The 60,948-nt window shown below is 41.4% G+C and overlaps 2 protein-coding genes and 1 pseudogene across 2 annotated transcripts; all 3 read right to left on the reverse strand.

The window, feature by feature from the left end:
• Positions 1-13,084: 13,084 nt before the first annotated feature.
• On the reverse strand, positions 13,085-13,222 carry LOC144299913 (thymosin beta-15A-like). The gene has a single exon (XM_077876120.1). The coding sequence runs from the start codon at positions 13,220-13,222 to the stop codon at positions 13,085-13,087; it is 138 nt and encodes a 45-aa protein (XP_077732246.1).
• Positions 13,223-33,813: 20,591 nt separating this feature from the next.
• LOC144300538 (vomeronasal type-1 receptor 4-like) lies at positions 33,814-37,523 on the reverse strand (annotated as a pseudogene).
• Positions 37,287-59,978, reverse strand: NLRP9 (NLR family pyrin domain containing 9). Its single transcript, XM_077861244.1, has 9 exons — positions 59,672-59,978; positions 55,324-56,884; positions 53,572-53,727; positions 46,563-46,730; positions 44,354-44,524; positions 40,872-41,042; positions 39,415-39,585; positions 38,781-38,951; positions 37,287-37,655 (listed from the first exon to the last, which is right to left on the reverse strand). The coding sequence occupies exons 1-9, from the start codon at positions 59,949-59,951 to the stop codon at positions 37,523-37,525; spliced, it is 2,982 nt and encodes a 993-aa protein (XP_077717370.1). The 5' UTR covers positions 59,952-59,978; the 3' UTR covers positions 37,287-37,522.
• Between the last annotated feature and the right edge of the window lie 970 nt (positions 59,979-60,948).

The following is a 60,948-nucleotide window of genomic DNA, read 5'->3' on the forward strand; positions in this document are numbered from 1 at the left end:
AGAGTTGATCTAAATAACTTAAGAAACAAGATAAAACCGACAAAATAATTGTACATAAATACCGCCCTTCACTTGATGGGATGAGCGCTGGGTGTTATTCTATGTTAGCAAACTGAACACCAATAAAAAACACATTTACAAAAAAAAAAAAAATACTGCCCTTGAGTTGGTCAGGTTGTTTGCCAGAAGGGCACAGCTCAACAACCTGCAACAGCCACATGGATGCTGGGACTGCACAGATAAGCAAATGGAGGGCAGGTGGTGGGAGCTGGGTTCCTCCCAGCTGGAGTTGTGGAAAGTTACAGATATGCCAAGGAGATCTTATAATGATCCATAAGATACTGGATCCAAGCAGGAGACATCAGTGTGGACTTATATTGAGCTTATATAATGCAGATCAATATTTATAGAAAATTCTATATATACACGCATTAGTATACACACACATGTGCTTGCTCTGTCTACTGAGAGGGCTGTTATGGACTGAACATTTTGTATCTCCCAAAATTCTTATGTTGAAGCCTGAACTCCTCCATGACTGTATTTGGACATAGAATCTTTATGGAGGTAATTATGGTTAAATGAGATCATAAGGGTGGAGATCAGGCAATACAATTGGTGTCCTTATAAGAAGAGACACCAGAGAGCCTCCCTCCTCTCACTATGAGAGGACACAGAAAGAAGACCATCATCCACAAGCCAAGAACAGAGCCCCCACTAGAAACCACCCCTGCTGGACATCAATCTGGACCTTCTACTCTCCAGACTGTGAGAAAATAAATTTCTGTTTAAGCTGCTCAGTCTGTGGTGTGTTGTGTGACAGCTACAGAAGCAATGGCAGACACCCTCACAGCAGTGAGAACACCTAGAACCCAGAGCTTGGTTTCTAGGATCATTCTTTAATAAAAGGAATCAGGGCTCTTTGGGAACATAATCAATGCTGGGGTGAGGAATATACAAGATGAGCTTGGAGGGATCCCTGGGTGGCGCAGCGGTTTGGCGCCTGCCTTTGGCCCAGGGCGCGATCCTGGAGACCCAGGATCGAATCCCACGTCAGGCTCCCGGTGCATGGAGCCTGCTTCTCCCTCTGCCTGTGTCTCTGCGCCTGTCTCTCTCTCTCTGTGACTATCATAAATAAATAAAACAAAAAAATTAACAAGATGAGCTTGGAGTGGTTGTAGCATCTAAACATAAGGAATGCCAAAAAAAGGAAAAAAAAGGATAATGTAGGTCAAAGGACATAGAAAGCAACTGAAAGAGCTCTTAATATCTAAAGCCAGAACAATTTTGGCAAAAAAAGTAAATAATGTTACTAGATTGTAACCAACACATAAGTGTTCACGAGTCCATACCAATAATTGAAGAAATGGGGAGGAAAGACAAATATCCCATATAGAATTCCAAATAACTTGTATGAATCCTTCTTTCAGGAAATGGAAGGCAAGCCCCACTTTTTTAAGTGCAAGATGTACCTAGTGACTTTCTTTTAAAATAAGGAGTGCATGGGGATCCCTAGGTGGCTCAGCGGTTTGGTGCTTGCCTTTGGCCCAGGGTGCAATCCTGGAGTTCCGGAATAGAGTCCCACATCGGGCTCCCAACATGGAGCCTGCTTCTCCCTCCTCCTGTGTCTCTGCCCCCCAACATGTCTATCATAAATAAATAAATAAATCTTTTTTAAAAAAATAAGGAGTGCATGGGGCACCTGGGTGGCTCAGCCAGATTAAGCATCTGCCTTGGCTTAGGTCATGATCTCATGGTCCTGGGATCAAGTCCCACATCAGGCTTCCCGCTCAGCAGGGAGCCTGCTTCTTCCCCTCCCTCTGCTGCCCCCCCTGCTTGCGCTCTCTTGCTCTCTCTGTCAAATAAATAAATAAATAAATAAATAAATAAATAAATAAATAAATAAAAATGAGTGTACTTGTCATGATGAGCACCGGGTGATGTATGGAAGTGTTGAATCACTGTATTGCACACCTGAAATATTTTAGTTAAAACTAACAAATTTAAATAAAAACTTAAAAAATAATTCAATATAAAAGAAGGAGAGTAATTTTATAGTGGATAAATCTGACATACACCTAAGCTAGTTGTTCAAAGTTAATATCACTGTAAGCTATGCTAATAGCATATGGTATGAGCATGGCACTACCTCTGTAGCCTTCTTTAAATGCCAATTTAACCATGAGATACACACCATGCAAACCCAATGGGAAGGACACTCTCCATACCTGACCTTCTCAAAATCATCAAGATTATTAAACACAAGGAAATTTTAAGGAAGTGTCATAGTTTAAAGGCACCTATAAAGACATAACAGCTAAGCATTATGTATCCTAGATGAGATCCTGGCACAGAAGAAGAAATTAGGTAAAATAAATGAGATCCAAAGTAACTATGGTGTTTAGTTAATAATAATCCATCAATATTGGGTTGCTAGTTGTGAGAAATGTATTATATTAATGGAACAGGTTAACCAGGGGGAAACCAGGGCGCACAATGCACAGAAACTCTGTACTGTACTTACAATTTTCCTGTAAGTCTGAAACTATTATAAATTAAAAAGACATCGTCTGAAAAAAAAAAAAAAAAAAGACATCGTCTGCTCACCAACCCCCTTTCTCATCAGGCTGCTCACCAGCTCACTGCCGCTGCTCAGGGAGCTTCCACTGTAAGAGGTCCTTGTGGTCGACCTCGTCAATAATCGCTTCCTCAGATGGATGAGGAGGATTCCATTCTCCCCAGGAAGCTTCAGGTAGCCCTGGAACACATTCTGGAGCAGAGGAATGACCTGGCTAGTGACCAGGATGAAGGACCCCTGGACTGCAAGCGTGACCCTGAGTCTAGTACCTTGAATGAGGTGGTGTCCGAGGCCTTTGTCCGCTTCTTTGTGGAGATCGTGGGCCACTATTCCTTGTTCCTGACAGCAGGCGAGGGCGAGGAGAGGACCCTGCAGAGAGAGGCCTTCGGCAAAGCCGTCTCCTCCAAGAGCTTCCGCTGCTTCCTGGAGGTTTTCATGGAGACCCAGACCTTTCGGGGCTTCATCCAGGAGCGGGAGCTAGGAGCTACGCCGGCAGGATGCCAAAGGTCTGTTTGAGGTCCGAGCCCAAGAGTACCTGGAAACACTCCCCAGTGGAGAACACAGTGGTGTCAATAAGTTCCTGAAGGGACTCGGCAATAAGATGAAGTTTCTCCACAAGAAATAACCTTCAGCGGGAATAGAAGGGAAGGGAGAAGAAATGGGTAGGAAATATCAGAAGGGGAGACAGAACATAAAGACTCCTAACTCTGGGAAACGAACTAGGGGTGGTGGAAGGGGAAGAGGGCGGGGGGGTGGGGGTGAATGGGTGACGGGCACTGAGTGGGGCACTTGACGGGATGAGTACTGGGTGTTATTCTGTATGTTGGTAAATTGAACACCAATAAAAAATAAATTTATTATTAAAAAAAAAAAGAAATAACCTTTAGCTCAGCCTAAAGGAAAAGCATCCTCTGAGTTGCAACCATATTTTTTAAAAAACAGTCCTAGTGGCCTTTCTGAAATGCTGGATCCTGGTTGTCGCCAGTGTGGGCTACAGACCAGGATGGCTTCTGACTGCCACCAGGCCTCCCCAGGACTGAGGGCCCAAGAGCTGCCCAGCAGGTGCAGCTTCTTCAGAACAGCACTGGAAAGAGGACCCCAGACCAGGCAGGTCACCAACATTCAAATGGATTGTTTGGGTTGTCGGGTTTGGGATTTTTTAAATATTTTTAATCTTAGGTATTAAAAGGAAAAAAAAAAAGACTTAAATAAATAAATAAATAAATAAAATAAAAAGACTTAGATAAAGCACACAAATAGTTATTGTTGATATAGATATATAAAAATTAGCATATTATCCAATGGATAGGTCACCACCACCAGGCAATTTGTAGAAATGCAAATCCCTGATGTCCTCCCTACAGCTAATAAATTCTGAGTGAAGCACAGCTATCTGTTAAAGCCTCCGGTTGATTCTGATGCACCCAAGTTTGAGAACCATTGACCTGAAAAATGGCTTTCACTGGGCAAGAACCTTGCTGTCATGTGCCTCTGAGCCCTTCCACAAGAAGCAAGCAACTAGTTGGACTTTTCTTGACTGAAAGACAGTGTTAGGAAAATCAAAGATCAGCCTCTTGCCAAAGGCTGAAATCTGTCTCTCTCTTTTTTTTTAAAGATTTTATTTGAGAGAGACAGAGCACGAGGGGGGTGAGATGCAGAAAGAGAAGCAGACTCCCTGATGAGCAGAGAGCACCATGTGGGGCTCAATTCTGGGACTCCGGAATCATGACCTGAGCCCAAGGCACATGCCAACTGAACCACCCAGGTGCCCCTAAAGGCTGAAATCTTAACGTGGGCAGAGACTTCCTGAAAGTGAGGGGATCAATTGCATTCAGATTTGGTACAAATCAGATTTTAAGTGTCTGCCCAAATACATGCATGTACACACACTTCTCTACCACCACCAGCAAGTCAGCAGAGATAACCTTTCTGTCACCAATGCAATAATGTTAGATGTTTTAGGGGTTGAATTGTGTACCCCTCACAGGTCATATGTTGAAGTCCTAACTCCCACACCTCAGAATGTGAATTTATTAGGAAATCAGTCCATTGCAGATGCAATTGGTTAAAATGAAGTCACACTGGTGTAGAGTGAGCCATTAATCCAGTAGGTCTAGTGTCCTTACTAAAGAGAAATTTGGACACAGACGTGAGTAGAGAGAAGATGATGGAAAGCCACAGGGAGACTGCCATCTATAACCTGGCTCTACATCAAGAGAGAGCAAGCGTTGGACACTTGGCACTTGAATAAAGCATGCTTAAAAAGAGGGACATTGGGATCCCTGGGTGGCGCAGTGGTTTGGCGCCTGCCTTTGGCCCAGGGCGTGATCCTGGAGACCCGGGATCGAATCCCACATCGGGCTCCCGGTGCATGGAGCCTGTTTCTCCCTCGGCCTATGTCTCTGCCTCTCTCTCTCTCTCTCTCTGTGACTATCATAAATAAATAAAAAATTGAAAAAAAAAAAAAGAGGGACATTTAACGTCATCATCCTTACAATAGTCTTTTAATGTATCAATAGTCTTTTAATGATGTTTAAGGTATCAAATATTCAAAATCCAGGACCATGGAGTAAGGACACAAGGAATTCCTTTTGGTTGGTCAAAAAGAAAAGCAGGACAAAGGAGAAAATGAAGACAAAGTAACACAAGAAATCAACATTTTTTAAAAAGACACAGCAAAGTGTGCTGACTCACTGCTCCAGGCTTTCTGGGTTGGTCCTAATGAAGAGCACCTGAAACTAGGAATTAAAAGGCTTTGGAACCATTTGATTGGCCAATGAATTGCTCCCTTCCCATTGGCTGGAGAGGGCATTTTGAAAAATTTAACATTAATTAACATACAGCGTAATAGTAGTTTCAGAGGTAGAGTTTAGTGATTCATCAGTTGCCAATAACACCCAGTGCTCATTACATCACCCAGTTACCCCTCCCCGACCTCCCCTCCAGCAACCCTATTTTTTTCCTAGAGTTCATGGTCTTTTATGGTTTGTCTCCCTCTCTGATTTCATCTTATTTTCTTTTTCCCTCCTTCCCCTGTGTTCATCCTAACCAAAGAGGTAAAGGATCTGTACTCCAAAAACTATAGAACACTTATGAAAGGAATTGAGGAAGACACAAAGAAATGGAAAAATAGAGGGGATCCCTGGGTGGCTCGGCGGTTTCACGCCTGCCTTTGGCCGAGGGCGCGATCCTGGAGTCCCGGGATCGAGTCCCGCATAGAGTCCCACATCGAGTCCCGCATCGGGCTCCCGGCATGGAGCCTGCTTCTCCCTCTGCCTGTGTCTCTGCCTCTGTGTGTGTGTGTGTGTGTGTGTGTGTGTGTGTGTGTGTGTCTATCATAAATGAATAAAAATAAATCTTTAAAAAAATAATTATAAAAAAAGAAATGGAAAAATAGAGGCTTTATCTAGAAAATAGATAAAACAAATTTCTTTTTTAAAAAAATTCCCACCTTGGGTGCTTGTCTAGCTCTTTGTCCCTGGTGTCCTACGGAGTGGTTCTGATTTTCGATTCCCGGAGCTTCTGACTGTGAGAATGCTCCTCCAGTCTTTCCAAACTGGCTAATTTAGGCAGTGGGGATAATTCTGTAATGTAAATGATCATGAAATTAAACAAGTCATTTTTCCTGCATCCTAAGCTCCTTGGGGAATGTTAATGTAACTTGATTATCTTCCTTGTCACCACTATGTCTCATACACAAGAGGAACCTAATGACTAGTAGCTGATGTGGTTATGTGTATATGGAACAGGTGTTACCTTTTTCAGGTGTAAGGCTGATATTTTATCATTGAACATGGTTTTCACTCTGCCCTGGGGTTCCTTGTACTCATCACAATCATGTTTGAAGTTCATTGGAAACTTTAACAGGCCAAAAACTACCCTTTTCCAAATCACAATTTGGGCTTCTCCCTTCAAGAATCCTATGACTTGGGGATCCCTGGGTGGCTCAGTGGTTTGGCGCCTGCCTTCGGCCCAGGGCATGATCCTGGAGTCCCGGGATCGAGTCCAGTGTCAGGCTCCTTGCATGGAGCCTGCTTCTCCCTCTGCCTGTGTCTCTGCCTCTCTGTCTCTCTCTCTCTTTCTCTCTCATGTCTCTCATGAATGAATAAATAAAATCTTAAAAAAAAGAATCTATTACTTAAGTACTGTTATTTGAGGGTGGGGGCATGAAATATACATATAAAGAGGTGTAGACAGCTCATGGAAAACTTGAGGAATAGCCATATTTAGAACATGAATATCTCTGGTCCAAAACCTTGATTAAGAAATAGACACCATGGGGTACCTGAGTGGCTCAGTCTGTTAAGCATCAGATTCTTGTTTTCAGTTCAGGTCATAATGATCGAGCCCCATGTCTGGCTCTGAGCTCAGCTTGGAGCCTGCTTTAGATTCTCTCTCCCTCTCTCTCCCACTCACTCTCTATCTCTCATAAATTAATAAACAAAATCTTTTTTTAAAAAAAGAAATAGACATTATAAGGACCTTTGTATTTTCTGCCTACCCAGCCTCAATTGCATGCCCTTTCCATCTTCAATAGTTGCCAACTGAAATGAATTTGGTATCAGTTTTTTTTTTCAACCTTCTTTTAATTTTTTTCTCTGATAGATGTTCCCTGAAGAGATACGTGTATTTTTCCCTGCTTTTAAATTGGAGTGCATATATCCTTCTGTGACTTCCTTCTTTCATGTACCATTATGTTCCTGAGTTTTTTTTTATGTTAAATTTATTTTAGTTGTGGTTCATTTATTTTTTTAATTTTTAAAAAATATTTTATTTATTTATTCATGAGAAACACAGAGAGAGAGGCAGAGACATAGGCCAAGGGAGAAGCAGACTCCCTGTGGGGAGCCTGATGTGGGACTCCATCCTAGGACCCCGATTATGACTTGAACTAAGGGCATACACTCAACCACTATGCCATGCAGGCATCCCCACTTATATTTTTAATATATCTGTGGGAGGCAGGCATCCCCACTTATATCTAAGTGTATGAATATATGCAGTTTATCCATTCTATCAGTGATAGTTTTTGTTTCTCAATTGTTGCTAAGAACGATGCTGTTTGAACTTTCTTGAACATATCCCCTAGTTCACATGTGCCAGAATGTTGAATTATTTAAGAGTGGAATTTCTGGGTCATGGAGGATGCACAGATTACTCCCTATGTCTGTTTTCAAATGTTTTTGATCAAATTATATTATTATCAGGCATAGGTGAATATCCCCATGGCTGCACATCACTGCTCACCACCAATGACTCAGTGTTTTAACATACTTGCCAAATATTGGCTGTTTCACTATTGCTTCCCTTTGCCTTTGCAAATTTACCAATGAAGTTCAGCAGTTTTCTCACATTCATGGGCCATTTTTTGCCTGTCTTGTGAAATGCTTTTTGATTGCTTTGCTTATATTTCTATTGGTTATTTTCTGTTTTTATTTGCAGGTAGAAGTGCCTTATGTATTCTCATAATGCTGCCTGGCCAGTAATGTAGTATGCTTATATCTTCTCCCAGTTTGTGGTTTGTATGATTCTTTCTTTACCATAGGGTCATTTGCCGAACAGTTTTTACCTTTGATGAAATAAAACTTACGCGGGTTTACTTTATGATGGGTAAATTTGGAAATTTATTTAAAAATAAATCACTCCCTACCTCAAACCATAGAGGTGTTTTATGTTGTCTTCTTATATATGATAGTTTTGCTTTTCACACAGAAGTGTCCATCCACTTGTAATTGCTTTTCTCCAGGATAGGGAGAAAGGATCTATTTTTTTTTTCAATTTTTATTGAAAAAGTACTAGCTCCATTAAATAGTTTACCTTTTTTACTGCACAGCAATCTGTTATGAAGCAACTTTTTATATTGATTGCCTTTCTTCTGAGCTCTGTCTTTTGTTCCATTGATTTATTTGTCCAGCCATGTGCCAATAAGTCTTAATTACTATAGATTTTATTTATTCCTTATTTAAATTCAATTTAGTAAACATATACTGTATTTTTAGTTTCAGGAATAGAATTTAGTGATTCATCATTTGCATATAATACCTAGTGCTCATTCTATCACACGTCCTCCTTAATGCCCATCACCCAGTCACCCCATTCCCCATCCCCTCCAGCAACCCTCAGTTTGTTTCCTAGAGTTCAGTGTCTCTTACATTTTGCCTCCCACGGATAAATGAATAAAGAAGATGTGGTGTATATAAACAACAGAATATTAGTCATCAAAAAGAATGAAATCTTGCCATTTGGAATGATGTGAATGGAACTAAAGAGTATTATACTGAGCAAAATAAGTCAGAGGAAGACAAATACCATATGATTTCACTCTTGTGAAATTTAAGAAACAACAGATGAACATAGAGGAAGAGGAGGATAAGTGCTATAGCTTTTACATGAAATCTTTGTAATGTAAGTGCAATTCAATCAACATCCCCTCCCCAAACTTTGCTATGCTGTGGGAGTAGCTTGGTTTACACTAACCCCCTCTGTTTCCACATACACTTTAGAATTATATTTTGAAATAAAAATTTTGTTAGGATTTTATTAATGATGTACTGAATATAAAGATCTATATGGAGAGTATTAATACCTTTATAATAATGATCATTCCTAAATAAGAACTTAACATAATTCTTCATTTCTTATATTTTTATGTCTATCAATAAAAATTCATACTTTGTCCAATAAGGCATATAATCTTTTATTAGACTTTCTGTCATCATTTTTCTATTAAAAGGTTTTGGCTGCCTTTTTGGAACACTCTTGGAATGGGTTAAGGAAATTCCTTTCTTTCCTAATTCACAGAGATACATCTAAGAGCATGAATAGACATGGAATCTCCTAGATTTATCTTTTTTGCATCCTTTAAGATGATCATATTTTTCCCCTGTAATCTGTGAAATATAAAAAGTTACATTTACCAGTCACACCCAGAGCATACTGCCTGCTGATGAAAGCAGGGTGCCTGCAAGTGGGAGCAGATCATCATTGAGCATGAGATGTCAGGTGATTCCAGCTGTAAAACAAATCTGGGGCCCTCAGGGGTTTAGGATCTTGGCAGTGCCTCCATGAATCTTATCACCTGGTAAACATGCCCACGATCACATCATCCCACAATCACTTATATTGGAAAGGTCCTTGCCAGATCCTGATGTAGACTGCATGGAGTGTTTACCTTATATAGTTCATGGTATGTACGGTTATCTGAAGTTACGATTTGGCATTGCCCCAATCAATTACTGGGGGAGTGGGGTGCGGTTCTTGGCCAGATGCTCCAAGAGCTCCAATATCACAAGTTGGGTCTGGACCATCTCATAATCAGACCTGAGAAGAAAGGTCTACATGGAGAAAAACACTTGAGGCACAAAAGCCCAAGTGAAGCAGTGTTTCCCTTCCATTATGGAAGTCAATAAAAAGGTAGGAATTAACCAGCCTCTCCTTGGTGAGCATAGATTTTCTCTTCCCACTTCCTGGTTTGCTTGGTTTAGGAACTGGCCCAGGAGACTTGGTATCAGGGTTGGTAAGTTAACATTCTTGCCAGTTTGCTTCTTTTGATTTTGAAATCCTGTTATTTATGTTGTTACTGAAATTCTCCAATTTTCATAATTTTTTCATGTTTTTCTTAACCAGAAACTCTCTTTGTGGCCTTACCACAGACACCATCCTTCTATTTGGTGTGTGCAATGTTAGATAAGATGCTTTAAGGGTGAGATACAGCTTTTATACTTCTAGGGATGCTCAATGGTGTTCTAAGGCACTGGCTCCCAATTTTGGCTGCGTGTTAAAGTCATTTGGGGGAATGATAAGAAAACATGAATTCCTGGATCCAGTTTCCAAAGTTTCTTGTTTGAGAGGTATGGATTTTTCTGGGCATGGGCTGTAAAAAATAAAACCCAGAAATAGCAAAATTAAAATCACCAGATCAGTAAAATAGTATTTAGTAAGAGCTTATTGTGCATTTAAGAATGGTTTGTGAACTAATATGAAGCTCACAGGCATGACATTACAGAACAGCTTATAAAATGAAAACAAGGAGGTTGTTTACCTTTACAGCGTTGGTCATTATGGAGGGGGTTTGCAGATGGCAGGTGATTGTTTCAAAGTGATTATCTTACACATTTTTAGGAAGACAAATGAAGTTTCTTTTCTAACTTTCATTTTTTATTGATGTATAATTAACATACAATGTTATATTAGTTTCAGATGTACAATATTCAACAATTCTGTACATCACTCAGTACTCATCATAAGTGTAGTCACCATATGTGTTTCTTTTATGGTTATCAGGTATTTATCAGAAGTAAGTTTCACTTATGCTCATGAAATAAGATAGATTTAGTTTTGCTCATGTGTTTTTTTTTAAGATTTTATTTATTTATTTATTCATGAGAGATACACAGAGAGAGAGGCAGAGACACAGAGGGAGAAGCAGGCTCCATGCAGGGAGCCTGATGTGAGACAGGATCCCAGGACTCCAGGATCATGCCCTAGGCCAAAGGCAGGCACTAAACCGCTGAGCCACCCAGGGATCCCAGATCATGTGGTCTAAATGTTTTCTTTTGTTCAGGGAATTTTCTTTTAAAAAAATTGTATTTTTATTTTAAAGGTTTTTAATTCTGGTTAACATAGTGTAAATTAGTTTCAGATGTACAACGTAGTCATTTAACACTTCCGTATATTATCCTGTGCTCCTCGCAAGTGCCCTCCTTAACCCGCTCACCTATATCACTCATCTCCCCATCTGGTAACCATCAGTCCTCTATCATTAAGAGTCTGTTTCTTAGTTTGCCTTTCTCTTTTTTTACCCCTTGGTTCATCTGTTTTGTTTTTTAAATTCCACATGAGTGAGATCATATGGCATTTGTTTTGCTCTGACTTATTTCACCTAGCATTATATGCTCTAGTTCCACCCATTCACATCCTTGGAAATGGCCAGATTTCATTCTTTTTGTTTTTTTTGTTTTGTTTTGTTTTGTTTTTATTTCATTCTTTTTGATGGCTGAATAATACTCCAGAGTGTGTGTGTGTGTGTGTGTGTGTGTATGGGCACGTGCGCACGCGCACCATATCTTTATCCATTCATCAGTTAATGGACATTTGGGCTCTTTCCATAGTTTGGCTATTGCAGATAATGCTGCTATAAATATCAGTGTACATGTACCCCTTTGAATCTGTAGTTTTGTATTCTTTGGGTAAATACCTAGTCGTGCAATTGCTGGATCATAGGGTAGCTCTATTTTTAACTTTCTGAGGAACCTCCATACTGTTTTCAGAGTGAGATGCACCAGTTTGTGTTCCCACCAACAGTGTAAGGGGATTCCTGTTTCTCTATAGTATCACTGACACCTGTTGTTCCTTGTGTTGAATTTGCCCAGGGAATTTCTAAGTCTGGCCTCAATTTTGTATTTAACTTGAACAGGATTTTTAAGAACTCAAGTGATTTCTCTTGGCAACAATGTTTGAGAAAGTCTGGTCAGAACAGCTCAGAGTGTCCAGCTGGCTGGTCCTCAGTTATTCAGCCACATGACTCAGGATACTTCTGCACTGATTTTCCTTGTTGAAATCTTGTGTGGGCTTTGCATCCTATTTCAACTTTTAAGATGAATCTGAGTCCCAAGGAAGAAGTTCAAAGAGGATGGTGTAAAAATAGAAGCCAAAGGAGGGAAGTAACTTGGGATTTAGGGGGAGGGATGGACTTCATTGAACTTAACTTTCATCATTGCATAATAAACTGATATTCACTGAAAACCACCCTGGAACCAAGATTCAAAAGCACTTATCTGTCCTGTACAAACAGCCAGCATTGAACAGATTAACTTCCTTCTAGTGATGTGTTTATCTAAGGAAGTGGAGAGATTTTAAACACACTAGTCTCTTAGGCAACTTCATTTTTTTAAAGATTTTATTTATTTTTTCATGAGAGACACAAGAGGAAGGAGAAGCAGGCTCCATGCTGGGAGCCCGACACGGAACTCGATCCCGGGACTCCAGGATCGCACCCTGGGCCAAAGGCAGGCGCCAAACCGCTGAGCCACCCAGGGATCCCAAGGCAACTTCAATTTTCCTAAAACTTGCCATAGGAGCTATTGTTCTTTGTTTGGGGTTTTTCTTTTACTGCCTTTATTATTTTATTGCTACATTTGAAATGAAAATAAACTGTGAGAAGTTGCAAATGCATGCCACTTCATGAAGGTTATGGAGCAATGGAGGCACCCATTGTAGAAAGTTAAAAGTAACATCCTTTAGGAGGTGAAAGGACTTCATACAGTAAGGTCATCAATGACAGGATTATTGACAACGTTTGCCACCTGGAATTTATGCATTAATGGAAAGTTTAAAAATGAACATAAGGGAACATAGGCTACTCCTGACCTCTTAGCCAGGGAGCATGGGTATGAAGACATCAGAAGATGCCTAAAATTTCTACAAGCACATAGGTTTAGACAAGAAAAAGCCCAAACCGAGACACTCAGGAAATGTTGAAATCTGCTCTTGGGAGGAGATTCCCATTTACAAAATTTGAACACTGTTTTTCTCCTGCTGGATGGTTTCCTTTGAGAGAAGAGTATTCTTTTCCTTAGTATTAGTTTTCTTCAGTTTTGACCTGTCAAACTTCTCCACTTCAGACAAGTCTGACTTATCACTCATCTTGACTAAAAGAAAGACTGATGGCTTGAAGACAGATGAAAGCTGAACCTCAGACCGACGGCGCTCTACTCACAGGACGAGGTTCTGTTAAGTGTTCTTTGAAAGCCTGAATTTAATTGAATTTCTAATATGCAGCATTGTTACAATAGATCTATTTAATCATGCTCTTCTGTCAGTTTTCAGTTTCTGACTTTATACTATTCCATAGGACAACTCAGTACTATATTACACAAGCTTTACACCTAGAGGATGCTGCCTGTATTCTCCTCTAGGATTTTGATGGATTTGTCTCATATTTAGGTGGTCCCTCCATTTTGAGTTTATCTTTGTGTATGGTGTAAGAGAATGATCGAGTTTCATTCTTCTATATGTGGCTGTCCAATTTTCCCCAGCACCATTTATTGAAGAGGTGGTCTTTTTTTTCCATTGGATATTCTTTCCTGCTTTGTCAAAGATGAGTTGCCCATAGAATTGAGGGCCCATTTCGGGGTTCTCTATTGTGTTCCATTGATTTATGTGTCTGTTCGGGGGCCAGTACCCTGCTGTTTAGGATTATTTGTTCTAGCTCTGTGAAAAGTGTCGATGGTATTTTGATAGGGATTGTTTTGAATGTATAGATTGCTCTGGGTAGACATTTTAACAATATTTATTCTTCCAATTCATAAGTATGGAATATTTTTCCATCTCTTTGTGTCTTCCTCAATTTTTTACATAAGTGTTCTGTAGTAATTAGAGTACAGATCACTTACCTCTTTGGTTTGGTTTATTCTTAGGTATCTTATGATTTTTGGTACAATTGTAAATGGGAGCAATTCTTTAATTTATCTTTCTTCTGTCTCATTGGTAGTATGTAGAAATGCAACTAATTTCTGTGCATTGATTTTTATATCCTGACACATTGCTGTATGAGTTGTAGTGATTTGGGGTGAAGTCTTGGGTTTTCCACATAAAGTATCATGTCATTTGTGTAGAGTGAGAATTTGACTACTTCTCTGCCAATTTATATTTCTTTTTGTTGTCTGATTGCTGAGGTTAGAGGTGCCAGTACTATGTTGCACAATGGTGGTGAGAGTGGACATCCTGTTGTGTTCTTTATTTATTTATTTATATGTATTTTTATATACATATATTTATTTGAGCTTATGCTGTACTTGAGGAAAGACAGTAAGCAAAACAGGCATATAAACATATATAGTTAGATGGTGAAATATGCTATCAAGAAAGAGGAGGTCAGGAGAATGGGGAATACTATGCCATTCTTGGAGGTAAAAGCATTACTATTTTTTTTTATTGAAGTTCAATTTGCCAACATATAGTATAACACCCAGTGCGCATCCCATCAAATGCCCTCCTCAGTGCCTATCACCCAGTTACCCCATCCCCCTGCCCATTCTCCTTCCACTACCCTTTGTTCATTTCCCAGAGTTAGGAGTCTCTCATGGTTTGTCACACTCTCTAATTCTTCCCACTTACTTTCCCTCCTTTCCCTTATAATCTTTTTCACTGTTTCTTATATTCCCCATATGAATGAAACCATATGATGATTGTCCTTCTCCAATTAACTTGCTTCACTCAGCATAATACCTTCCAGTGCCATCCACACTGAAGCAAATGGTGGGTGATGTGGCCAAGCAGTCTATATATTAGAATTACATTCTATTTCTTCTGGTTTTCTGCTATATCCTAGGAACCTAGCACAATGTATAAATATAGTAGATGGCATTTGTTAGTTGAATGTATGATGGTCAGTAATGTCCTCACTAAAGAAGTGAACTTTGACAGGCTAAATGAAGGGAGACAGCTAACTATGCAGATACCTAGGGGAAACATGTTAAGCAGAGATGAAGGCAAGAGCAGAAGTGATAAAGCAGGAATGTGCTTGGAGGATTTGAGGAAGAGTGAAGAGACTAGGTAGTATGGTATAGAGTGAGTCACAAGTAGAAAGTTAGACAAAGTCAGGTAGTCAAAAGCCAGATCATGCAGGACATCACAGGCTATAGGGAAAAAATCAGGGATCCCTGGGTGGCGCAGCGGTTTAGCGCCTGCCTTTGGCCCAGGGTGCGATCCTGGAGACCCAGGATTGAATCCCACATTGGGCTCCCGGTGCATGGAGCCTGCTTCTCCCTCTGCCTATGTCTCTGCCTCTCTCTCTCTCTCTGTGACTATCATAAATAAATAAAAATTAAAAAAAATAAAGAACATAGTTGTAAGTTTTTTAGAACTCACTAGGTTTCAACACAAAGCTGGAACTAAAACAACCCTTTATAGTCTTTATCTTTCACATATTTTTTTCTGTAGACATATTCATTGTAATACTAACCCCTCTGTTAGTATTACATAAAAGTCCATTACATAATTGTCTTTAAAATCTCAAGTTGTTTGAGGATATATCTGGCCCCAGAGGAATCCAGTAAGTGATTGCCAGCATGAGCTAAATTTATATTACAGAAGAAGGCATCGTGAAAAAAAGGGACAGGAAATCATTGGCTTATTTTTAACTTCTTGAGGAACCTCCATACTATTTTCCAGAGTGGCTGTACCAGTTTGCATTCCTACCAACAGTATAAGAGGGTCCCCCTATCCCCCACAACATTGGCAACATCTGCTGGTTCCTGTGTTGTTAATTCTAGCCATTCTGACTGGTGGGAAGTGATATCTCATTGTAGTTTGGATTTATATTTTTTCCTTGATGATCAGTGATGTTGAGCATCTTGTGTCTGTAGCCATCTGTGTGTCTTCATTGGAAAATATCTATTCTGTGCATTCACTAACTGTATTATTTGTTTTTGGAGTGTTGAGTTTTATAAGTTCTTTTCATATTTTGAATATCAACCCTTTATCAAATAGGTCATTTGCAAATATCTTCTCCCATTCTATACGTTGCCTTTTAGTTTCGTGGATTGTTTCCTTCACTGTGCAGAAGTATTTTATTTATATAAATAATGGAATATTATTTAGCCACAAAAATAAAATCTTTCCATTTGCTGGGGCACCTGGGTGGCTCAGTGGTTGAGCATCTGCCTTCAACTCGGGTCATGATCCTGGGGTCCTGAGATCAAGCCCCACATCAGGCTCTCCACAGGGAGCCTGCTTCTCCCTCTGCCTACGTCTCTGCCTCTCTGTGTCTCTCATGAATAAATAAAATCTTTTCTAAAAATTTTGCCATTTGCAATGACATGGATCAAGCTGGAAATAATTATGCTAAGTGAGATAAGTCAGAGAAAGACAGATACCATATAATTTCACTCATATGTGGAATTTAAGAAACAAAACAAAGGAATATAGAAGGGGGCAACAGGGAAAACCAAGAAATAGACTCTTAACTATAGAGAAAAAACTGAGAGTTATTGGAGGTGGATGGGGGGATGGGTTAAAAGCTGACGAGGATGAAGGAGGGCATTTATTGTGATGAATACTGGGTGTTATATGTAAGTGATGAATCACTAAATTCTACTCCTGAAACCAACTGTACTTTAACTAGAATTTGAATAAAAATTTGGTGGAAGAAAAAAAATATCATTACAATTCTAAAAAAAGGAGGGGGAGGGAGAAAAACAGGAGCACCTTAATGGCTCAGTTGGTTAAGTGTTTGCCTTCTGCTCAGGTCGTGATGTCCAGGTCCTGGGGTGGAGCCTTGTCGGGCTCCCTGCTCAGTATGGAGTCTGCTTCTCCCTCTGCCCCTCCTCTCCACTTATGTTCTCTCTCTTTCTCTCTCAAATAAAATCTTCATTTTTTTAAGATTTTTAAATTTATTCATGAAAGACACAGAGAGAGAGAGAGAGAGGCAGAGACACAGGCAGAGAGAGAAGCAGGCTCCACGCAGGAAGCCTAATGTGGGACCCAATCCCACGACGCCAGGATCATGCCCTGAGCCAAAGGCAGACACTCAACCACTGAGCCACCCAGGCATCCCTCAAATAAAATCTTTAAAAAAAGAAATCATGTACCAACATTATAGCCTAGGGCTTGGCAAAGTTTTTCTGTATAAGATGAGATAGTCAATATTTTAGGTTTTGTGGACTATACAATCTTGTAGAGTCTCTGTAGTAACTAGTAACTAGTCTTGTATATAGTCTCTGTAGTAACTAGTCAACTCTGTTGTAGCAAGAAAACAGACATAAGTCATATGTAAATGAGCAGGTGTGGCTATGTGCCAGTGAAACTGAGTATTAGTATTTGAATTTCATCTAACTTCCACATGTCATGAAACACTATTTCTCTTTATTTTTTTCAACCATCTGAAAGTATAAAGTCTCTTAGCTCATAGCTGTAGGAAAAATAGGTATATAGCTGGATTTGGTCCTCTAGTTGTATTTTGCCAACCCCTGCTCTAGCATGTTTTTTTCCCCCATGTGTGAACACAGATCCAGTGTGGTTCTTTCCAACTTAGAAAAAAAAAAAACAGAAGCTAGAAATCCAGATTAGAAATGTGTAAACTTTCCAATACTGGCAACAGAGCTTTAAAAAAAACCGTGGATGCCACAAAATGGGTCCATAAATCCAGAACCAAAAGGCATCAGAATGCTTTTGTTGTTACCTTTATTCTAGTTTCAAAATTTTCAAGTTTCTACATAGTAGAAAAGCAAAAGCAAAGCAACTCCTTTAGAATGACATAATTTTAAAACTGAAATTTTTAGGATTAAATTTAACCAAACAATGAGAAAACCAAGTTGTAGAAGTAATTTCTACTGAGGTGATGTATCCTGTTGACTTGCATACATTGAACCATCCTTGCTATCAGGTTCTCCAGTTAGTGGAAATGGAAGTTTGATTTTTCTCATGCTGTTCCATGTTCTCTTTTTTTAAAAATAATAAATTTATTTTTTATTGGTGTTCAATTTGCCAACATACAGAATAACACCCAGTGCTCATCCCGTCAAGTGCCCCCCTCAGTGCCCATCACCCATTCACCCCCACGCCCCACCCTCCTCCCCTTCCACCACCCCTCGTTCGTTTCCCAGAGTTAGGAGTCTTCAAGTTCTGTCTCCCTTTCTGATATTTCCTACCCATTTCTTGTTCTCTATTCCATATTTCATTCCCTGCACTATTTCAGGTACTGTTTATTTCCTCTTTCCAATAAGGAGGCCATGGATGGAGACTTTGGACTGCAGCAGGCAGCCTAGATATGTGTAGAATTTGGATGGGAGTCATGTATGATCCTCTTTCAGGCAGTTAGACTATGGTGTTGACTCTTTTCTGTGTAAATCCATGAAGATTACTCTTCTGTGGTCTCACTAAAACTTGTCGGAGCTCCACTGGGGGAGCTCTTATGCTCAGCAAAACCCTAAAACATCTGGATCTGAGTGTGAATTACCCACAAAATGATGGAGCATTGGTTTTAACCATGCCCTTGATGTTTCCAGCCTGTAAATTGCAGGAACTAGAGTAAGTCTTGTCAGGGCTTTCTTGGGTGATCAAGTCTTATAGAGTAAGGATTTAGATGGTGCAGTTGATGACAGAAATAAAGACTTTAATAATGATGTCATTGGTGGCTGTGATGTGCAAGGGGTATGAGAACATGTGCTCTCAACAATAGGTAGTATACAATCAGGGTAAGATTTCTTGGGAAAATCTTTTAGCTGAGAAGCTGAGTTTACAAGATCTCTCATCTTTGGTATTACAGAGAGGTGTGCCTGGGCCAGGCCCATCTGGAATACCATAAAAAAATGCTGCAGCAGAAAGGACCCAGAGATTCTTCCCTGACCTGGATTACATATTTGTGAGGAAGAGGAAAATCTTTTGGGGTAGGCAATAGTGGGGGCATCTGTGTTGAGAAATAGCCCTACTGGAAAAGGTGTGTGTTGGGATCAGAGATAGAGGAGGTAGCCATATCTAAGCCACTGTTTTGGGCCAAAGATGCTATGCTTTTCCATGGAGCTACCTCAGTTGTAAGGGGATGGCCTTTGACCAAAACTTAGGTGATGAAATAGACAATAGATGATAACCTTCTATAGCTTTCTGAGTGTCTTTTTATTGATGCCAAGTAACCCACCTATTTCAGATTCTTCCTGGATGCTGAACTGTCCCTGGTCTGAAAAAGAATTAACCTTTTTATTCTTTGAAAGTGTTCCACTTTCAAATGTTTGGGGGGCTCATAAATAGGATAAATCTAGAACATGAGTGTCTCCTCTTCATAAAATAGCAATACTATAGCCTGCAAGCTCCTGAATTGAAATGCTTAGTAGGCTTGAATAAAAAAATAATCAACATTATGGTATATAACTGTTTATCTCAAACTTCTTTCCACCTCACAGTTATAATTTACATTCATGGTTCTATTGACTTCACTTTTTTGGGAATAAACAAGTAAAGGAAAACAAAATTCTGGGGAGAATCTTTCCTTTTAGAATCTTGTTTCCTCTAAGAAACTGCCCCTGGTAAAATAACATTTTTTCCTTGACCCTTATTTTGTGCTACATGGTTTGAGATAAATGAACTCAATGCTATAGCCTAGGGGTCCAGAAAAATTATTCTGTAGAGGGTTATAGAGTAAATATTTGGGGCTTGGTTTGTCTATTTGGTTTCTGTTGTAACTAATCACCCCAGCTGTTGTACTTTGAGGGCAGCCATACATACATATAAATGAATGTGTGTGATTTTGTTCCAATAAAACTTTATTTACAAGAGGAAGAAGTTGGTTGGACTTGACTGACATGCTATAGTTCGCTGTTGTCTGCTATAGATTCCAAACACTTATCTGTCCTCCTTCAAAAATCACTCACTATAAATTTCCATTTCCTCTCTTGATACCCCAACCTGTGTTAGGCCTCTTCTCTGAGTTCTTGTAGGGCATATAAAATGCTGCATTGTTTATCACACTTTTACTCTAAGTTTGAAAGCACGGATGTGTTTTGTCATTATTCTAAAATTATCGGGAAGGAAAACAGGCATTCAGATCCAGGAAATAGAGAGATCCCCCCCTAAAATCAATAAAAACCGTTCAACACCTCGACATTTAAGAGTGAAGCTTGCAAATACCAAAGATAAAGAGAAGATCCTTAAAGCAGCAAGAGACAAGAAATCCCTGACTTTTATGGGGAGGAGTATTAGGGTAACAGCAGACCTCTCCACAGAGACCTGGCAGGCCAGAAAGGGCTGGCAAGATATATTCAGGGTCCTAAATGAGAAGAACATGCAACCAAGAATACTTTATCCAGCAAGGCTCTCATTCAAAATGGAAGGACAGATAAAGAGCTTCCAAGACAGGCAGCAACTAAAAGAATATGTGACCTCCAAACCAGCTCTGCAAGAAATTTTAAGGGGGACTCTTAAAATTCCCCTTTAAGAAGAAGTTCAGTGGAACAATCCACAAAAACAAGGACTGAATAGTTATCATGATGACACTAAATTCATATCTCTCAATAGTAACTCTGAATGTGAACGGGCTTAATGACCCCATCAAAAGGCGCAGGGTTTCAGACTGGATAAAAAGCAGGACCCATCTATTTGCTGTCTACAAGAGACTCATTTTAGACAGAAGGACACCTACAGCCTGAAAATAAAAGGTTGGAGAACCATTTACCATTCGAATGGTCCTCAAAAGAAAGCAGGAGTAGCCATCCTTATATCAGATAAACTAAAATTTACCCCAAAGGCTGTAGTGAGAGATGAAGAGGGACACTATATCATATTTAAAGGATCTATTCAACAAGAGGACTTAACAATCCTCAATATATATGCCCTGAATGTGGGAGCTGCCAAATATATAAATCAATTATTAACCAAAGTGAAGAAATACTTAGATAATAATACACTTATACTTGGTGACTTCAATCTAGCTCTTTCTATACTCGATAGTTCTAAGCACAACATCTCCAAAGAAACGAGAGCTTTAAATGATACACTGGACCAGATGGATTTCACAGATATCTACAGAACTTTACATCCAAACTCAACTGAATACACATTCTTCTCAAGTGCACATGGAACTTTCTCCAGAATAGACCACATATTGGGTCACAAATCGGGTCTGAACCGATACCAAAAGATTGGGATCGTCCCCTGCATATTCTCAGACCATAATGCCTTGAAATTAGAACTAAATCACAACAAGAAGTTTGGAAGGACCTCAAACACGTGGAGGTGAAGGACCATCCCGCTAACAGATGAAAGGGTCAACCAGGAAATTAAGGAAGAATTAAAAACATTCATGGAAACTAATGAGAATGAAGATACAACCATCCAAAATCTTTGGGATGCAGCAAAAGCAGTCCTAAGGGGGAAATACATCACAATACAAGCATCCATTCAAAAACTGGAAAGAACTCAAATACAAAAGCTAACCTTACACATAAAGGAGCTAGAGAAAAAACAGCAAATAGATCCTACACCCAAGAGAAGAAGGTAGTTAATAAAGATTCGAGCAGAACTCAACGAAATCGAGACCAGAAGAACTGTGGAACAGATCAACAGAACCAGGAGTTGGTTCTTTGAAAGAATTAATAAAATAGATAAACCATTAGCCAGCCTTATTAAAAAGAAGAGAGAGAAGACTCAAATTAATAAAATCATGAATGAGAAAGGAGAGATCACTACCAACACCAAGGAAATACAAACGATTTTAAAAACATATTATGAACAGCTATACGCCAATAAATTAGGCAATCTAGGAGAAATGGACGCATTCCTGGAAAGCCACAAACTACCAAAACTGGAACAGGAAGAAATAGAAAACATGAACAGGCCAATCACCAGGGAGGAAATTGAAGCAGTCATCAAAAACCTCCCAAGACACAAGAGTCCAGGGCCAGATGGCTTCCCAGGGGAATTCTATCAAACATTTAAAGAAGAAACCATACCTATTCTCCTAAAGCTGTTTGGAAAGATAGAAAGAGATGGAGTACTTCCAAATTCGTTCTATGAGGCCAGCATCACCTTAATTCCAAAACCAGACAAAGACCCCACCAAAAAGGAGAATTACAGACCAATATCCCTGATGAACATGGATGCAAAAATTCTCAACAAGATACTGGCCAATAGGATCCAACAGTACATTAAGAAAATTATTCACCATGACCAAGTAGGATTTATCCCCAGGACACAAGGCTGGTTCAACACCCGTAAAACAATCAATGTGATTCATCATATCAACAAGAGAAAAAACAGGAACCATACGATCCTCTCAATAGATGAAGAGAAAGCATCTGACAAAATACAGCATCCATTCCTGATCAAAACTCTTCAGAGTGTAGGGATAGAGGGAACATTCCTCGACATCTTAAAAGCCATCTATGAAAAGCCCACAGCAAATATCATTCTCAATGGGGAAGCACTAGGAGCCTTTCCCCTAAGATCAGGAACAAGACAGGGATGTCCACTCTCACCACTGCTGTTCAACATAGTACTGGAAGTCCTAGCCTCAGCAATCAGACAACAAAAAGACATTAAAGGCATTCAAATTGGCAAAGAAGAAGTCAAACTCTCCCTCTTCGCCGATGACATGATACTCTACATAGAAAACCCAAAAGTCTCCACCCCAAGATTGCTAGAACTCATACAGCAATTCGGTAGCGTGGCAGGATAAAAAATCAATGCCCAGAAGTCAGTGGCATTTCTATACACTAACAATGAGACTGAAGAAAGAGAGATTAAGGAGTCAATCCCATTTACAATTGCACCCAAAAGCATAAGATACCTAGGAATAAACCTCACCAAAGATGTAAAGGATCTATACCCTAAAAACTATAGAACACTTCTGAAAGAAATTGAGGAAGACACAAAGAGATGGAAAAATATTCCATGCTCATGGATTGGCAGAATTAATATTGTGAAAATGTCAATGTTACCCAGGGCAATATACACGTTTAACGCAATCCCTATCAAAATACCACGGACTTTCTTCAGAGAGTTAGAACAAATTATTTTAAGATTTGTGTGGAATCAGAAAAGACCCCGAATAGCCAGGGGAATTTTAAAAAAGAAAACCATATCTGGGGGCATCACAATGCCAGATTTCAGGCTGTACTGCAAAGCTGTGGTCATCAAGACAGTGTGGTACTGGCACAAAAACAGACACATAGATCAGTGGAACAGAATAGAGAATCCAGAAGTGGACCCTGAACTTTATGGGCAACTAATATTCGATAAAGGAGGAAAGACTATCCATTGGAAGAAAGACAGTCTCTTCAATAAATGGTGCTGGGAAAATTGGACATCCACATGCAGAAGAATGAAACTAGACCACTCTCTTTCACCATACACAAAGATAAACTCAAAATGGATGAAAGATCTAAATGTGAGACAAGATTCCATCAAAATCCTAGAGAAGAACACAGGCAACACCCTTTTTGAACTCGGCCACAGTAACTTCTTGCAAGATACATCCACGAAGGCAAAAGAAACAAAAGCAAAAATGAACTATTGGGACTTCATCAAGATAAGAAGCTTTTGCACAGCAAAGGATACAGTCAACAAAACTCAAAGACAACCTACAGAATGGGAGAATATATTTGCAAATGACATATCAGATAAAGGGCTAGTTTCCAAGATCTATAAAGAACTTATTAAACTCAACACCAAAGAAACAAACAATCCAATCATGAAATGGGCAAAAGACATGAAGAGAAATCTCACAGAGGAAGACATAGACATGGCCAACATGCATATGAGAAAATGCTCTGCATCACTTGCCATCAGGGAAATACAAATGAAAACTACAATGAGATACCACCTCACACCAGTGAGAATGGGGAAAATTAACAAGGCAGGAAACAACAAATGTTGGAGAGGATGCGGAGAAAAGGGAACCCTCTTACACTGTTGGTGGGACTGTGAACTGGTACAGCCACTCTGGAAAACTGTGTGGAGGTTCCTCAAACAGTTAAAAATAGACCTGCCCTACGACCCAGCAATTGCACTGTTGGGGATTTACCCCAAAGATACAAATGCAATGAAACGCCGGGACACCTGCACCCCGATGTTTCTAGCAGCAATGGCCATGATAGCCAAACTGTGGAAGGAGCCTCGGTGTCCAACGAAAGATGAATGGATAAAGAAGATGTGGTTTATGTATACAATGGAATATTACTCAGCCATTAGAAATGACAAATACCCACCATTTGCTTCAACGTGGATGGAACTGGAGGGTATTATGCTGAGTGAAGTAAGTCAGTCGGAGAAGGACAAACATTATATGTTCTCATTCATTTGGGGAATATAAATAATAGTGAAAGGGAAAATAAGGGAAGGGAGAAGAAATGTGTGGGAAATATCAGAAAGGGAGACAGAACGTAAAGACTGCTAACTCTGGGAAACGAACTAGGAGTGGTAGAAGGGGAGGAGGGCGGGGGGTGGGAGTGAATGGGTGACGGGCACTGGGTGTTATTCTGTATGTTAGTAAATTGAACACCAATAAAAAAAAATAAAAAATAAATAAAGGAGCAAAATCACAGAAAAAAAAATAAAATAAAAAATAAATAAAAAATAAAAAAAAAAAACTTCTGCACAGCAAAAGAAACAGTCAACAAAACTAAAAGACAACCTACAGAATGGAAGAAGATATTTGCAAATGACATATCAGATAAAAGGCTAGTATCCAAAATCTATAAAGAACTTCTTGGGATCCCTGGGTGGCGCAGAGGGTTAGCGCCTGTCTTTGGCCCAGGGCGCGATCCTGGAGACCCGGGATCGAATCCCACATCGGGCTCCCGGTGCATGGAGCCTGCTTCTCCCTCTGCCTGTGTCTCTGCCTCTCTCTCTCTCTCTCTGTGTGTGTGACAATCATAAATAAATAAAAAAAAATTAAAAAAAAAAAGAACTTCAACAGCAAAGAAACAAACAATCCAGTCATGAAATGGGCGAAAGACATGAACAGAAATTTCACAGAGGAAGACAGAGACATGGCCAACAAGCACATGAGAATATGCTCCACATCACTTGCCACCAAGTAAATACAAATCAAAACTACAATGAGATACCACTTAACACTGTGAGAATGGCTAAAATTAACAAGACAGGAAACAACAAATGTTGGAGAGGATGCGAAGAAAGGGGAACTTTCTTGTACTACTGGTGGGAATGCAAACTGGTACAGCCACTCTGGAAAACTGTGTGGAGGTTCCTCAAGAAGTTAAAAATAGAGCTAGAGCTACCCTATGACCCAGCAATTGCACTACTGGGGATTTACCCCAAAGATACAGATGCAGTGAAAATCTGAGACACCTGCACCCTAATGTTTATAGCAGCAATGTCCACAATAGCCAAACTATGGAAGGAACCTCGGTATCCATCAAAAGATGAATGGATAAAGAAGATGTGGTCTATATATACAATGGAATATTACTCAGGCATTAGAAATGACAAATACCCACCATTTGCTTCGACATGGATGGAACTGGAGGGTATTATGCTGAGTGAAGTAAGTCAATTGGAGAAGGACAATCATCATATGGTTTCACTCATATGGGAATATAAAAAGTAGTGAAAGGGATTATAGGGGAAAGGAGAAAAAATGAGTGGGAAAAATCAGAGAGGGTGACAAAACATGAAAGACTTCGAACTCTGGGAAAAGAAGGGGTAGTGGAAGGGGATGTGGGTAGGGGAATGGGGAGACTGGGTGATGGGCACTGAGGGGGGCACCTGATGGGATGATCACTGGGTGTTATATGTTGGAAAATCAAACTCCAATAAAAAATATACAAAAAAATAAAATAATTAAAATTAAAAATAAAATAATTAAAATTAAAAAGAAAAAAAGAAACCCAGCAGGGCTTAACCCTGGGAGCTTTAAAAAATTAGCAGGCTAACTTTTACTCAACACAGTACTTGACATCCTAGCCACAGCAATCAGACAAAAGAAAGAGAAAGAAGAGGCATCCATATTGGCAAAGAAGTTAAACTATTACTATCTGTAGATGACAGGATACTACATATAGAAAATCCTAAAGACTCCTCCCACAAAAAAACTGCTAAAAGTAATATATGAATTGAGTAAAGTTGCAGGATACAAAATTAATACCTAGAAATCAGCATTTCTACACACTAATAGCAAAGTAGCAAAAAGTGAAATTAAGAAAATAACCCCATTTACAATAGCATCGAAAAGAATTCACTTCCTTAGAAAGAATGAGAGACATGTTTCCTCTTCATCCTACAACCTACATTTGCCCTCCTTCTCCTAGGAGCCCCTCCTCCCATCACCTCACATGTCTCACATCTCAAGCTCCAGCTTCCTTCTCACAGTGAAGCTTAGCCCCTTGTTTGTTTTTTTATGCCTGTACCCTCTCTCTTACCCTGACACAGAGCTAGGTGAGGAGCTGTCTCCTGATTCACTAATGGATACTCGAGCCATGGTATCTGGACACAGGGAGTAAGCAGCACCCCCTCCTATTCCATATCCCCTCCAACAACAGTAGGAGGAAATACAGAAAGTGTATGCTGGTCTCTCCTTTCAATTATTATTACCTGAAAATTCCCTGGCACTCCGGGGTGCTGGGTTTTACGGGAGCCTTGGTGAATCCCACAGAACCTTCTTTATTGGCAAAAGACCTGACTTGAATCTCATGCCCAGTAAGGCCTCCTATGACCCCTCTAGAAATCCTGCTCTTTGCTCCCTAAATCACACTTCCACCCAGTGGTGGCACAGATGCAGAGTGAGGCAGGGTTGGCATGGGTCTCACCCAATCCACATGGGTGCACAACCACATCCCCAAGTTCCTGTCTTGTTGGAGACACCTGCTCTCCTGGGTTTTACCCTGAACAGAAGGAAGCACTCACCTGGCTGGCCTTTGCTCCAGAGCTCTGTACAGGGATGTGTCAGTCAGGATAAGCAAGAGTTACAGGGACAGGGTTCCTGGACCTGATCTCCCCACAAAGACGCCCTTACCATGTCAGCTGTAGTCTTGGTAACCCTCTGCATGGAAAGCCTGGAACATCTCCAGAGAGGAGCTAATTTTATCCCCAGTGCAAATCACCATCATTCTCTTCATATGATTAAGGGCAATTGTTGGCAATGAAAAAGATTGGGTGGGGGTAGCCAAACAGGTGGCAGAAAAGTTTTCTACCTTCTCTGTGGAAAACCATAGTTCAGAATCAAAGTTGTAATCAGGCGTTAAAGGGACACCCAAAGACACATGAAGGACTCATTGGGGAACACTATCAAGATGTGACCACTCCCCCTTCTTATGCTATCTCTCTACCTCTCTTTCAAATAAATAAAATCTTTAAAGGAAAAGGGGGGTGCCTGGGTGGCTCAGGTCATGATCCTGAGGTCCTGGGATCAAACCCCTCATTGCGCTCCCTGCTCAGTGGGGAGTCTACCTCAACTTGTTCTTCTGCCTCTCCACCCCAGTTGTACTCTCTCTCTCTCTCTCTCTCTCTCTCTCAAATATTAAATAAAATCTTTTTATTTTTTTTATTTTTTATGATAGTCACACAGAGAGAGAGAGAGGCAGAGACATAGGCAGAGGGAGAACCAGGCTCCATGCACTGGGAGCCCGACGTGGGATTCGATCCCAGGTCTCCAGGATCGCGCCCTGGGCCAAAGGCAGGCGCCAAACCGCTGCGCCACCCAGGGATCCCTAAAATCTTTTTAAAAATAAAACACAAATTTTAGGAGCCCCCACTGGCTGGCTGAGTCAGAGTGTGCAACTCTTGATCTTGTGAGTTGGGGTTGTGAGTTCAAGCCCCACACTGAGTGTAGAAATTAAAAGTTTTTTAAAAATTAAAACACTTTTTAAAAATATAAATTTGGGCAGCCCGGGTGGCTCAGTGGTTTAGTGCCGCCTTCAGCCGAGGGTGTGATCCTGGAGACCTGGGATCGGGTCCCGCGTCAGGCTCCCTGCATGGAGCCTGTTTCTCCCTCTGCCTGTGTCTCTGAGCCTCTCTCTCTCTCTCCCTCCTCTCTCTCTCTCATAAATAAAATATTATATATATATATATATATAAATTTTAATGGATGTTTTCTAGCACACAAAACTGTAGACCATAGTATCACAACCTCACACACACACACACACACACACACACCCCTCAGGAATACCTTGTCTGTTTTCAACCATCATTTACATTGAGCAGATCTACTTTCATCTATATTTCCTTCATATTTCCATCCCCTGGAGAATGATAATTATACCCTGGCTAGGAAAACTTGAGTGTTCCTATTAAAAGATATAGCTATGATGCATTCTTGGGGTGAAAACCTTTATCAGTTAATGTGTTCAAAGGGTAATGAACAACTGGGGAGAGTTCATGACAGGACTGTCACAATATTGCTTCTATGTTACCTTTAGGAATGTCCCACTGACCACTTCAAACCTCCCCACTTCAAACCTCCTCACTCCAGTCGTACAGGTAAACTAATTAAGCATCATTAACTACAAGCATTATAAAGAAGATAATGATTGTTTAAGCGCTAATAAAGCAGAAATGTTTTTTAAAATGGCACCATGGTTGATGTGGTTGGAGCTCTGCTCTGACTCATAAAATGTTGAATGACGTAACAGATTGTGTGCTTTACTGTTAGGAGTATAAGATCTCATAGCCCAGAGGTAAATTTGTATGCTTTAATAAAAAAGATAAACAAATGGGTAGTTTGTTATAGTCACTATAACGAGAACAATTTCCCCAATAATTGTGGACCTGTGCTTATCTGGGTCAATAGCAATGATTTAGGTTCTGCAGATGTTGTTTTGCCTGTGGTAGCATTTGATGTGGTCAGACCCTCCACCTCCCTTTGTTCCTTTCAATTCCTTTCAACAGAGCTACACTCATCCCATTTTCCTTCTACAGAGCTGATTACTTATGGAGATAGGATTTGGTGTCAGTTGCAGATATTTATGAGACAAGTCATTTACTTGTGCCACAGATTCAGTGATCTCCATGTATGTTTCTCTAGAGGACTCAGAGGTGTTTGAATTGGTAGGCTCTCTCAAGTGCCAAAACTAGATTCTGGAGCTAAAGCCTCTGGTTCCAGTAAAATTATATGTGGAACCAAGAGAGACCCTGCCTGTCATGGCTACATGAAAATGCTGAGCCCTGTCAATGGATGGTTCAAAGCAGCACATTCTGTAAATTGTAAAGTGTGGGATACAGGAGTGGGTGGAAGTCAGGGCAGAAACTGTCATGGCCTCTGGCTGGCCAGATGTGAGGACTGAAATGAAGTCCCACCAAAAACAACATTAGGGTTGACATAAAATGGATCCTTCTGGATTTAACCACATGAAAATGCCAGATAATTAACACTATCAAATAATTTTTTTCTATGGTGGTTGCCAATTGATGATATTCTAATTCTATCATTCCTTCTACATTTACTAGTGGCTACCAGACCCATCTATCTTTGAATACTGGTTCTGCCACTCCAGCAGTGCAATCTTGGGCAAATGAAAGGAAAGAAGCCATGAGTCAGCCTAGAATTTTGTATCCAGTGAGAAAGACTTTCAGCAGTTAGAGTGACACCTCCTTCTGTCCTTCTCTTTTTCCGCTGTCCAACCCACTCAGGCACCATGCTGTTGGCAGAACCACAGAGGCACACTGGTGGTGGCATGGAAGCCCTCTAGAATGCAGGGCAGTGAGGACAGAAGCAGGCAAAACATCTGTGGCATTATGTATTTTAGTCACCACACACCCAAAGATGCAGGTGGTGAGGAAGTAGGGGAGCCATGGGAAGGAACAGTAGCAACTAACCCGCGTTGCATGAGGGTACCAGAGGGATGAGGGAAACCAGGCAGAGAACTCAGTGTGGTTATGAGTGGGATCCTCAAGCATGTATGTAAATGTTGAGCAAATAATAAACATATTGAGGTGAATGTAGCACAGGTTCTCACTGTTGGAGGAAATATTTATGAGCAGAGAACAGGGAGAAGCTAGAATGCATCCTAGGAGCTGGTTCTGAATGGGAGGAATGCAAATGTGAATAACTCATAGGTGAATAATTCATTGTTCATTACACACGTGTGCACATGTATGAAATCTAATTATGAGCTTTTTTTTGAGAAGTCTCAGAAGAAATGGCACACTGGTAGCAATGCGCAAAGCTAAAAGCAGGTCTTGGCGTCCAGCAACCAACCTCCATTTGAAGGGATCAGTATTCTCTGAAGTGGTGGATACCAGGGCTACATTTGAAACAGCATAAGATGAGCCTAAAATGATTTTTTTTAAGATTTTGTTTATTTATTCATGAGAGAGAGAGAGAGAATGGCAGGCAGAGACACAAGCAGAGGGAGAAGCAGGCTCCATGCAGCCCACCGTGGGACTCGATCCCGGGTCTCCAGGATCACGCCCTGGGCTGACGGCGGCGCTAAACTGCTGAGCCACCCGGGCTGCCCCAATGATACTTTTGTTAAATCATGCAGCTATACAGGTCTTCCACTGGCCAATCTGGGATGACATTAACATGATAATATAATAATTGCATCACAATGCAACCCATTGAATCATACAGGAATTTAGGTATCCTTTGGACATGAATGAATGAATGAATGATTAAATAAATGATTAGATAAATACATGGGATGAAGGGAAGCCTCTTCCTTCAGTAGATTCCTACCAGCTAATGTTGAGGGCTAATATTAGAGAACCATCGTATTGTTGATTGTTCCAATGGCAGCTGTCATAGCTAAGGTGGGTGAGTGTAAGGTTACCAGGAACAGCACAGTGGGACAATCTCAGGACATCTCCCCATAATGTGCTAAATCAGTTACAAAGACCAAATGGTAAACATAAGTTGGAGAGACTTGGCCAACCTGACCAGGTGATCAAGGTCAGCAATGTTGGGATGGGTGAACACCATGTGTGCCCTGGTGTGAAACACCAGGAAGAGCATAGCAACATTTCCCAGGTCTTCCTGCCAAGGAAGTGTGAGCTAAGTCTGGTCTTGAGGAAGCCCAGAGAAACCCAGGGGAGGGTCAACAGAACAAAGTAGGGTGAGAATATGAAAGAAAAGGAAAGTCATCATAACAGTTTGAGACGAGAGAAGGAAGAGACGTGGCAACAAAGCACAGCATACATTCTTGGTGGGGAATCCCAACCAGGAAGGAAGAGGAGATGTTTTGGACCCATTGAAAAATTTGAGCATGACCTATGGATAGAGCAGTGGTGATGTGTCTATAATGATCTTCTAAATCAAAGGACACTGTGTTGTTATGTAAGAGTGTCTTTGTTGTAGGGAAAACCACACTAGCGAGTTTAGGATGGTGTGCACCTTGTATACATATTGCTTTCAAGTGGTTCAGGAAAAAAAGGTGATAACAGATAAAATTACAAAAATTAGTTGATAAATGTAGTAAAGTGCTAACTGTTGGGGTATCTGGGTAAGGAAGAAAATCATGTATATTTGAAATAATTTCAGATTAATAATTTTAAAAATAAAATAATTCAAAGGCATTGAATTTTCTCAGTTCTTAAAATGAGGTTGGATATTGCTAAATATATTTTATTATTGATCATATTACCTTTTTTCAAGTAGAGTTTTATACAATTGAATGGGGAAAACTGAAAAAATATATGTAGATAAATACTGAAACAACTCATATAGAACAAACCTGTACTTCAAAAAAGCTGAAGGAGGTGCTTCATACTAAAGGAAAATTATACCAGAGGAAAACACACACAAAAGAATTATTATCAGAATTGGCAATCATGTGGATACACGTGTAACCTATACTTTCCTATCATTTCTTATTTTCTCTAAGAGACAACTGTCTCATGACAGCAAAAATAATAGGATTAATTGTGAATAATAACATATATAGAATAAAAATATATAAAAACAATTTCATAGGGGGATCCCTGGGTGGCTCAGTGGTTTGGCGCCTGCCTTTGGCCCAGGGCGCGATCCTGGAGTCCCAGGATTAAGTCCTGCATCGGACTCCCGCCATGGAGCCTGCTTCTCCCTCCTGTGTCTCTGCCTCTGTGTGTGTGTGTGTGTGTGTGTGTGTGTGTCTCTGCCTCTCTCTGTGTGTGTGGGTGTCTATAATAAATAAATAAATAAATAAATAATCTTTTTTTTTCAAAATATAAATAATCTTTTTTAAAAAAACAATATCATAAAACATTATAAGATATATGGCATTACACTATTATAAGATTCTTATGTAATCTGTGAATGGTCAACAGTAATTGTAATTAGAATGTAATACCTTGGAAATCCACTTTAAAGCAGCTGCAACAATGAAACGCCGGGACACCTGCACCCCGATGTTTCTAGCAGCAATGTCCACAATAGCCAAACTGTGGGAGGAGCCTCAGTGTCCATCAAAAGATGAATGGATAAAGAAGATGTGGTTTATGTATACAATGGAATATTACTCAGCCATTAGAAATGACAAATACCCACCATTTGCCTCAACGTGGATGGAACTGGAGGGTATTATGCTGAGTGAAATGAGTCAATTGGAGAAGGACAATCATTATATGTTCTCATTCATTTGGGGAATATAAATAATAGTGAAAGGGAATAGAAGGGAAGGGAGATGAAATGGGTAGGAAATATCAGAAAGGGAGACAGAACATAAAGACTCCTAATTCTGGGAAACGAACTAGGGGTGGTGGAAGGAGAGGAGGGCGGGGGGTGGGGGTGAATGGGTGACGGGCACTGAGGGGGGCACTTGACAGGATGAGCACTGGGTGTTATTCTGTATGTTGGCAAATTGAACACCAATAAAAAATGAATTTATTATTTAAAAAAGCAGCTGCAACAGACCACAGACTTCCCTATTAAGCCCCCTCCCCCAATTCCCACATTTTCTGTCTAGCTTCATGCAGCAGGCTTCTTAAGCAAAGGAGGTTGACTGGCTTCCTTAGCACCATGCTGCACAAAGCAATGATGGAAAACCTGAGTGATGATGGCTTACTGAGACAGCTGGCTGCCTATGTTCTGTCATTTGGAATCCACGAGGGAACACACACATCCGTCACAGTGTGCTCCTGCAGTGAACGAGGCTCTGTCCTAACCGGCTTGTCCAGTCCCATGTTGCTACCATGATGAATGATGCTTCATTTGCCAAATGCAGTGGAAATCTACCATGGGCCAGAAGCTTCTGAAAAATGAGGAACTCCAGACAGTGAGGGAGAAAGAATCTGGGTAAAAGTAATTATCAATATATCAGACTGTAAACTAAAGCTGAATGATATATACATGTATTTAGGAGAATTATAACCAGGAATATTAATAAAACAAACTGAGTACTGCAAAAATAAAAAAATAAAACATCTGCAACAACCACTAAAAATAGCTATAGCTTAACACCATTAATTTAAAAAATATCAGAGTGTCCGGAAAGGAGGCAAAAGGAAAAAGAAAGGGAGATTAAAAACAAATGGGACAAAGAAATAACTGGGTCCCCAGTTTCTGTATCTCAGTGGTAGACTAGAAAATCCAAGAGACAAATCTACAGATGGCAGCTGTAAACCCTCCTTAATCATTTATCCAATCAATGAACTTCACTGAGGGTCAACCATGTAAAGAAAACCCACATGGTTTAAAGGCAAAGCAACCCACTGGACAGCATTGATTTTCTGTATAATACTACAGCATATTAGAGAAATAGGAGTGAAATGCAGTAACAAAGTCATGCAGAAAACACGTCTCCATCTGCCATGTTTCTTACCTGCACCAGTGAAGTAAAGCCTCTGCCCTCCCTGGAGTAGTATTTATTTGTGTCAGTATTGGATTATGTACCAATGTATGCCAGATGCTTGTTGTGCCCACACTGAGATAAAATTTGCAGAAACACGTTAAATATTCCTGAAGAAAGGAGATTTGTTTCAGTAGCTACACTGGTCAAGGGGGGGACATGTAAAAATTTGTATGTCTGTTTCAAGCTTATAATTTGCAGGTTGACTTAGAGGTTTCCCAGGGTAGCCACAGTATCAAGTTCACTCTCTGAGATCACCGTGGATGTTGCATGAAACACTGGTGCTGAATAAATGGTCACTGAATAGAGTGATCACGGTGGTTATCAAAGCTGTCTTCCACACATTTACATTTGATTTCTAACAACTCAAGAGCAGAACTTAGGAGCCCCAGGGTTGTAAAGGATCAGCAGGAAGGCGCTAAAAGTGGGGAAACATAAAACCAAAATACTAGAGGTATCTATCAAGTGCAGACGGAAATCTAAAAAGGCAGTGACATAAAAAGCAAAACTGGAATTGAGCACATAAAAGCTGACAAAGGTGACCACTAGCATAAGGATGGTGTGTGCAGCTATGCTCTCCAGGGGGCATTTCTGGGCGCTGTTAGGGGCCTGTATATACTGCACTCTCTGGTGGTGCCTACCAGGAACAGCACCATGGAGCCACTGGACCAGACCATGAGACCAATAAACATGGTATCAGAGACAAACCACAGGATGACAGTGCCTGCACTGGGACTCAAGGATAGGCAGAACCACTTTCCTCGAGTGACACTGCTATTTCCCATGTCCTGTGCACCGGTGACTTTTGTGGGAACACAGGCATTCATTAAAACACCGAACACCGGGCAGCCCGGGTGGCCCAGCGGTTTGGCGCCACCTTCGGCCCAGGGCATGATCCTGGAGCCCTGGGATCGAGTCCCACGTCGGGCTCCCTCCATGAAGCCTGCTTCTCCCTCTGCCTGTGTCTCTGCCTCTCTCTCTCTCTCTCTCTCTCTCTCTCTCTCTCTCTCTCTGTGCCTGTCATGAATAAATAAATAAAATATTTTTTAAAAAAGGAAAACACACCGAACATCCAGCAGATGCAACAGGAAGAACCAATGACCTTGGGGACTTGTCCTCTGAGCATCATCCATACCACCCTCTTCCAGGAGAGTGTGAAGAATTGATATGTGCTAAGAACACAGGTGGAGCACATGGTGGTGCTACGAGCCACTCTGTATATTATATATACAAATTTACACCCAAGATTGAACAGGGGCCTTCTCAAAACAAAAGCCATCATCGTGTAGGGAATCAGGAACAAGACAGGGATGTCCACTCTCACCACTGCTATTCAACATAGTACTGGAAGTCCTAGCCTCAGCAATCAGACAACAAAAAGACATTAAAGGCATTCAAATTGGCAAAGAAGAAGTCAAACTCTCCCTCTTTGCTGATGACATGATACTCTACATAGAAAACCCAAAAGCCTCCATCCAAGATTGCTAGAACTCATACAGCAATTTGGTAGCGTGGCAGATACAAAATCAATGCCCAGAAATCAATGGCATTTCTATACACTGAGACTGAAGAAAGAGAAATTAAGGAGGCAATCCCATTTACAATTGCACCCAAAAGCATAAGATACCTAGGAATAAACCTAACCAAAGAGGTAAAGGATCTATACCCTAAAAACTATAGAACACTTCTGAAAGAAATTGAGGAAGACACAAAGAGATGGAAAAATATTCCATGCTCATGGATTGGCAGAATTAATATTGTGAAAATGTCAATGTTACCCAGGGCAATTTACACGTTTAATGCAATCCCTATCAAAATACCATGGACTTTCTTCAGGAGTTAGAACAAATTATTTTAAGATTTATGTGGGATCAGAAAAGACCCCGAATAGCCAGGGGAATTTTAAAAAAGAAAACCATATCTGGGGGCATCACAATGCCAGATTTCAGGCTGTACTGCAAAGCTGTGGTCATCAAGACAGTGTGGTCCTGGCACAAAAACAGACACATAGATCAATGGAACAGAATAGAGAACCCAGAAGTGGACCCTCAACTTTATGGTCAACTAATATTCGATAAAGGAGGAAAGACTATCCATTGGAAGAAAGACAGTCTCTTCAATAAATGGTGCTGGGAAAATTGGACATCCACATGCAGAAGAATGAAACTAGACCACTCTCTTTCACCATACACAAAGATAAACTCAAAATGGATGAAACATCTAAATGTGAGACAAGATTCCATCAAAATCCTAGAGGAGAACACAGGCAACACCCTTTTTGAACTCGGCCACAGTAACTTCTTGCAAGATACATCCACGAAGGCAAAAGAAACAAAAGCAAAAATGAACTATTGGGACTTCATCAAGATAAGAAGCTTTTGCACAGCAAAGGATACAGTCAACAAAACCAAAAGACAACCTACAGAATGGGAGAAGATATTTGCAAATGACGTATCAGATAAAGGGCTAGTTTCCAAGATCTATAAAGAACTTATTAAACTCAACACCAAAGAAACAAACAATCCAATCATGAAATGGGCAAAAGACATGAACAGAAATCTCTCAGAGGAAGACATAGACATGGCCAACACGCACATGAGAAAATGCTCTGCATCACTTGCCATCAGAGAAATACAAATCAAAACCACAATGAGATACCACCTCACACCAGTGAGAATGGGGAAAATTAACAAGGCAGGAAACAACAAATGTTGGAGAGGATGAGGAGAAAAGGGAATCCTCTTGCACTGTTGGTGGGAATGTGAACTGGTGCAGCCGCTCAGGAAAACTGTGTGGAGCTTCCTCAAAGAGTTAAAAATTGACCTGCCCTATGCCCCAGCAATTGCACTGTTGGGGATTTACCCCAAAGATACAGATGCAATGAAACACCGGGACACCTGCACCCCGATGTTTCTAGCAGCAATGTCCACAATAGCCAAACTGTGGAAGGAGCCTCGGTGTCCATCAAAAGATGAATGGATAAAGAAGATGTGGTTTATGTATACAATGGAATATTACTCAGCCATTAGAAACGACAAATATCCACCATTTGCTGCAACGTGGATGGAACTGGAAGGTATTATGCTGAGTGAAGTAAGTCAATCGGAGAAGGACAAACATTATATGTTCTCATTCATTTGGGGAATATAAATAATAGTGAAAGGGAATATAAGGGAAGGGAGAAGAAACGGAAATATCAGAAAGGGTGACAGAACATAAAGACTCCTAACTCTGGGAAACGAACTAGGGGTGGTGGAAGGGGAGGAGGGTGGGGGGTGGGGGTGAGTGGGTGACGGGCCCTGAGGGGGACACTTGATGGGATGAGCACTGGGTGTTATTCTGTATGTTGGCAAATTGAACACCAATAAAAAATTAATTTATTAAAAAAATAGAATACAATAAAGTATTTAGAACTTAAAAATCCAAGCTCCTACATCCCAAGACATTCACCAAGAAAATAAAGTCATGCTTTCCAGAGTATTTATCCATTTAATGTGTTCCTCTAACTAGTGCAAGGTAAGATGGGAATTTTAAAGGTGGGGTTGTGGGCTTAGGCACTATGGCACATCCACAGTCATATCACTAGGACACTGTAAAGGGACAGGTCTGAAATCACAGCCCCCACCACCATGTATTACAGTCTACAGGACAGGGTGTGCTAGGAGAAGTAAGGCTCACTGTGATCAGTGAGAAGCCTTTGTGAGAAGATTACTTGAGATGTTCCCCATCAGGTAAGCACACCCCTGATCCTGTACTCTTTGTTGATCCAGAGTAGATGGGAAATGGTCAGGTGGGGGTTTTTCTCTTCCACAGCTGTGAGCAGCATCTGAATCTCCTTATCAAAAACAGATTTGTCCAACCTGAGAAAATAAAAATAAAGTTTTCTTGACTATATGCATGATTTTTTGCCTCTCTACATCCCAGTGCCTCCTTCCAAGCCATTCTTCTCTGGAAGTAACTGGGAAAATCATTTTGAGTGTGCAGAGAAAGCACATATCCTAATCCAATGGGATAGGAATGCAGACAACAGGGATATGATCCATTCTGTTCCTCCTCAGCGTGTCATCCAGGGGCCTAGTGTGTGGAGGACACCCAAATATTCACTCAACAGATATCAAATACATACACTTCACATGCAAATATGATGTTCAGAACAATGATGACCACTACTACTCTTCTAGAAAAGTGCTTCTGGGTCAGAACTGCCACCATGTCTGAGCTGATGTTCCATCTTTATGGGCAATACTAGCAGGAGGTGGTGTTCATAGTAAGGCAGCAGTTCTTGCTTGGGGCAATTCTGCCCCTCAGGGGACATTGGACAAGGTCTGGAGATATTTGGTTTTTATTTCAGGGAATGGATGTTATAGCTATTCTGTTTTAATCTGCGTAATCTTCCATTAATTTATTATTATTTTATTGAGATATGATTGACATATAACATTGAATAAGTTTAAGGTATACAACACATTAGTTTGCTATATCTATATATATTGCCAAATGATTACCAACTTAGCATTAGCTAACACCTCCATCATGTCACATTATTATAGTTTTTATTTTTAAGACTTTATATATTTATTTAAGAGACAGAGACTGCAGGAGGAGGGGCAGAGGAAGAAGCAGACTCTCCATTGAGCAGGGGACCCAAAGTGGGGCTTGATTCCAGGACTCTGGGATCATGATCTGAGCCGAAGGCAGACACTTAACTGACTGAGCCACACAGGCACCCCTATGACTTTTTGTGATGAAAACAATTAAACTGTCTCTTAGCAACTTCGTCATCATGACCAGGAGAAGGTGCTACGGGCATATAATGTACAGGGAGAGGCCAGGGATCCTGTTCAGCATCCTGCAATGTGTAGGACAGCCCCCACAGCAAAGGACTCTCTGACCCAAATGTCAGTCATGCCAAAATTAGGAAAACCTACCATAGGCTAACCTCACCCTGAAGTTACTTTTTACTGAGGGAAAGGACATCCACTTACCCAAGCTGCTGCAGGGCACAGTCCAGGTGGTTCAGGGCTTCGCACAGCACCACCGCCCCATCATGGTCCAAACTAATCCAGTGCAAATTCAAGCTCTTCAGTGACTTGCAGACAGTGAGAGCCGAGGCCAGCGCCTCACAACAGGCAGTAGTGAGCTGACACATATCCAGCCTGCAACAGGGAAAAATATACCGGCTTTGGCAGGCCAGAAGACACACCACTGTGAGATGCCAAACTCCGTGCCTCCGAGCAGGGGACTTTACAGTCTAGATCAGTGGTTCTCAACCAGGGCCACCATGTCCCCTGGGGGACATGTGGCAACATCTAGAGACATTTGACATAGCTGGGGAATTCTACTGGCATCTCACAGATAAAAAGAAGCCAGGGATACAACTGAACATCATACAATGAACAGGACAGTCCCCTTCCCCACCACAGCAAAACATCACCCAGTCCCAAGTATCAATAGAGACAAAGTTGAGCAAGCCCTGGCTTCATAGGCTTCATTTCACTTATCAGATCATCCCAGACACACTTGTTCTCAAACTTGCTTCTTTACATACCACTAATCGCTATGTTTTCCTAGTCCTGATATAGGTAAGTCTTATCATAAAGGCAATCAGGGGACACTTACCCAAGATGCTCTACTTTACAGTCTGGATGCTTCAGAGCTTCACATAACTGCTTGACACCAGCATCTTGTATGTCATTGCTCCCTAGTTTCAAGATCTTTAGTTTTTCATTGCAAACAAGAACATCAGAGAGGTTCTTACAACAAAGAGAAGTGAGGGAACAATCTGCCAACCTGGGGGGGAATATACACCAACAGATACAATCATGAGGTCCCACCTTGCATGGCTTGGCTTGTTTTCATTTACTCATATGAAGGAGGAAGTGCCCAAGTACTTCTGAGATGGTGATGATTCCATGACTTCAGTTCTTCCACCTTCCTGCCCAACACACTGGACTGTAACTCTGCTGTCTGTCTCTGCTCCCCTGGGGCCTCTGCTCCTGTTCTCGCTGGTTGCAATGCTCCTGCCCAAATACTCCCTCACTTCTTCCAAATCTCTGCACAAATGTTACCTTTGGTGAGGACCTCCCTGAATATTTTATATAGTCTCATGTCCCCAGTCTCTGTCCCATTTCTGAGCTCCCCACAGTATATAACACCTGCTAAAATGTATATATGTATTAATAAGTCTGATGAGTACACATGTGTATATGCACACACACATTGTGCAGGCGCACACACATATATATATATATATAACTCTGTGGTTCTCAAACAGGAATGACATTTGTCCCCCACCCCCCCCCCCCGACCCCGCCCCAGGGGACATTGGGCAATGCTTGCAATTTTGGTTTGCCACACTGGAAGAGAGAGGGTACTACTGACATCTAGTGGGTAGGAGCCAGAGATGGCGTTAAACATCCTACAAAGCACAGGACAGCCACTCCCCACAATAAAGAATGATCTAGGCAAAAAGTGCTGAGATTGAGCAATCATGCTGTACGTGTGCGCACGCGCGTATGTGAAACACTCCATAAAATTTACTCCATGGAAAAGAGATACTGGAGCATTTCATTTACCAATTCATCTTATCTACCCAGAAGAGTTTCCAGTGCCCAGTGAAAGCCATGAACAATTCCTATGCTATATGCCTCCTGCCATCATTTACTGCATGCTTGTTTGGGGCAAGTCTTTGGTAATAGTTCTTTGTGTTATTCCTGCTGGTCACTTTGATTCTTTGATGTGGGAAACATACTTATCCTCATGTCCCACTGGAGGAGAGGTGAGCACCCTCACAAGTTCACCCAGCTAGCCCAGGGCACTTGGGACTCCATTTCTGGGCTTCCAGAGGCCAGGGACCCTACTCCAGAGTAGTGTGTCCTACCAAGTCCTGTCAAGCTCACACACATCAACAACACTGGACACTCCCACACGTATCAGGCAGGGTCAACATTTAGCTTTGCTTTCTTTCAGCAGACCCCATGATTTTACCCCTTCCCATTTCCTTTCTGGGATGCTGATTTAAAAAAAAAAAAAAAAAAAGTAAATCTGGCAGGCATGCAAATCACAGCCAGACATACCACAACTGCTCGATGTGGCAATTTGGGTGCTTCAGTGCCTCACAAAGAGATGCCACTCCATCATCTTTCAGGAAATTTGACTCCAGATCAAGAAAGGACAGGGATTTGTTGCACAAAAGGGCTTGGGAGATGTAGTCACAGGCCACAGAGGTGAGGCAGCAGCACATCAGCCTGCAAAGATACACATGCAACTCAACTTGTCAACCCACTCTAGCTCTTTGGTAATATTTTCACGAAGCCATATGCAAAACTCAAGTTATTCCTCCTACTCCATGATCACTTGAGAAAAGTAAGAGGATTAGAGCATGCACACCCGCTGCAAAAACACAAAGGCAAGAATGTAATAGGGAATAGGGCGTCTCAAACTGGGAAACAGAATCTCAGATTCCAGTTCCAGGTCAGATCACCATCAGCTGGGCGACATTAGCCAAAGTCATTCCTTCTCCATGATATGGTATACTTATTATTTGGAGGAATGTGCTGGATGACATCCTACTAAACATGATTTTTCTTTTAAAATATTATTTTAAAATTAGTTTTGTGGTCCTGAGTTCTTGTAAGCCCACTGTCAGAAATTTGGAAAATAGTGGAAAGCGTAAGGTACAAGTCACAACCTGGTAGCTCACAACTGAACATGATCCCTGGATATGGTGAATTTAGTTGACATTATGTTTAACATATTTTTTTAATTAGCAGTCAACATTTAAGAATCAAGAGATTTCACATGGAACTCCACACTTCTGGGAGCACCTGGGTGGCTCAGTTGTTGAGCATCTGCCTTTGGCTCAGGTCTTGATCCCATGATCCTTGCACCAAATCCCACATCAGGCTCCCCACAGGGAGCCTGCTTCTCCCTCTGCCTATGTCTCTACCTCTGTGTCTCTCATGAATAAATAAATAAAATCTTAAAAAAAAAAAAGAATTCCACACTTCTACTCCCACAGACAAGCCAGCTACCTGAAATTCCACCACAGATGGTCATATGGCAAACAATAGGTGGAGGGGAACAAAAACTTCTCCATGAAAGCGGCGGGTGCTAATTCACCAGTACCCCCACCCTGCCCCCCACCCACTCCAGTTGCTTGCCTGGGCTTCAGGGAACACTTGAGTATGACCTCTGGCAGGAAGAAAGCATAAGTCCCTGGTAAGCAAATACCACTCACCTGTAATGGGTTTTCCTTCTGGTCTCATTTTTGAGATCAGACAATGGGCACATAATTCATACTTTTTTCAATGAAATAAGCATTTTCAGGCAGCCCGGTGGCGCAGCACTTTAGCGCCGCCTTCGCCCCAGGGCGTGATCCTGGAGACCCAGGATCAAGTCCTGCCTCAGGCTCCCTGCATGGAGCCTGCTTCTGCCTCTGCCTGTGTCTCTGCCTCTCTCTCTCTAATAAATAAACAAATAAATGAAGAAGAAGAAGAAGAAGAAGAAGAAGAAGAAGAAGAAGAAGAAGGAGAAATAATAATAATAATAAGCATTTTCCAGTATTTTAAAAACTCACTAATATTTTAATGGCTGCATAATATAATCTCCAGTGACTTCACTACTCCATACACTTCCTGAATATCTCCACTTGCATTTTTGCCAATTTAACTTATACTGAATTACTACCTTGTACCAAAAAAATTTTTTTGAAGTGCTGAAGCTTACTATTAAAACTTAAAAAAAAAACCTTTTCATTTCACTTTCTTGATTTACTTGCTAACTTTGAAAAAACTCAAATTAATATTCCAATCATAGTAGCAACTTATCCATTTTGCAGAATCCTGGCCAAGTGAAATATATTTTAAAATTTTGTGCATTTGTTGTAAAGGGTATATCATTCTGTTGAACATTTTTGCCTTTAAAATTACTAGTGACATTCCTGCATGTTTAGTAAGTAGTCTTTCATTTTAAAAAAATTTTATTGAAGTATAACATACAGTGTTATAATAGTTTTGGGTGTACAAAATAGTGATTTCATAATTCTACCCGTCAGTGCTCATCACGATGAGTGCGCTTTTGATCCCCATCACCTATTTCATGATGTCACCCATCCTGCCACCACCAGTTTGTTTTCTGTATTTTTTTTAATTTTTATTTATTTACGATAGTCACACACGCAGAGAGAGAGAGAGAGAGAGAGGCAGAGACATAGGCAGAGGGAGAAGCAGGCTCCATGCACCGGGAGCCTGACGTGGGATTCGATCCCGGGTCTCCAGGATCGCACCCTGAGCCAAAGGCAGGAGCTAAACCCCTGTGCCACCCAGGGATCCCTGTTCTCTGTATTTAAATGCCTGGGTTTTTTGTCTCTTTTTTTCCCTTCATTTGTTTGCTTTGTTTCTTAAATTCCACATATTTTTAAGGAATAAAGATTCAAGTGTAAAAACAAATAAGTGAAAAAAACCCTTAAGTGATATATCTTGAAGAACCCTTTAGAAAAATACAGCACAATTACCAGACATTGTATGGTATCAGCCAGTTGTTTAATAGCCAAATCTTTCCATCTTGCAATGTGTCATTTCTTTCATACCCTTGAAGATTTTTCATTTTAATCTTTATAAGTTAAAGGCCTTAAAGGCCTCTTTCTTTCCTCCTTCCTCCCCTCCTTTCTTCCTTCCTTTCTTCTTCCTTTACTCCTTCCTCTCTTTCCCTTCCTTCCTTCCTTTCCCTTCCTTCCTTTTCCTCCCTTCCTTTTCCTTCCTTCCTAGCTTGGTTTCAGTGTTTAATGTTCCTGGAATGTATTTTACTGTTGATTTCCTTATACAGTCTAGAATGTCATCTCAATGATAGCAGTCTTTTCCCTCTCCTGTCTTAGATGCCATTGTGTGTGTGTGTGTGTGTGTGTGTGTACAATGCATATCTCTATATGCACACATACGTGCACACAAAGAAATTTTGTTTCTAGACTACCCATGTATGCCCATGGATTTGGTATTCTTGCACCTGCCCTCACTTTAAGGCACCACAGCATTCTGCCTGATTTAACACTAAGTTGCCTGTGTGGCCTCACCGGACAGAGGACCCACTCTACTGCTGCCCTGGTAGACCACCTGAAGCAAAGGAAGCACTTCACTCTATATAGGAGGAGAGAAATGGCAGCTCTGTAGAATCCCAGTAGTAACTAGAATGTATGAACCCTGTTCCTAAAAGGAATCAGATGAATGCCTTGTATCAATTGTTTATATGCTCCCTCTCCCCAGCACCCAATATATTGAAGATATGGTCCTTCTTCACAATAATGAGGATTTACTGGACATCTCAAGTAGATGTAAGGCACCTAAGGGCAGGTTTTCCACTCTTGAACTCAACCTCATGGTGCCTCTGTGGAGAAGGTGTTTGTGTGGACTGCATTTTATTGGCAGGGCATGGAGAGTCAGATCTGACTACAGAGTCTGCTCTACAGCCTCCTTCAGTAAGCATTTGGTTGCCTTGACTACCTAGGGGCACATATGCATACTTTCACAGTCTCACCAGAGCCTGCTTGCCCAGATGGACTTACAGCAATGTCTCCAGCACACAGTCTGGGTGCTTCAGGGCGTCACACAGCATCAGCATGCCTTCGTTCCTCAGGGGGTTTTCTGCCAGAGAGAGAAGCTTCAGCTTCTTGTTGCAGACAAGGACAGAGGCAATTTCTTCACAAGCTTCTGCTGTGATGTCACACATTCCCAACCTGCACATGAAACACATGCTGTGGGACATGGCTACAGGCTTTGAGTAGCTCATGCCAAACTGGCCATGGATCTCAGCCTTTAGTCTCTAGAGACCAGCCTCTGGTCTCACACCAGCAGATCTGCCATCTATATTCCAGACTTTAAAAGCACAGTGTAATTATATGACTTTATTTATTAATCTCTTACTGCTTACCACCAAAGTTAGAAAAAAATCTGAGCCAGTTTCCAACAGGGACTGATTTTTCACCTTTTTCATTTTTCAGAGTCTGGAGATATTGTTGGTGGTCACAAAGGGAGAGGGGCGCTATTGGCACCTAATAGAGGGAGATCAAGGATGCTTCTCAACATCCTACATTGTTGTGGACAGCCCCCCAAAGCAAAGAATGACCTGGAGCTCAATAAGCCTGATGATCTGATTATCTGTCAATAGTTCTGAGGCTGGGAAACCCTGGTCTGAGCCTTAATGCAGCTTAAAAAAACATCTCATGGGGGCTCCTGGCTGGTCAGTTGATGGAGCATATGACTCTTGGTCTCAGGGTTGTGAGTCCAAGCCCCCAAGTTGGGTATAGAGATTACTTAAAAATAAAAAACCTTTAAAAAAAAGAGAGAGAGAGAGAGCTACTCATAGGCTAGAGCAGGTTTCTTAATCTCAGCACTATTGACACATTGAACCAGAAAAATCTTTGATGCAGGAGCTGTCCTGTGTGTTGAAAGATGTTGAGCAGCATCCCTGAACTCCACCCACTAGATGCCTATAGGGTCCTCCCAAGGCAATGATGACTATCAAAAATGTCTCCAGACACTGACATTTCCTGAGGGACAAAACTGCTCTCTGTTGAGAACTAATGGTCTGGGGAGAACCTGATTTGGGGGACCTCCCACTCCCAAAACAAAACCAAAGTCAAGAGTACAGATTGTCTGCCCCAAAGAGGCAAAGTTTTCAGCAATAAATGTCTACACCTGACCCCTGATTTCCTGTTCCCCAATTCTTATGCTAATGTAGAATATTAAAATCCTATGCAAATGGCATAATATGAAGTAGATCAAAATACAAAGGAATTTTAAGTTTCCTCCTGAGTAGAGAAATCAAATGTCATGATAGGGAAATAGCTCAAATGAGTAACAGGATCTATAGAAAGCCTGTATGTTCAAACAACTCTTATGCATGAAATGTGCCCCTCTTTCCTGATGAATCTTGACAGAATTACAACTAACCAAGTGTACGTGAATCCATTAATTATATTTGCAACTGTTACAGCAAAGAAAAGACACTGAACCAGGAAAGAGCACATTTGCCAGGTAGGTTTAATGAGTTGGTTTTGTTTATTGCTACCTTTATTACTTCTCCCTTTTACTTTCTGCTGAAACATAGATTGAGCCTGTCTAGAGACCCTCAACCATGGTAGGGGCAGCCCAGGTAATTTTCAAGAGGAAGAAGTGATGTAGGGCAAATTACTTATCCTCTGGGCTCAATGTTGTCACCTACCAGATTCACAAGAGCACACCTGTGATCATTGATAAGATTTATCAGATTCCTCATTTTAAGTTCTTAGTAATATCTTCAGGAGGAAGGGATCTCTGGGTGGCTCAGAGGTTTAGCACTTGCCTTTGGCCTGGGGTGTGATCCTGGAGTCCCGGGATCGAGTCCCACATCAGGCTCCCTGAATGGAGCCTGCTTCTCCTTCTGTCTCTGTCTCTCTCTCTCGTCTCTCATGAATAAATAAATAAAATCTTTTAAAATATATATCTTAAGGAGGAAAAAAATGGAGTTCTGGTCTTGGCATGGTTGGTTGAGGACAGAACCAAGAAGGGGAAGGTCAGGTTTCCACAAGAAGCAATACAAGTGAGTATCAAAGAAAGGAAAGCTACAACAAACTTTCTGAGAGATCTGAAGATGGCTTTTCTGAGGTTGGGAGATGCTAAGATGGAAAATTTTCAAGAGACAAAAGCTGATGTGGGAAAGAAATGGACATATTCAAACTGCAAATTCCATACTGGACAAGAAACATCACCGAGTAGGGACAACCAGAGACTTACATCAGCTCTTCTATGCTGCATGTAGGGTGCTTCAGCATCTCACACAGCTGTCTGACATCCAAGTGGGAGAGACTAGAGCCATGCAGGTTCAGGTGTTTTAGATGAGGGTTATGAAGAATGGCCTTATGCAAGGCTGGGCTACTTCCAAAGTCAGAAGCAAAATTATACCTACAAAATATGGGGAAATGGTGGATTCATGCGATGAAGTCCAAGCACAAAGTAAGAACCACACAACCCTCCTGCCTGCCATTCTTAGGCTCACAACACCATTCTAGATACCGGTTACTCTCACCTATACATTCTCTCTGGGATTTTCAGATGACAGACAAGCATAGAGGCTCAGCCACTAGGCCCTCTCCTGTTTCTTCCTACTGTCTGCATGTCTGCATACCACAGCACACACTATAAGGGAGGTGAGCCAGACTGATCCCATATTAAATTTTAAACACTGTCAGGATGGGAACACTATGTCTGTGCCTTGTTGCATCTACAGGTCTAGCATAGGGCCTGACATACAGTGGAAATGCAGTATTTGAATTCATGCTCTGAGCAAGACTGGGCTCCCCAAGGAAAGGATGCATTTGTTTAAAAAAAAAAAACTATAGGCTTTTTTTTTTTTTCCTAAAGGAGACAATAAAAACAAAAGACCATATCTGCCATTATTAAAGACTCAGTTTCCAGGGTTACAGAAAACGATTCCAATTTTTGCTTTTCTCCTGGATACTTTTGCAAGGTTGGGCAAATGCAGATTAACTTCTTAGTTTCTTCATGAAACAGTGTTATGATGGTTATGAAATTAAAATTTATTGTGGTGCCTGGAACATGACCAATGCATGTTGGCTTTGATTTTTATAAGCCATATACATATTACATTTATACTTTTTTTTTAATTTTTATTTATTTATGGTAGTCACAGAGAGAGAGAGAGAGGCAGAGACACAGGCAGAGGGAGAAGCAGGCTCCATGCACTGGGAGCCCGATTTGGGATTCGATCCCGGGTCCCCAGGATAGTGCCCTGGGCCAAAGGCAGGCGCCAAACTGCTGCGCCACCCAGGGATCCCACATTTATACTTTATATTCATTTATATGCATTCATAAATACAGGCCACATAAAATGTAGCTCCTGGGGTCATGACTTGAGCACACCCTGACTCCTCCCCTCCTGATCAACTTTGAGAAATGAGAGTAAAACAAATATTATGCCACATTAAAACACTAGCATGGGAATTATGAATAGGCTAGAGACCAAAGACAGATGAGAATATTTGGAGGAGGGAAATGACAGCCTGGAAGCATAATGGCAATTTCTGGCAGAGTCATTCCCTAAATGTGTGAGGGGGTCCCCAGGGCACTTCCTGCTAGAGATAGAGGAAGCAGAGGGCCACAAGAAGGGCTGGGGGGGCCAGCATAGGAAGGAGAAGACAGGCTGATGGGCCAGCAAAGAGAAAACAGGGTGCCTGTGACATCTGGAGACACCTGTGAGACATAGAGGTGCACAAGGGCAGCCCCCAAGCTACCTCGTTCCTGAAAACACTGATTGGCAACCAGGCAGCTGCAGCAAACAGTAAATGCTAAGTCAACAGAGAACGTGGCAGGGAAACATGTAATCAAGAATAACCCCCATCTAAGCCATCAGCCTCAAGGAAAGGAGACAAGCTGAAACAGAAGTGTTAATAGTGGGACGCCTGGGTGGCTTAGCGGTTGGGCACCTGCCTTCCCCTCAGGTTGTGATCCTAGGATTGAGTCCGGGATCAGGCTCCCTGTGGGGAGCCTGCTTCTCCCTCTATGTCTCTGCCTCTGTGTGTGTGTCTCTCTCTCATGAATAATTAAATAGATCTTTAAAAAAAAAAAAAAGTGTTGATGGTAACACAGTTGGTTCACTTTCCCTCTTCCTGATAGTTAAGGAAAAGGAGTTCACAAGGTAAAAAGCACAGGATCGTGATCATTAGCACCTGGTGAGCTAAGAGCCATGCACCACAGAGGCCAGGCTAATGGGCTCACCCCTGCTGACCCCTTCACCACCTGTGTGACCTTTGCCAAGCGCCTACCCCTTACAGGTCTCAGTTTCCCCATCTGTTGGAAGGAAAGGAAAGTGCTTACCTAGGTAGATTGTTGAAAGCACGACTGAGTCAATGAATGGAACCCCTGCCCAGTACTCTAGTGCACATGAACACTTTATCTCTTTGCATTATGTCCAAATCCTATAAAAATCTAAGTTTATCTTGATGACTTAAGACAAATGGTTCCAAGATTTTGCCTCCCTACTGGAGCAGACATAAGCAATTCTGATAGAATTGTGTTTAAGTTCAGGAAAACTAAGAGTTATTTGCTTTATTAGTCATTTGTCCATTCTACAATTCAGAGAGTCACGGGAAGTACGAGGAAAATTAAGTTAAATTTCCCACAGGGATCCATTATATTAAAACTGGTAAACTTGTAAGGATAAAGAAGAATCTGAAACACTACCAAAGGATTAAAAAAGAGAGAGAGAGAGAGAGAGAGAGAGAGAGAGATGACCTACAACTGAACAAGAATGAAAATGGTATCAATCTCTATATCTGCAAGTAAAATGAGTCAGACAGAGAAAGACAAACACTGTGTGTTTCCACTTTTATGTGGAACCTAAAAACAAACTAACTCCTAGATACAAAGAACAGATTGGTGGGTGTCAGAGGTGGAGGTAGAGGACCGTGTGAAAGGGGTGAAGGGAGTCAAAAGGTATGAATGTCCAATTTGAGATAAATAAGTCCTGGGAATACAATGTACAGCATGACTATACTAGAGTTAATAATACGGTCTTGTGTATTTGAAAGCTGCTAAGAGAATAGATCTTCAAATTCTCTTAAAAGTTCTACAGAAAAAAATGTGTTACTCTATGAAGTGATGCACCAGACTTATTGTGTCCATCACTTCACAATGTGTACACTTATCAAATTATCAGGTCATACACCAAAAACTAATATTGTATTATGTATAAATTATACCTCTATAAAACTGGAGGAAAATCTGTACTCTACAAACCCACATTTAAGAAATAAGCCAGTAGACTCAAAGAAATAAGGAAAAAACATCTCAAACACTCAATGTGCCTTCTCATCATTAAAGGGTACCATTAAAAGGGAGAGAGTGTTAGCTTCAAATGCACTCCAACTGTGGACTCAGAGAGCCTCTTGAAAAAGCCTTTGTACATAATGATGTACAGAGAATAATAAACTCAGCTGGACATAACAAGACACAAAAGCAAGATTAAGCTAAGAAATCAGTAAAGTTGTCCAAAATAGGCATACACTCTTCAGTAGCAATCTAGTGTCTTGTGGTACTTATGAGAGAGGTAGCATTGGTGCAAGATGGGAGGAGGGTAAGTAACAGAAGAAAGGCCCACACTCTAAAGGCATTCCTGGGGAAAGATACAGATACTTATTGACACAAGATCTTCTGCTTTAAAGGATGATCCTTAACCTACTCAACTGCCACAAACTACCTGTGCTCTCTCTTCAACCAGCAAATCCTTACCTTCCAACTGTGGGCCAGGGTATGGAGGGTATAGCCGAGAACTGGTGGCTCAGGACCAGGCACATCAGAACTTATGCTGTGCTCAGGGGAGATGCAGGAGAAAAAGGAAGAAAGAATTTCATGACAAGAGCACACAGGATGTGGTTATGGAGTGATTGGGGTGGGGGCTGCTCAGTTTTGGGTGAGTGGTGGTCCGAGAAGGCATTTGGAAGAGCTTACCAAGTGGAAGTCTAGAGAAAGACTGTCCAGAAATGGGGAGAGCCAGAACAAAGATTCTAAAGCAGGAATGAGCTCAGTCAAGGACTTGAAAGAGTTACCGTCCTTGGGCTACAGCCTCCAGTGGGGGCAGTGGCAGGGGAGAATAAACCAGAGAGAAGGAAGGGATCATACCACATGGCCATGCTCTACTCCTCACGCCCGGTAGAATTTTTTTCCTTGTTATGGGAAATCATGGAAAGGGTCTTAAGGTATGTTATTTTTTAAGATTGCTCTGGCATGTATATGGAGGAAAGAAAACATACACTGATAGAAGACAAAACAGGATCCAAGATACTGAGGCAGAAATTATCAGAGTGACCATCCCAGGTAACTGGTGCTGGTTTCTGGAGGCTGAGTAGCAGCAGCAGAGACTGAGAGAAGTGGATGGATTCCCTGGCTCACAGCATGGGTATGACCCAAGGAATCACAGATGGGATGGTCTATTCCCAAATACTATTACCTGCAACATTCCCCAAAACCTATACCGGGACAGAGATTGGAGTTGAAGTTAAAGGAATGAGCCAGGCTCCCCATTTTTTATTCATCCTACTAATTACACTGTTTTTGTTTTTTAAGATTTGTATTTATTTATTTGAGAGAGAGAGCATGAGCAGGGGGAGCAGCAGAGAGAAAGGGAGAAGGAAACTCCCCACAGAGCAGGGAGCCCATCGCAGGGCTTGATCCCAGGACCCTGGGACCAGGACCTGAGCCAAAAGCAGATGCTTAACCAACTGAGCCACACTGGTGCCCCCAATTACACTGTTTTTAAAATCCCATGAACAGGAGAAAAAAGGAAGGAAGGAATACTATTTCTCAATTCCAAGACATATGGCTAGATATTTGGTACAACAAACGATCAAACTCACCATCTCTATCTTGTTTGGCCACTTAAAAATGAATCCAGTGATACTTTCTAGGCACAGAGCCAAATAATTTTAGGTATAATACCAACAACCGGTTTCCACATACACTGTGAAAAGGAAATATCTTCCTCATTTTGCAACCTGAGGGAAGACATGGACATTTTAATTCATGCCTTCACCTGGATGTCTCAAATTATTCATCTCCTTCATGCTGTCATGAAGATCCACCAACAAAAAAAATTTATTAATTAGCTAATTAATTAATTCACCAACAGACCTCTCATTTCAAGCCCACTCACGACCTCTCCCTTGCTATACTATTCCTCATATCTGGCACTAAAATTCATATACTGAAAGCCCATTTGTGAACACACTAGTCCCCTACTTTAACACATTTCCCAGAAGAAAACAAAAGTGCAATGACCCATGTTTTACTCTGTGTGGAGTCTTTACCAGCTTATTTCTCAGTCAGTTTCCTTATGTGAAATAAAGAACCCATTTTCATAATGCAGGGGTCCATTCATTCATTCAACAGATATTTAATAAGCCCCTACCAAACTCTGTGTTTTGCTAGCTGGATATATGAGGACAACAAGGTGTCATCTCGCCCATCATGGTACTGTACCCAACACAGAAACACTATGTCCTCAAGACCTCCCCCAGCTTCAGTGACCTGCTAGGACCCCAAAGACTTGGCATATAGTTACATTCATGGCTATGATCAATTACAGTGAAAAGACACAAAGCAAAATCAGCAAAGGAAGAAGGCACAAGGGCAAAATCCAGAGGAAACCAGATGCATGCTTACAAGAGTCTGTACCAGGACATGGTAAATTCCCCCAGCAACACACTGTGACAATACTTGTGAAAAATCATCTACCAGGGATGCCAATTGGAGACTCAGCACCCAGGGTGTTTATTGGGTTGATCACAGAGGCACCCACTGCCCAGCATGAGCCAAAATCTCAGACTCACAGAAGGAAAGCAAGTCTTCAATATAAACCATGTTGTTTACACAGTATGGGAACAGTGAGCTCCCCTTATCAATTAGGGTGGTGAGAATTCTCCGCAAAATCCAAGTTCCAACATGCCAGCCAAGGGCCAGCCCAGTAAGCAGGCTTTTCTAGGGACAACAGTCTCAGACCTGCTACTTTAACTCTTCCGCACAAAGACATTGACCAATAATTAGATGTGTGGTAACCATGATGAAAAAGACATTAAAAAGTGCTTTGGGAGCATAGAAAGTCTTCCATGAAGAAGTGAGCTTTGGGGCACTGGGGTGGCTCAGTAAGTTAGATAACTGACTGTTGATTTAGGCTCTGGTCATAATCTCAGGGTCCTAGGATCAAGCCCTGCATTAGGCTCCACACTCATCAGGAAGTCAGCTTGAGATTCTCCTTCCCTCTGCCCCTCCCCCTGAATTCTCAAATAAATAAATCTTTAAAAAAAAAAAAAAAAAGAAGTAAGCTTTGAGCTGAAGGAGTTACATTTAAGCAGAAATTGATAAGCTTCTGGAGGTGAAGAGAACATGGCCCAGGCAAACTCAGATACCCAAAGTATCAGGGAGTAGCTGTGTGCTCCTCTGGGCTTCTGTGGCTTGTTGATCTGTATCAAGGTGACAGTGAGACTGAGGATTAAAAGGAAACCATACAGGTGATGAATGTGCCTAAAGAAGCCAGCTCTGTGCTAAAGAGCTATTTCATAAATGCTGCCTAGTCTCTATGCTTATTCTTACTATTTTTCTCCTTCATGAACTTAAGGTTATTTTCCCAGTGGTCCCTTCAATACTTGGGAAACATTTAATCACCCATCAACATCACAGCAAATGTTACCAACTTCCCTCTGCAGCTCTCCAACCACTACATTTAAAACATCTGTTAAAGAAGAACCAAAATGGAGGCCACAGTTTCACATACCCCCCAACCAAAACACACATGATCACATAACCTAAATGTAAGGCTGGTGTCACTGAAAATGCATACTCTGCTCTAAAAACTTACACTTTCTTCATGACAGTGTGAACTTGTAGCTTCCTACTAACAGGCTACACACAAGCAAGCTGATATGCTGAGAAAGGGAGTAGTCTCTGGCAGCCACCTGCCACAGAAAACCAAGCGCTTCCCCATTTGTGCTTAGAAACGGACCTTTGATGACTGGGGACTGAGCCCCTGGACCATGTTTGGTTCTGAAGTCCCCTGTCTGCCATAGTTTGCTTCTTGCTCAATAAAACATTGGTATAAGGGAAAGTGCCCCCCAAATTTTCTCAAGACATTGGATTGTAGCTCTGTGCTTACACATTGGTCTTTTGAAAAAAACCCAGAGTAGAAAGAATGAAACTCAAGCTATTTTAAAGAACAGATTAACATCCAACTTACACAAACTTTTGGAGTTTACAAACGGGCTGAGCCAGAGCTTTACAGAGAATCGCCAGGGAGGCCTCACTGAACTTACAGTTGTCCAAATCTAACATCTGGAAGTTCTCATTGGTGGTGAACACAGAGCAAAAGTCTTGCCAAAAGGAAAGCTTCTCACTGTCAATGAGAGAACAAAGATGTTGACTCTCCAATGGCTCAGAACAAGGAGGACTCCATTCCCAGTGCCCCGCAAAGTTGACAGATGAGCACCAGTGCCTGTACAAGGAGAGGGGCAGAGCAGGAGGGGCACTGAGTCAACATGGCCTAGTGGTTAAGGAAATGGACCCTGATCCCAGAACAATTGGGATCAAGCCCCATTGGAAACACTTATTAGCTCTGTGACTCCAGACAAGCTACTCAGCCATATTCAGTATCTACTTCTTCCTCTTTTAGGTGACAGTACTTGACTGTTGTATAAATAAAGGTTGATACTTGGTGATCCATCAGTGAGATGCGGAACTATACCCAAAAATATGAACATATAGGTATAAAATAATGTCATGGAGGTGTAATGTACAGCATGGTGACTGTAGTTAATAATACTATAGTATATTTTTGAAAGTTGCTGAGACCACAGATCTTAAAAGTTCACATCATGGGGTGCCTGGCTGGCTCAATTGGTAGACCATGAAATTCCTGATCTTGGGGTCATGAGCTTGAGGCCTACATGGGGTATAGAGTTTACTTAAAATTTAAAAAAAAAAAATTCTTGGGATGCCTGGGTGGCCCAGTCAGTTAGGCGTCTGCCTTTGGCTCACATCATGGGATCAAGCCCCAAGTTGGGCTCCCTGGTCAGCGGGGAGTTTGCTTCTCCCTCTCCCTCTGCCCCCTCCTCCCAGCTTCTGCTCATGCTATCTCTGTCTCTCTCTCTTTCAAATAAGTAAATAAACGGGCAGCCTGGGTGGCTCAGCGGTTTAGCGCAGCCTTCAGCCCAGGGCATGATCCTGGAGACCCGGGATGAAGTCATGCTCCCTGCATGGAGCCTGCTTCTCCCTCTGCCTGTGTCTCTGCCTCTGTGTGTGTGTCTCTCTCATGAATAAATAATTTAAAATTTTTTTAAAAAGTAAATAAAATCTTTAAAAAATTATCATCACAAGGAAAAGAATTGTGTAGCTATGTTGGTGATGGCTGTTAACTAGACATATTGCGGTGATCATTTTGTAACATATACAAATACTGAATCGTGATGTTGTGTACCTGAAACCTCAATTTAAAAACTAAAACCCAAAAATGTTACCATGAAAGGTGATATGTATTTGAGAGCTGAAGTATGAGTTGGTAATCTGAACTAGTAGATGAAAAGATATAAGTTTAGAATAGCAAAAAGGAAAAGCCCACAGGCAAAATTCAGAGGAAACTGCACAAGCTTCCAAGAGTCCCTTCCCAGTGGTGTGCTCAAATGCTATGGGCCGAGGGGTGGGGGGGAGGGCACGCTCACGGCAATGTTAAAAGCCGCTTACCTTTCAACCTCATATTGGCCCCATGAAGTAGGTAAACTGTTACCCTTCTTTACACAGATAGAAAAATTTAAGAAGTTACTGCTCATGGTGACATAGCTAGCAAATAGTAGGGCCAGAATTCAAAGCAAAGTCTCTCTGATTACAAAAGCCATGTATTTTTTTAAGTATAAGGATCAATGAAGGACCCGTTGGAAACTAAAACAAGCTACAAGTATGGGGTGTGTGGGTGGGAGAGATTCATAGAGGGACTCACTTTATGATGGATCCAGAGTCATCTGAAAAGACATTTTCTATACACAGGTGAAGTGTCCGCAAATTTTGGCAGTGTTTTAGGCAGAATGCAGATATCACCAAGTCTTCTGTGTTACCTATATAAATATTAACTTCCTCAAAGAAATCCATCACTTGTGCTACAAATCCTTTTTCATGGGTCTCAAACAAACCACTGAACAATTCCTGGAAATTCACCGCCACCTGATTGGGGTCACACTGACTTAAACTTTTAAGGCATTGGGTTATTTCCTGCTTTAGCTCTTTGGACAAGAGAAAACCAAAGGATGTCTCCAACAGGTTGGTTATTTTTTCAGTTGAAAACGCAAACAAGAATGTTATCATCCGAGACAATGGGCTCTGGACCTGACTTACACCTGCTGTTACAAGCTGGGTCACACTTCCAATGGCAGGGTTAGGACTGTCCTTGGGCTGTTTGAGCACATAGAACATGGCAGCACAAAACTCCTGGAGGCACATATGTGTGAAGGTAAAGTATTCACCACTCCTTTGAAGGATTCTCATGCCCATCCACATCAAGGTATCAGACTCAGATATACCATTCCTCCTGAGGTCTTCATGGCAAAACACAAACATACGAGTCCATATTCCCATTGCAGCCAAGGTACACAGGCCTTTCAGTCGGGTTCTGCTGTGCTTAGGTGGACATGTCTCATTTCTTGATTGGAATACACTAATAAAAAAGGATGTATACAAAGAAGTGGTGCTTTCAGACACAATCTCAAGATCTTCTCCTTTCTCCAGCTGCCATTTCATACAAGTACAGACCAGCCAGCAAACAAGGGGGTTATGACAGAAGACAAACAATGGGATATTGCCCCTCACAAAACTGAAGGCTTTCAGAGCTTTATTCCTCTCACGGAAGAAATGGTAGAAATACAGTTTCCTTTCATGTTCAGAGAATCCTGGGAGGGTTATGTATTTTGGATGCTGCAATAAGCAGTAATTTTTTCTCATGCCCTCTGTTCCCAATGCGATAAGCAAAGAAGACTCTGGAAGCATTTTTCTCTGCAGCAAACTGCTCAGGATAATCTGCATTGGCTGTCGCTGCCTCTGGTCATTGCACAAGGGAGTCGAAAGCTCTAAGTCAAACTTCAGTTCCTCAAAGCCATCCATGATGAACAGGATCCTCTCTGGCTGAGACAAGATGTCCTCGACTGGCTCTGAAGACAGAGGCAGGTCCCTGGAGATGAGCTCCACCAAGCTGGTCTCTGTAATCATGTTCATTTCACAGCCATTGAGAAAGAAGATAAATGTGAACCTGTCCTTCCATAGGTTCCCTTCTGCCCATTCCAGCATTACTTTCCTCAAAAGTGTTGTTTTTCCGATTCCTTCTGGACCTTGCAAGACCACAGTGGGTGAGGACTCTTCTGCCTGGCTGGCTCTGTATGCAGCATGCAGGTTTTCATACTCATGTTTTATGGTTTCTTTGTAGAAGTCATTGGGAACCGGAAGGCAGGTTTCCTTTTCCCATATGAGACGGAACTTTTCCTTCATGTGATTTCTGTATGGGCTTGGTTTATCTGAGTTCACAGGGAGAGAACACCAGACAATTAAAAAGCACAATCATTGACACTCCGAACAACCCTTAGAGATTACTCAAGCACATGTGCAAAGACTACTGCATGTCCACAGAGGATCAGGCTCATTAACTTAGTTTTTATCAGGACTATAATCTATCTAAAATCACATACCTGGAAGCACCTGACCAAAACTGGAAGCCTGTCTCAGAGTTACAGGCTACATATAGTGTGAATGCTTCAGAATTACCTTCCAAACCAGAAGAAGGGGTGGCATATCCCCAGTAAAGAATCCATAGGCACTATCATTTACTGAGTGTTGACTGGGAATCAGAGCTGAGAATGTTCCTACATACTGTGTCTTCCATGTTAACGGCCCATCAGGATTCATTCTACTCCCACTTTACCAAAAAAGTGTTAGGAGAAAGTGTCACTTGATTAATTTGCACTAGTGAATAAATATCAGGATCAGATATCTGTCCCACATCTGTCTGACTTGAAACACTAATTATTTCTATTTCAGCATGCTAACTGCAGGTTAATTTCAGAAACACATCCCTGAATCATCATTCATTCAACCCACCCTTAAGATGATGCCTTCCATGTTCAAGGCAACACATTACAGGAGGCCAACAAAATTCCAAAAGTAGACAAGGAATATACCTGCATCAGAGAAATATATGCCACACTAGGTGAAGTATTTCTGCATGTCTTCCAAGCAAAGGACACTGATGGTTTGTTCAAGGATGTATGAACAGAAAACATTCTTGGAATGTAGCAATGGTCCTTCCTCTCTCTCGGGCAAAAGGAAGATTTGTTTCTAAAAACAGATCTTTCAGGTGGGCTCAGTTGGGCTCAGTTGGTTAAACACCTGCCTTTGGCTCAGGTCATGATCCCAGGGTCCTGGGATGGAGCCTTGAGTTGGGCTCCCTGCTCAGCAGGGAGACTGCCTCTCCTTCTCTCTCTGCCCCTCCCCCTCACTCATGCTCTCTCTTACTCTCTCCCAAATAAATAAATAAAATCTGGGATGCCTGGGTGACTCAGTGATTAAGCATGTCTGCCTTTGACTCAGGGTATGATCCTGGAGTACCGAGATCAGGTCCCACATCGGGCTCCCTGCATGGAGCTTGCTTCTCCCTCTGCCTGTGTCTCTGCTTCTCTCTTTCTGTGTCTCTCATGAATAAATAAATAAAATCTTTAAAAAGTAAATAAATAAATAAATCTAAAAGATAAAAACAAGTCTTTCTTTCTCCTCTGGAGAAATTCAGGGATGTTTCTCACTCTCCAGAGACATGCCAGGTAATAAACCTAGTGTCTGTCTCTGGAGTTTAGGGAGCAGGGCTGTCAGTAGTCACTACCTAAGATCAGGATCTCTGACTCTCTGGGTTCCTATAACACAGGTCTGCTTGAGCTCCACTGCATAGCCCCAAGAGACTCAGGGGACAAGAGGAACTGACATGAGCCTGAATCTCATGTTCCTGTCGTGCGGTGGGCAATGAGCCTTCTAAATCCATCTGGGCTCATTATGTCCTTACAGACCAAATTTATGGGCATGTGGCAAGCTGACCTAACAGTGGCTTGCTGCTTAGGAACTGCCTTGGCAACTGACACTAGCCACTACACATGGTGTCCACAACCAGAAGACATGCCTTGGTTCAACTACTTTGTACTGTGAGACTTTAGAGCAATTATAATTCATCTGAAGCTCAACTTACTTATCAGAACAGAATGTCTACTCCCACAAATAGATAAAAACCAATGAGAGAATAACATGTAAAATTGGGCAAAACATCCTACCGCTTTCAGTTACTGTATTAAAGGTACATTTTTTTAAATGACTTGTCTGACACTTTGTTTCTTTGCTTGCCAGGACTTACAACTCAACCTATCTCTCTAATAAATAAATAAATAAATAAATAAATAAATAAATAAATAAATATAATAATTATAATAATAATAATAATAATAATAATAATATAAAGTACCCTCCCAGCAGAGGGCGTAAATCCCATCAATGAGTGGAAATAGAACTGACTTGGAGTCAGATCTGTCCCTGCTGGAAAAGTCATCTACCACAAGGGAATGCTGCTAGGACCACCGTTTGTAAACTTCAGGGTAGTGGTAGGAATAAAAAGACCTGAGGCATCAGAACTGTTCACTGTAGGGCCAGGGGCATAAGCTCTCTATAGTTATTTCCTAGTGTCAGGATTCTGCCTCATCATCCCTGGTGCAGGTCTAGTCAAAAGGGCAGTTGGGATGCCTGGGTGGCTCAGCAGTTGTGCATCTGCCTTTGGCTCAGGGCATGATCCTAGAACCTCAGGATTGAGTCCCACATCGGGCCCACAGAGACCCTGCTTCTCCCTCTGCCTGTGTCTCTGCCTCTCTCTCTGTCTCTCCTGAATAAAAAAAAAAAAAAAAAAAAAAAAAAAAAGGACACTCAACTACCATAATGGAACTCCATATCAGCATACCTAGCAATGCAGACACAGAGTTCCAGCCAGGACATCCCTCATAACAGCATGGGCTATGCCTTGGACAGGAAAATGAGGAGACACCCCTTAGATGAACAGGACATACTAGTCCATCATTAACCCGTGTATGAGCAGAATTGGTTTGCAATTCCTCCATGACCTCCAAGTCTTCCTTGACCCACAACACATTCTCAACTAGAGAGGATAGCCACTAACTCAGTGACCCTGACTCTTGACCCGTAAGATCACCTTCATTCTTGTAAGTTCCCAGCAAATCAACCTTCCTCCATAGGCCCCTGCCCCTTCATCCTGTACTTACTTCTGATCTCCTCCTGAGCCTTTGTCCAGAGGTCATGCCGATTGATCTGTAGAAATAGGTTCAGTGTCACATCCCATGCCTGCTTTCCTGGGTAATGCTTGTCCAACAACTTTGCTAGATCTTCTCTGGAAGCTTTCTTTAACTCAGTCCATGGGATTGGCTTGAGGCCAAGTTGCAGAGGTTCTTGTTTGAGGAGCTCCTTAAATTTCCAGAATTCTTCCTTTTTGAGCTCCTCCAGGTACCACAACAAGCCAAAGTCCGAAAAAAAGGATTCAGTCATCTTGTCCTGGGATTGTCAGCTTGGAAATCTCTGGGGGCGGGGTGGGGGGGGGAATCTTCAAAAAAAATAAGTAGTACCTAAGAGAGAATGATGTGATTACAGAGATAAATTTCAGCAGCTGAGAATGGCTTAAAATTATTGATATCCTGCATTTCCTGATTAAAACATATCTGGCTAGCTTCATCGGGGGTGGGAAAGGGGAAGCCACTTCATCCTTCCTCTTCATTCCGTGGCCATGCACATGAATTCAGTGCTAGCAACTAAAAATGTAGTTTACGCTAAGCCAGTTAGCAGGGAAAAGTGTAATTACCTAAAACCATAATAAAGCATTGAAGTTTATCAGTGCGCCATGGAAGAAGAAGTTAGGAGAGTTCTATCCTCATGCCCGCCACTGTAGATCTCTGGGGACGCTTCTGAGAAAAGCTGACTATTGACTTGGTATCATTGTGGGAGCTTCTATCTGAAGTTCAAAAGCCCATGTTTACTGAACATTCCTTAAAGGAAAACAGTTTCTGACCTGGCTAAACTAAATTATGAAGACTTTTTTTTTTTAAGATTTTATTTATTTATTCATTCATGAGACACAGAGAGAAAGGCAGACACATAGGCAGAGGGAGAAGCAGGCTCCCTTTGGGGAGCCTGATGCGGCACTCAATCCCAGGACCCTGGGATCATGACCTGAGCCAAAGGCAGATACTCAACCACTGAGATATCAGGTGCCCAGTTATGAAGACTTTTAGATATCAAAAACCTAAAGCTATTTTTTTTGGCGCATATTTTGTTGAATCCCTGAAAGATAGGAACAGGGAGCTGTGACAGAGAGGGGCAAAAATCCAAATTTCAAAACAAGGGCAGAAGATGAATCCCAAGGCACACCAACTTATATACTTTTATACTGTGCTCCTGAACAGAAAGAAAGAACCCTGGACAGCCATCTCAATGACAGGCCAAGGAAGTACATTTCAAACGGCATTCAGCACAAAGAGAAAGGATGAAA

Source organism: Canis aureus, chromosome 1 (genome assembly GCF_053574225.1).
Source record: "Canis aureus isolate CA01 chromosome 1, VMU_Caureus_v.1.0, whole genome shotgun sequence".
NCBI lineage: Eukaryota > Metazoa > Chordata > Mammalia > Carnivora > Canidae > Canis > Canis aureus.

Bases quoted from the DNA above. Each gene is read 5' to 3' on its own strand.
- NLRP9 (XM_077861244.1), bottom strand. From the start codon at position 59,951: ATGACTGAATCCTTTTTTTCGGACTTTGGCTTGTTGTGGTACCTGGAG. The intron at 39,586-40,871 runs GTATGTCTGGCT...ATTCCCCCCCAG, and splicing joins TGCCACATCGAGCAGTTGTG to GTTGGCAGATTGTTCCCTCA. The intron at 37,656-38,780 runs GTAAGTGGATGT...TTATTTTCTCAG, and splicing joins TGTGCCCTGCAGCAGCTTGG to GTTGGACAAATCTGTTTTTG.
- LOC144299913 (XM_077876120.1), bottom strand. From the start codon at position 13,222: ATGAGTGATAAGTCAGACTTGTCTGAAGTGGAGAAGTTTGACAGGTCA.